At 44.6% G+C, this 67,758-nt stretch overlaps 1 protein-coding gene and 1 long non-coding RNA gene across 2 annotated transcripts; one reads left to right on the top strand and one right to left on the bottom strand.

Annotated features, from left to right (window-relative positions):
* The first annotated feature begins 14,678 nt into the window (after positions 1–14,678).
* On the top strand, positions 14,679–16,066 carry LOC142879628 (uncharacterized). Its single transcript, XR_012925331.1, has 2 exons — positions 14,679–14,954; positions 15,340–16,066. It is a non-coding gene; the product is annotated as an uncharacterized LOC142879628 (long non-coding RNA).
* Positions 16,067–29,059: 12,993 nt separating this feature from the next.
* LOC142879618 (NLR family CARD domain-containing protein 3-like) lies at positions 29,060–34,265 on the bottom strand. Its single transcript, XM_076013000.1, has 5 exons — positions 34,206–34,265; positions 33,557–34,150; positions 32,712–33,478; positions 31,337–31,498; positions 29,060–29,066 (listed from the first exon to the last, which is right to left on the bottom strand). The coding sequence occupies exons 1-5, from the start codon at positions 34,263–34,265 to the stop codon at positions 29,060–29,062; spliced, it is 1,590 nt and encodes a 529-aa protein (XP_075869115.1).
* Positions 34,266–67,758: the final 33,493 nt, after the last annotated feature.

The following is a 67,758-nucleotide window of genomic DNA, read 5'->3' as shown; positions in this document are numbered from 1 at the left end:
CCCGCTTTGCCGGCGTTGGGGGCGGGGGTACGGCTGTGGCCCCGGGGGCCGGGGGGGGGCTGTCCCCTGGTGCCGGGGGGTCCCGGGGCGGTGGGGGTGGCTGGGGGGTGTGGGGGGTGGAGGGGGCCGGTTGATGTGCCATACTGGGTCCGTAGGGGGGGGGCCTCTGGGTGCCCGGGCCCGCCCTGGGTACCGATCCTCCCGGTGGGTGAAGGGGCTGGGTCCTGTCATGGGGATGAGTCTGGTCTCGCTTGCCCTGGGGGGCCCCCGTCCGGGGGCCGGGCTCTGCTGCCTGTCCGCCCTGGGTGGTGTCCCTTCTCCTTGGGGTATCTGCCTCCCTGTCATCCTGCCCTGGCTCCTCGTGGGGCGGGTGCCCTCCGGCCGGGGGGCCTGCTGCTCCGGGCCTCTTCCTGGCCGGCTTTGCGGTGGGTATGTCGTGTCCGGGGCCCCCCCCCCCGGCTCGTCGCTGGCGTGGGGCGGTTGCGGCCTCGGAGACCGCACTAATTGGCAGCCTACTTCCAGTGACGTACTTAAACACACCCACCCCTACATTCAGGTACACACACCACCACATCCATACACACACCACCACATCCATACACACACACACACACACACACACACACACACACGTATACACAGATGCAAACATGCACATACACACAAGTATACACACATGCAAATATACACATACACCCGCACACACGCACACACACACAAATATTCACAAGCGCGGGTACACTGTTGTACACTATTGCATAGCTTATTGTCTTATTGATCCATGAGTAGATTATTATCATCGTTATTATTACTATCAACATTATTATTATTATTATTATTATTACTATTATTATTATTATTATTACTATTAACGTTGCTATTATTATCATCGCTATTATTATTAACATCACTGAATGAACTCGCATGTATGTTTGTATGGGTATATATGTACTATCTGACAATTAGCTATGCATATTTACGATCTGTTTTGTTCTCTCTTAACACAATTGTATATTGTTGCCAGTTGCCTCCTCTACTCCTCTCTCTCTATCCCCTCATCATCTCATCATCCCCCCTCCCCCTCCCCCCCCACACACTCATTTCCCCTCTACTCACCTCCCTATCTATCCCCCTCAGTCCGGTCATGGCCAGAATGTCACCAAGAACATTATAATAAAACCACTAAAGAGGTAGCTCCTGAAACCACCCACGTGGCTCACACTCTCAAGATCTACCTCTGAGAATAAAATCTGTCAGCCATCATAGACATTCAGAGACACTTCTGCTTGTCATTATGGCCGGACCGGACAAGGGAAAAAAAAAAAAAAAAAAAAAAAAAAAAGAGCCTGTCCGAAACCGGGCGGGTGCTGACGCGACGGGTCCGGTCGGCGGTGTGGCAGTCGCGGCTGCGGCAGCTCCGAGCGGAAGAGAAACTCCAGAGATGCGGGGGGCACCGCTGGCCCGAGCAGGGAAGAGGGAGCGAAGGAGCAGGAGGTGAGAGTGAACAAAGGTGGAGAGGTCAAGGAGATGGAAGAGGGTGAGTTGGGAGAGACAGGTGAGTCAGGGAGTCAGGGAGGGGAGACGGGTGAGGTGGGGGGTTAGAAGTAGGTGAGGTGGAGGAATTAGGGAAGGTAGCGGGGCTGGGTGCGGGTGTGGTGAGGGAGACGGGTGAGGTGAATGAATTAGGTGAGGTGGTGGAAGCAGATGAGGTGAGGGAGACAGGTGAGGTGAAGGAAACGGGTGAGGTGGAGGAATCAGGTGAAGGAAAAAGAAAAGAAAAAGATCCTTCAGAGGACACGATAGTGGGTGGAGGTGTGTTTGAAGCACTGGGTGGTGTGGATGAGAAAACTGGTGGTGGGTCTTCTTGTGTGACTGAACAAACTGATGGTCTGGGTGAAACACCGGAATGGAAAACTGCTGTGTCTCAGAGACGCAGCAAAAGGAAACAGACAGTGTCAAATGAGGGGGGAGGGAAAACTGGTAGACTGGGGGCTGGAGCTGCTGCAGAAGACAGCAGTGACAGTGAGGGCGCCATATCTGACTGCAGCGAATTGTCGCTCTCACAAATAGTTTTAACAACACCTCTAGCTAATAGAGAGAAACATTTTTATTCAGCAAAGATGATAAAAAGTTTTTTGCAAAAAACAAAAGGAGTTAAAAACCTGAACATTGACATGCACTTTCCTGACAAAGTCACCTTTTTTCTGTCTGCCAAACATGTTATGAAAAACAAATCTTCATCAGATTTAACTGAGCAAGAAATCTTCAGGTTAAAAAAGCACCTTATACGAGTCCGAAAAGAAATACATTTTTAAAATGATGACAGGGATTTTATTTTTATCTGTGTTTTTATTTTCTTATTTTTGTGCTTTTTAATCCCAAACATGGATGTTTTAAAAATTGGAACGCTCAATGTGAATGGAGCCAGAGAACCAAAAAAGAGGGCACTTGTGTTGGACACAGCAAGAAGAAAGCACTTGGACACTTTATTTCTTCAGGAGGTCCACAGTGACCCAAGTATTGAGGGGTGCTGGGAGAAGGAGTGGGAGGGCAGCGTGTCTTTAAACCACAACACCACAGCAAGTGGAGGAGTGGGCATCCTCCTCTCCAAGAGGTTCTCTCCATCCTCTGTGGAGGTGGAGCAGGTGGTGAAGGGGAGATGCCTGCTGGTCAAAGCCAAGGTCCACAGTTTTAATCTGTTTTTTATGAACATTTATGCACCAAACCATGGAGCAGAGAGGAAGAGGTTTTTAGAAATTGTTAATAATAAGTTAAACAGCTGCGGCTCAGAGGATTATTTAATTTTGGGTGGGGATTTTAATTGTACTGAAGATGAGTTTTTAGACCGCAACCACAGAGCCACATCCAGCTTCCCAGCACACTCTGAAGCAGCTGGTCTACTCCCATGACCTGGTGGATGTGTGGAGGAGGATGCATGCAGACTGTCGTCAGTACACCTGGTCCCACCTGAGAGAGAACGGAGTCTCTCTAGCGAGGTTAGACAGGTTTTTATTGTTTTAAGCATCATTTTAATGTTTTTAAAGATTGTAGGATTGTGCCATCTGTTTTTTCTGATCACTCTCTGGTTTTATGTGACGTCATACTAAAAAATATTTTACCAAAGAGCGCCTACTGGCATTTTAATTCTGCTTTGATTTTAGATAAAGGTTTTAAAGAAGTTTTAAAAATTTTCTGGTGTGGTTTTAAAAATCAAATATCTGATTTTAGTAGTCTTAGCCAGTGGTGGGACCATGGAAAAGTACAAATTAAACTACTATGTCAGCAGTACACTCTCAATGTCACACAGTATACATGTAGATCAATCAAAGACCTGGAGAGTGAAATAGTGGAATTAGAAGCGCTTGGCTATTCCACAGGAAATTGAGGGCGCATTGAAGTCCTCAACTCCAAAAAGATGGCCTTAGCCAGCCTGCTGGACTCAAGGGTACAGGGGGCGCTGGTCCGGTCCCGGATCCAGAACATCTCAGAGATGGATGCTCCCTCTGGCTACTTCTTCGGCCTGGAGAAGAAGAATGGACAGCACAAGGACATCCACTGCCTGCTGACGAACACCGGGCAGGAGCTGACCGAGCCCCAGGAGATCAGGAGCAGAGCCACGCAGTTCTTCTCCCAGCTTTACTCGTCGGAGTATGAGGAAGACGTTGAACTGGAGGAAGACTTTCTCAGAACTCTCCCGCAGGTGTCAGCTGACATCAATGCACAGCTGGACCTCCCTCTACAGCTGGAGGAATTAACGGCTGCCCTGAAGGGCATGCAGGGACGGAGAGCCCCGGGGATCGATGGACTCACCGTTGAGTTTTACAAAGAGTACTGGGACATTCTAGGAGCTGACCTGCTCCAGGTTCTGAACCAAAGCTTGGACAGCGGTTCCCTCCCTCTCTCCTGTCGAAGAGCAGTGGTGACTCTCCTTCCTAAAAAAGGACAACTGCAGGAGATTAAGAACTGGCGCCCGGTGTCCCTTCTCTGCGTGGATTATAAAATACCCGGCAGGTCAATGGTAGACAACGTCTACCTAATTCGGGATGTTTTGGAGGTCTCCAGCTCATTGGGTATTGACACTGGTCTCATTTCGCTAGACCAGGAAAAGGCTTTTGACCGGGTTGAACACAGCTTCCTCTGGAAAGTCATGGGGAGGTTTGGGTTCAGCCCTGGCTTCATTGCCATGGTCCGTGTGTTGTACAGTGACTTTGAGAGTCCTATAGAGGCAGAGTTTTGGTTTTAAACAACCGAGTGGCGTCCCTCCTGTGGCACCGACTGTCCTGTCTGGATCCTCCAGCTGGACTTATGGTCAGAATCCAAGAAAAAGTCATAGATTTTTTTGGGGATGAAAAACATTGGGTGCCACAGGGGGTGCTGTTTTTACCGAGAGAGGAGGGGGCACAGGGCCTCATCCACCTGGCCAGCAGGACTGCAGCTTTCAGGCTGCAGTTTCTCCAGCGCTTCCTGACTGGTCCAACAGACCTGGTGTGGAGGGGTGTGGCCAGCTGCATCTTCAGAGAGGTGAGTCAACTGGGACTGGATACTGCTCTGTTTTTAATAGATTCCAATTTTTTAAAGTTAAATGGGATTCCTCCTTTTTATCAAAGTGTTTTTAAAGTATGGGCTTTTTTAAAAAGCAGCAAAGAAAAAACCACCTCCGATTCTCTGCTCTGGCTTTTAAAAGAACCACTCATTCATGGTGCCAGATTGGACATTTCCAGTGGTGCGACGCCCGGGTTGACGGCTGCTCTGCTCAGAACAAACACCTTGGACTTGCAGCGCCTGGTCCAAGCGGCAGGACCGACCCTTGGTGACCACCAGACTGTGGGAAGTGTGCTGGGCCTGCAGTCCACCAGGATGACGGAGAGACTGCTCCAGCTGTGGAGGGAGAGACTATCCCCTGGAGAACAAAGTCTCCTCGTGCAGCTGGAGTCAGGCACAGAGCCAGACACCACAGAACCCTTCCCGGCTTTAAGAATCACCCCTCGCCTTGAGACCGAAGGCCCTCTACTGAAGACCACATCCCTTCACCTTGGTCACACTAAGAACAAGGACCTCTATAAAGTGTGCGTCCAAGTTTTTAACCAAAAGATTCTGGGGAAAAGAACAACGTGTGCGTGGAGTAAAAGACTGGACGGTACACCCCACTGGAGGGTCCTGTACAAGCCGCCACTGAAGATCTCCTGTTCTTTTCTTCAGTGGCGGATCCTGCATGGGGCCATTGCCTCCAATGCTTTTATCTCCATCATTAACCCTGCTGTGTCCAACCAGTGCCCCTTCTGCGACTCCAGCGAAACGGTTTTTCACATTTTTATTGATTGTTTTAGACTCACTGCATTTTTTATTGTTTTAACAAATGTTTTTAGTTCTTTTAATCAGAGTTTTACAATCACAAATTTTATTTATGGTAGGGGCTACAGCAAAAAAAACAAGGAAATGTGGCAACTTTTAAATTTTATTATTGGAGAAGCGAAAATGGCAATTTACATCTCAAGGAAAAATAAAATAGAATGTCTCGGTAGCGATGATGCAACAATGGTGTGGCGCCGCAACCTGCGTTCCCGAATCCACCTAGAGTTTTCTTTTTTTAAAATGGTGAAAGACCTTGACGCTTTCCAAAAAATCTGGTGCCACAAGAATACTTTGTGTGCTATTTTAAACAATAAGTTATTTTTTTCTGATGCACTAAAAGGTTGAATGTTTTCTTTTTTTGGCTTTTGATTTGTGTTTGTGTTTTTTTTTGTGTTTTTATTTTTATTTGTCTATTTATGTATTTATTTATTTAATATTTTATTTTTATTTTCGTTTTGTTTTGAATGGGTTGTCTCTTTTGGCTTGGTTTTGATTTTGTGTTGTTGTTCATTATTATATTTTTTTAGTTCATTTAATTCTTTGTTTAATCAGTTATTTATGTTAGGAAAAGGTGCATAAGTTTTTAGCCTGTATTTTGTAAATAAATGTGATTGTAAAAATCTTCTTCTTCTTCTTCTTCTTCTTCCAAATATCAAACACACTCCTGAGTCAGAAGACGTGACAATCTGACGGCTGCATGCAACACTGAAAATCATTTGTCCTTCTGAATAATGATTGTAATAAAATTAGATAAAAAATACAAAACCACCGCTACTATCTCAAAACAAATGGACCTGATTAAAAGATGAATGGCAGAAGTGAATCACCTACTACAGTACAGTGTAAATAATCTCCTGAGTTCTGTGTACCGGTAACCTCACACTGTCTGAATCCTTTTGATTTATTTCTCGTGTCCAGTCAGTCCAGGTTGCTTTCAAGCTGCCTGATCCCATCTCTCACTAGTTTAGCCAGGTAGCCTCATGCTAGTTTAGAACGGGGCTGCGGTATCCAGGTTTGGGTGCTGCATTGATGTCGCTTTCTTCTTCAGAATCTCCAAATATTACTCACATAACATTTATTGCACACCTTTGACTCGCTGGTTGAGGATCATTGCCGTGTTCATGAAATGCAAAGTCCTACAAGTCGCCCTGGACTCTGCTGTTTGTCATCGACAGCGGAAGCAGACGGAGTCTCCCGCGTGTCCCACCAGCGTCCCGAGCGCCACCGCCACCACCTTCGACAGGAGCACCTTCCGCTCCTACACCTCCTCCACCTCTTCCTCCTCCCCCTCCCCCGCCTCCCTCCATCAGCACTCCTCCTCGACCCTCCCCCACCAGTCCAGCTCCCACGTTCACCCCTCCCCGCACTACTCCACCTCCTCCCTGCCGCACATGCACACCTCCCTATCGCTGGGCCAGCCCTCCTCCCCCTCCATCTTCCGCTCGTCCAGGTGCCGCACCTCCTGCATCCCCCCGACCCCGGCGCCCACCGCCCCGCTGCCCGTCTGCCCCTCGCCACAGACGGGCATCCGCTACGTGTCGCCTTCCTGCTAGGATCCACACACGTACCTGCAGAGCCACTCAAACAGGTAGGAGGAGCCTCGTTGCATCAACACAGATCAAAAGAGCCTAATCTACTGGTACTGATACAGGATGTTTCTAGTGTTTCTGAGCGTTGTTTGTTTTTTAAAAGCAGCTGAAAGCAATTGCTTCCTAGTTATAGATGGCAAAAGTATGGATTCGTATGTAGAAAAATAGTCTGGTAAACGTAAAAGTACTGATTCAACTCCTTTACTTAAGTAAAGAAACAAAAGTAAAAGCTCTGAAATGTACTTAAATTAAAAAGTTCTCTTTTTTTTCATTGCCTTTAATAAAAAAATACATTTGCAATTAGTTTTTGCAAAAAGGACAAAGTTGTAGCAGAATCATCTGGACTGAACTGACCAGAGGTGTTGCATTAGCACCTGGATCATTTTTTGGTTCTCTTGATACTATAGTTTCTTTTTGTTTTTCAACGGCAGCACAACCAAACTGTAATCACTAATGCTTACAACCAAGGAGTCATTATTGAATGCTTACACTTTTAATAACAATAACCAATGTCATTTTCTCCATGCTTATTTTTGTCTGTACTGAAAACTGAACTTTTACCCCAAAAGATGAAGGAACTCTAAATAATCCCCCTCTGAAATATCATCTATCTTTATATTTAACTACACAACAGCATAGTTCAAATAGCTCCACTTCAAGAAATAGAACTGAAATAACGATAGGGTAATGACTTTGCAGAGAATTTGTATCTTTTAAATACAAAAGCAACAAGCATGTTTTTTTGTTATTTCCCATCTTTGTTCCCAGTTTCTTTATAACTCAATGTAAAGTGAATCCCAAGACTTCTTTTAATATGATAAAAACCACCGCGTATACACAAAAGTTTCTTCAGCAGCAGCTCAGCTCACAGTCAATTCCTGTTTTCCTCCATCTTCTACTGGGACTGGGCCAGCTTGCGGCAGCTGCTACCTGATTATAGCAAAATGTTAAAGAGGCTGATTGGTCAGGGTATGCTGAGACTGACTGAAAATGCTTTTTTATTGCAAGTTGGCAAGGTGGTCCACCCCTTCTGCAAGGTTTACATTTTCGGAGAACATGCAGTTCTTTTTTGAATTAGAAAGAATCAAAGAAAACACTATAAAAAAAACATTTTATTTAACGGCCAATGGCTCACATTTTGGTTTGCAACCATTTCAAATTAAGACACTCTAAATAAATGTTTATTTGTTTTTGTAGGGGCCCATATCTGGAGCAGAGGGGGCGAGAGGAGCTGAAACAGGAGTGGTTTACCAAGTACTTCTCCTTCTGAGTACAAAAAAATGATGAAATCTTTGCTCCGAACTCATCCCACTACTACTCAAAGGCCAGTGGACATTTCTTAAAAAAACATCTTCCAAGTGTCTTTTTTTCAATACGGAAGCATTCGACGTATTCAAGCCGAGACCTTTGTCGGAACGGATAAAACACACAACTTCTCACACCAAAATGAAGCTTGTTTTAATGCAAAAATGTACGATAAAGATATTGAATAGAATATTTTGTTTTTGTACATGCTTCCATTTGTGTGCAATGGCTTAACTGAACTTGTGGGGGTGGGGGTGGGGTCTCTCCTCTTGAACTGTCGCTGGATTCCATAATTGAAATAATAATAAAAAGTTTTATTCTTTTTCAACATCATAAGGAAAAACTGTAAATGGCAGTGATTTTATTTTAAAGTGTTGTTGTGTTACCGTTTTTCGTTTGTGCCTTTATTTTGAAAACCGCCTATTTCCTTTTTGCCGAAGAAAGTTTGCTCCTGCCTCGGAAAGCAACATGCTCCATCTCACTTCAGAGTCGGTAAAACATGTAAAATCTACTTCTAACGTAATGTGTTAATCTTGTGAAAGTTTGTGTCACTGTGGCTTGCCTTACGTTTTTCTTTGTTGGTTATCTTATGTAAGGAGCATCATCACGAAGTGTCGAAGCTAAAGGTTTAGCAGACTGAGTTCAAGTTTATCACCCTTGGAAAGCGGAAGGAGGTAGGCAAAGTTTATTGATGTATTTAATGTGAAATATTGAGTTTATGGTGGATAATTGTTGATTGATTCAAAATATGTAAATATGATTTGTATTGTTTGCTGAGGCATGACACCACGTCATTGTATTTTGTTTTGTTGTTTTGTTTATTTATTAGTTTTCACTGTGTCAAACGTGAAGGATTAGGAGGAGGAGAAGAATAAAAGAACACCCGTAAAAACCCTCTGCGTTTGCGAGTAATTCCAAGTGGGCTGCTACAGTGAAAACTCCCCCGACGACGATCAGCGAAAGCCCCAGCTGCAATGGATCCCTGCAGAGAAGTTGACGCCATCCGGTTCTAGATTCATCTGCTGACCTGCTACAAGCCAGACGACTTCGCTCTTCTCATGATGCTCAGGCAAGATTAAAACGACAATATACTAATGGTACTAACTAAGAAGGTAAAGAAGGTAAAGAAAGAGACATTGAGTGTGAAGGAGCCAAAGAGACTTTATCCACATAAGTTCACAATGCAACTAAAGTGTTTTGAACATATTCTGAGGTCAAATAAATTGAAAAAGTGAACTGATATTGACGATATTTCATGGTGTTTGTCAAACGTGTCAATGGAATAATAATTCATGTTTATGAAAGGGTCTATATATCTTCATGGTCTGTGAATGCATGACATATTGTTACTCTGTGGTGAAGATAGCTACACCTTATAAGTAAAGATTTAGGCATAGTAGACAGTTGAACTAAAACAGTTGCAAGGCAAGAAAAATGTCACTCCCAACGGAAAAAGTAGACAATCCTGTGGACACCCCACTCGAGTCTAGCTCACGTCAGAGAAAACGAAAAGAGAAAGGTCAAGAAATGCATCATGAAAATGCCAAAAAACGTGAAAAAACATTTCACAAGGCTTATAACTCTTGGAAAGTTACAGCAAGGGAGGCAAGGACAAAACTAAAAACCCTGTGCTTCTTAGAAGACCTAAATGACTTACAGAAAGATATTGAAACAAGGCATGAAACCGTAAAACAGCAATATGAACCAATTCTACGTAACAGCGACACTACACCTGAGATTGTGAACAAAATGGACGCCTGTGGTACACTAACAAAGGAAATCTGTGAACTTGTAAGCAACCGCATAGAAACCATTGATAAAGAATATAATAATCAACTTGAAAAGGAAAGAGTTAGAGAAATTTTAAACAAAAGGGAATATGGGTCTGTCTTTGGTCACACCGAAACTGAAACCACAAGCCCATCAGAGCAATTAAGCAATCACTCTGGCTCAAGCAGTACTCACAGCAGCATAATTAATGCAAAGGCAGAGCTCGCTGTTAAAATGGAGCAATCCAAGGCCATCGAAGAAATTCAAGCAGAGCAAGCACATGTCCACAATTTAGAAAGTGAATGGAAACTTAAAGAAGCAAAACTGTTGTCAGAAATGAAACAAAGAGAGGTGGAAATGCAACAACAGTTGGAACAAGAGAGAGCAAAGCTGCAGCAGTTACAAGCAGAAAAGGAGGTTGCTATAGCAGCAGCCCCTGTCAGAGCCTATGAAAGTTTTGAGGACCATAATGAAGGAATTGACACTCAAATTGGTTCTGCTTGCTACAGAAGACAGAAAAAAGAAGCTCCTTTAAATCCAGATATCGCATCATTCCAACCTAGCCAAGCAGCTTCTGCAAGAACACTGAACCAAGAGTCTGCCAATCTAGCACAAGCAATTGCTAGTTCATTGAGTATGAATCGCTTGCCAGTCCCTGAACCCACCACATTCAGTGGCGACCCTTTAAGATTCACAGATTGGAAGATGTCATTCATTACTCTTATTGACAAAAAGCCCCTACCAGTGAGTGAGAAGATGTTTTATCTCAAAAATTATCTTGCTGGAGAGGCGCGCAAAGCTGTCTTTTATCGAGATTCAGAGAACGCATACAACGGAGCGTGGAAAGTTCTACAGGACAGGTATGGAAATCCGTTCATCATATAAAAGGCTTTCCGTTATAAGCTCATGAAATGGCCAAAGATCAGCACAAATGACCCACTAGCACTACGAGAGTTTTCTGATTTCCTCCAAAGCTGCACTGAAGCAATTCCACACGTTCAAGGACTGGCTATCCTTAATGATTGTGAGAGTTGTCGTAGATGAACTCGACACATCAGGCAGCTATCCAGATTTTGCACGTTTCACAGAGTTCTTGAGTAGAGAAGCAAGAAAAGCCTGTAACCCTGTCGCTTCTCCACTGATGATAAATTTTAAAACTAAAGATGATAGAATCCCAAAGAGAGCTAAGGCCTTCAACACAAACACACAAACAAAGAGTTTCCCCCAAGAAAGACAAGAAGCATTCAGCAGTAAACCAAAATGGCCTTGCTTTGTCTATAAAAATTAAACTCATGGCATCACAAGGTGTCCCACTTTCACAGCTAAGGTCGTTTTACCCACTAGCCCTGTGCGGCTAGTGCCAGCCTTTCACGGTACGGGACAGCTCGGTTGAAATGTATTTCCATAAGCCTGACTAGTACCTGAGCGTGGGCGGAGTCACGGTTGCAAGGCGAACCAAAGGTTTTTTTGTGCCGCCCGTGTCCCGGAAACCATAGGATTCACTTTTTGTATTAACCGTGGTTTTGTTTTGTTTTGTGCGAGACATTTTCGTAGGTCTTAGAATGATTTTGTTTCATACTGTTGACTTGTATCAAAACACTTTCCTAGAAGAGAAAACGTAGACGCTGAAACGATCACCTGAGTCTCACAGTCATTTATTATTAGACAAGAATATCTGCACAACTTAAGTCCACACAAAGCACAAAACAGCAACAACTCTATTCGACCGGCGTTAACAAGCGAGCAGCGTTTAAAAATCGCTATAGGGAGTGAAACTTTGGAAACTTGCGAGCCAGAATCGCCACTTTCGCTGCCAGCAAACACAACACAAGCAGAGCACGGAGTTAGCGGTGGTGGCTAGCGGTTTATCGACACGATTCAATGGCTCTACTTTGCAAATAGCCTTCAAACTAAAGTTGCTTGATGTTACAAAACACATTTACAGTCCTCAAGCATGTTTTCAAATAGCGTTGTGGCCGACTATTCTCTCGTCGTCCACCAGGGGGCCGAGTCGAGCCCGTCTCACTCCCGTTGGACACCGCGGCAGTGTTCCATCGCATCCGAATTAGGCTGAACAAACCTCCAACATTTTCTCTGTTCGTTCCACTCCGACTGTTGTAGTCCTTGGTGCGTCGGTAGTCGCTCGGCATTTTTATTTTTTTGTTTCTCCGGACACTGTTTCGCTGTACAGCGACGGCCACTGGCTGCGAAACCAGGAAGGCTTTTCATTGCGTGTCGCTCCGTCCATCCAGCTCTCTATGAGCTTTTTCTTCGGCCACAGAGAACAGAAATGTCTGCATTTCTACGTTCGCCCATGGTAAAGTTTCATAATCTTTTCAGTTTTTAATACGTGAAACTGTAAAAATCCACACGCGGGGCATTTAAAAAATGGCGGTTTTGGTCTTTCATGAGAGACTGCCTTTGGCTTTCATCAAAACTTTTACCCAATCAGTGCCCTGCACGTTGCTACGTCACCCATACGGTGTCAGCTCTGCTCGCGTCGAACCCCAAGGAGGCAGGTACCAAAATCGTAACCCCTGGGACCGTGCTGGGGCTCGTGGAAATGCCTGAATACCGACCCGTACCGTACCGAGATGTTACCTAGAGCGCCTATGGGTAAACGCCCTCATACAGTAACTCTCACACACTCTCACTACTCTTGCCAAATACCTGCATTTCTTATTTTATCTACATATTCAACTCCATTGTTAGTGTATTAGTGAAGTGAATGAATGGTTATTTGCACAACAGAATAACTTGATAGAAAACAGAGGGAATGTTGATGATAAAAAGTTCATTTTCTTTATTGGATTTTACAATCCAGCCTCGGTGAGGGGGGCAGACACATTTAGTTTATTTAGGAGTAGACTTAAGACTTTCCTTTTTCTTAAAGCTTATAGTTAGACTCCATCCACTGTCAGTTAAGCTGCTGTAGGCTTACGCCGTGGAGGGAGATCTTTCGCTCCCATTACAGGGATCGTTGCTCTGTGCAGGCGGAGCCTTTATCACTCTCCTCACCCAATCAATCTTTTACTCTATCCAATCTTTTACTCTATCCACTCTGTCCAAGCTCTCATTATGCTTTGTACAGTATGCTCGATATGCATGATACTGCCGCAGTGTCTGTGTCCCCGGCAGGTGATGACCACTGCGCCAGGAGCTGGATTGTGCTGTCCTGGGGGTCTTGCTGTCATCGCTTCATCCCACCACCACGCTTAAGACCTGGACTAGTCCTATCGGCAGATTGTCCATCGAGCTAGGCTCTTGCCTTCCAAAGCATGGACACTTACACTGCACATGGACAGCAGCCTTGAATTATTTCCTATTCTTTGTGTTTATATCCGTTTTGCCTGGTTGGTGTATCTGTTTTTCACTCTGTCCTGTCTGCCACCCTGGCTCACTCTGCTCCTTTCTCTCTTTCTCTGTCTCTCCTCTATCTTTCTACTTCACCCCAACTACTCATAGGCAGATGATCGCCCTCTGGAGTCTGGTTCTGCCCTAGGTTTCTTCCCACAGGGGAGTTTTTCCCAGCCACTGTCACATCTTGCTTGCTCCGGGGGCCCGGTTGGTTCTCTCTGATTGTATAAGCGCTTTGAGACGCCTTTGGTTGTGATTTAGCGCTGTACAAATAAAAGTTTATTATTATTATTATTACAAAAGTGCTTTGCCAGAAAAGATCTTTGCACAGCAGAACAGTGAAAGTATTCTTGTTTAAAAAGTAATGTTCAGGATTTGATGCCACAAAGAGTGATTTGCTAAAGTTGTTTATTTGAACAACATAAATGATTTCATAAATGAAGAGAAAAGTGAACTGAATGTGAAATGAATGTTAATGATAAAAAAAGAATGTTGGTTTTGATGTCACAAAAATTGTCAAAGGTCAAACATTATTTGCACAGCAGAAATGCGTAAAGCTGGTGAGAGGAATGTTCATCTTTTATGTTGTTTCAGTCAATTTGAAAAAAAAAATTTTGCCACGATTTTGTCTGGGGGGGCATGAAAACTTTCCTTCCTCCAAGGTGTGGGGTGACAGAGAAAAGTTTGAGAACCACTGGTCTAAAGGCACAGTGTGTAAAATCCTGCCATCCAGTGGTCAGATTTCAGATTGCAGCGCTCATTCACTCACCCTCTCTCCCTCCCTCTCTGTTTCTGTAGTGTCAGATTCTGAAGTCGACATTTCACTTTGATTTTCAGAGTGATGACACCCTGGAAAAACTCTCCATCATTTATTCTCTATTCAGGTTGAGTTGCTGCAGTTTGTCAGAGCTCAGCTGTGATTGGCTGCTCTCAGCTCTGAAGTCCAACCCCTCCCACCTCAGACTCCTGGACCTGGGTGGGAACCAGCTGCAGGATTCATCAGTGAAGGTGCTGAGTGGTTTTCTGCAGAGTCCAGACTGGAAACTGGAGACTCTGAGGTCAGTACTGGTTTGGAACCAGTGCATGATGGTTTCAGCACCAAAAACAGTTCATCACACATGTTGAATAAACATTGAACTGAAGGTTGATTCATATCAAAATGACATCCAGAAATATGAAAACTTCATTCAGTGTCTAAATTAAAAAGAAAAGAAAAGGTCATCAGTGGTCATGTGACCAAACATCATTTCAACACACATTAGTTTTGGACCGAGGATTTAATTTCAAGATGACATTTTCTGTAGTGTCAAATTCTGAAGTCGACATTTCACTTTGATTTTCAGAGTGATGACACCCTGGAAAAACTCTCCATCATTATAAACTCTCCATCATTTATTCTCTATTCAGGTTGAGGAGCTGCAGTTTGCCAGAGCTCAGCTGTGATTGGCTGCTCTCAGCTCTGAAGTCCAACCCCTCCCACCTCAGAGAGCTGGACCTGGGTTGGAATCAGCTGAAGGAATCATCAGTGAAGCCACTGATGGATCTTGTCCACAGCAGAGACTATCAACTGGAGAGTGTGAGGTCAGTACTGGTTTGGAACCAGTGGATGATGGTTCCAGCACCAAAGCCAGTTGATCCCACAGCAGAGGTCCAGTGTTCCCAGTCACAGTGTGAGAGGAGGATGGTGACGTCCAGCTGCTCCTCATTCATCCAACATCTGCTGCCAAACTGCTTCTTCTCTCAGTTCACCACTCAGTTATTGATCAGTTCATCTTCATCAGGCCTCAGTATCAGTCCAACACTCCATGGTCACATGACCTTCTGATGTTCCACACTTGACATGTGACTGAGAGTCTGCTTCTTCTCACCAGTCACTCCATCATCTCCATCAATAGTCAACATCTCTGTGATGATGCGTTCAAGGACCGTGAGTCCTGACTCCTGATGTCTCTTCTTCTCTCGACAGCTGGAGGTGAGGGAGGATGAGGAGGAGAGTGAAGAGGAGCGCTCCATCTAGTGGTGGCTGACAGAACTACAACCAGTGGAGCTAAACAGCAAGCTGCACACACAGTGTGTGGGCGTGTCACGATCTTTGACCCCAGTGGAGCCTGGTGGCTGACGGACTGCTTCTCCCTACAAGCTGCTGTGGTTACTGGGAGAGACGTCCCAGAAGCCACTGGTGGAGCTGAATCCTCAGTGGAAGAAGCAGGACTTGGAGATGGAGGCCGGAGCAGATGGTTCTCAGCATGAAGCCTCCTTTTCACTTTGGATCAAAGGTTCTGGTTGTGTGCCACCACTTTTAATGTTGCTCCTGAGCTCATTGGTTGTTCCTGGTTGGTTGAAGAATTTTCTGAATAAAGTTTTTGACAAATGTATTCCTTGTGTTGTTTTTACTCCCTTCAGTCTCCAGCAGGCCTCCTCGGTCAAAAGAACCGAATAAATCCACTAAACGTCGACCGTCCAATCACAGTTCAGCATGAGACGGAGTGGTAGAAAGCGAAATCTCATCATGTCTGAAACAACTGGAAAAAACCCAACAGACTCTGAACACAGTGTGTTGTGTTTTTGCTGGGACAGAATCAGTCTCTGTGGCCAGTGGCATGTGAGACTGGATCAGTCACGTGAAGAAGGTTCATTAACACACAGTGCATCTGAAAATATAGATGAGGAAATAAATGGATTTCAACAGACAATGTCAACTTCCTGCTCCGTCACTTCCTGTCATCTTTCACCAGACCACAGAGACTCTTTCTACTCACTGATACAATACACACATAGAAAATATACACAACATAGAATGTTGATTTTTTTTTTTCCCCCTAATGTCCAAAAAAACCCAAAACTTGAATTTGCTGGGATTTCCAAGCAAAATCCAAAGAAGAAGCATTTATTAATCCCACATTGGGGAAATTTGCAGTTTGTCTTTTTTTTCTAGGACATTTTTTTCCTCAAAGTCCTTGAATGAGGCTGAAACTGAGGTCAATGATGGTCTGTCATGGTTGAGACAGAGTGGAAGGATGCAAACCAAGACTTCCAAAGGACCAGTGAACCATCAGAAGGTTTGAAGAGCGGCCAGGTAGCTCACTGCATCATAGGAAGAGCTTTGAATGTCAAGGTTGCTGGTTCAAGACCCGGCACAGGCACACTGGTGTTTTGAATTCAAGAGGAGCAATTTGTCATCACAATTGAACAAAGAATTTTAAATACTTTAATAAAAGTTATTAAAAAGTCCTGTGGTAGCTTAGCACAAGATGGCGATACTCTAAGCAAAATCTCAACATGTCTGAAAACCAGAAAAAAACACATATAACACATATAACCTCCTGTGTGACAGCGCGTCACACAGGAGGCGACAGCACAGCCGGACAGCCAGCCACACCGCTCCTGAGCTTGAGCTCTGACTGAGCGAACCACTGGACTGTTTTCTCTTAAAAGGTGATCGTTCTCCAAATTATTTAGTATCTTCTCAATACACCTATATCTATCTGTTTGCATAAGCACAGTCGAAGCCATGGCTTCTCCCTCTCACCTCTCCTCTGTCCCTCCTCTCTCTCCTCCCATCTTTTCTTGCTCACACTGCCAGATGCTTAGCTTTAGCTCGTCCTCAATTACTGAGCACAAATACCATCCAGAGTTTTTACCAGAGACTAATATAACAGAGCACCAACAGTTGCTCACATTCTGTTCCACTCCTGGACACCGGAGTATCTGCAGATACCTGGCAAAGTTTTATCCAGGATACGTTTTCACCTCAACGGGCCCAGAGATGGGCCCGCGCTGGTAAGTTTCGCTGTTTGCCGGACCTAAACCCACTCTGATCTAAGACAACAAAACGCAGCGGACTCCTCTTTGGCGCGTGTAAGTTTTCCACTGCGGCCCACAGCCATAAACACCAGTAAAAGAGCTACGAGTTTTGCACTACACTGTTGCTGCCGGAGTTTCTTTTCTGGTTTCCAGATTGTCCCGCCTGCCCCCCGCATGGCTCCACTTACCTCCCCACACGAGTGTGACAGCTGCATCCACAAATCGCAGAAGATCGCGGAGCTGGAGCAGCGTATCTCCAACCTCTACTGGATCAGGGATGAAGAGATGAGGCTGGATTCTGTTGTTAGCCTGGGTCCTACTGGTCCCGATTCAGTCGGACTCGCGGATCTGGATTCAACCATCCCGATGCTCGGTCCCGGTTCCATGGACACAGATCCCGGGCTCACTGGCTCAGCTCCGGCTGAGGGATCGGCCCTAGCTCCCCAGCTCCGCGCCGACGAACCGCCTGCCGCAACGACACCTGGGCTAGCGTCTTCAATTCCACCACTTAATTCCATCCGGGAGGATACGTGGCTGGTGCAGGGGGCTAAGCCTAAATGGCTGAGCGGCAGTGCGAGGGCAGCTTTCACTTTTAGCCCCAATCCGAGGCTCCGAGCTAACAGCTCCACTCCCAACCAACAGCCCTGGTCCACAGTGCTGGGAGGGCGGCGGACGCGACCCAGTCCGTTACCTGCTCCGCCTTGTGAGCTTCAGATGGACAACAAATATGACATCTTGAGTGTTGAGGACTTCCCTCCCCTCCAAAATGACCATCTCGCCTCCTCTCTGACTGGTCCACTGCCAGCGGCCCGGGCTGTTGGGTCGTCTGCGCTGGAACCTCCAGTCAGGTCCGCAACCTCCACCTCTCGGCGCAGGTTGGTGAAGGAGGCTGCTCTCAGGGCGCGACGACGTTCTGGTGGCGCTCTGGGTCTTGTAGAGTCGTGCGGGACCCCAGCTTCCGCCGATGATGTGACACTGTGGCACCAGCGCTCGGCCCCTCGTCCTCAGCCACTGTTTGCCCCAACCACCGCCATCATTGGTAGCTCCATAATTAGAAACGTCCGTTTCTTCAATGCCACCACTCATTGTTTTCCAGGAGCCACCGTCAATGACATTAAAAACAAACTCCCGGACTTGTTGCAGTCGTTCCCACACTCCATTAAACGTTTGGTCCTGCACGTTGGAGCCAATGATGTGCGTCGTCGGGAATCCGAGCTGCTAAAGTGTCACTTTAACGATCTGTTTGTGGCCCTGAAGAATTGCGGGATGTCAATCTTCATCAGCGGTCCTCTCCCGACACTTGGCCTCGGAGCAGAGCGGTTCAGTCGACTCCTGCAACTTCATTCCTGGCTCCGCGCCGCCTGCACCACCATTGGTTTTAACTTCATACACAATTTTAATTTATTCTGGAATCGCCCGTCGTTTTACCGTCATGATGGACTTCACCCAAACAAATTAGGTAGCCGCACGTTAACCTCAAACATCCACTACACCATACAATCAGCGTCTCTCACACCTGCGTGACTGTCTTCGCGTCACACCCCCTGCTCAGTGCCGACCACTTCCTCTACGGAGCACCCTGTGGACATTGCCTCCTGCAGCGCCTCCCACAGGGCACGCTTCCCTAGTGCTGATAGGACTGAGCTTGCTACTGCTGTTCCACCAACACCTGCTCCCATACCTGTAATAATGAATCATCGACCATATAAACGCAACAAACACATAACCCACAACCGCACAACCCACGCTACAGGCAGACTTTCCCCTGAGACATACAGACAATTTGGTTTTAACAGAAGCAATCTTTTATATTAACCTGGCCGTGCTGAACGTGCGCTCCCTTTTAAACAAATCTTTTATCATAAATGAATTGATTTTAGATAATAAGTTAGATGGTATGCTTTTAACAGAGACATATGGCTTGGCACAGAGGCTCCAGCTGTCCTCACCGAGGCTTGCCCACCAAATTTTAGCTTTTTATTTTCTATCAGGGGATGTAAGAGAGGAGGTGGAACTGCATCAATTTTTAAAAACAATTTAATGTCAAAGGAAGTTTCTTTTAACAGTTACTCATCATTTGAGTACCATGCTTTTGTTTTTAGCAGTCCACCAATTATTTGCATTAATGTATACAGACCCCCGCATTACTCAACTGCTTTTATCAGTGAGCTCTCCGACCTTTTATCAATCACACTGACAACTTATGATAGAATTTTAATAACTGGCGATTTTAACTTGCACATCGACAACAACTCTGACCCACTGTCAAGAGAGTTTTTACACCTTTTAAACTGCATGAATTTTAACCAGCACGTCACACGGCCTACTCACAACAAGGGACACACCCTGGACCTACTCATAACCTATGGCTTGTCCACTGGTGTGTCCTCTGTTGTTGATCTGGCCGTGTCCGACCATTATTGTGTGTATTTTAACATTGCCAGTTTTAACCAAAAGGAAGCCCCGGTGAGAACAGTGAGGAAACGCTGCCTTACCTCTGAGGTGGCTGCAAATTTTATTGAGGTTTTAAAATGCACTCCTGCTGAAATTTTACCTGCACCCTGTGATTTTATTGTTGAAAATTTTAATAGCAAACTTAAATCCACATTAGACTCTGTGGCTCCACTTTTAACAAAAACTGTTAAACCAAAGCAGCTTTTATCCCCGTGGAGACATAAACCAGAGATTTTAAAATCAAAAAGCCAATGCAGGAGTGCAGAGAGAAGGTGGAGAAAAAGCAAACTCACCGTTCATTATGAAGTTCTTCATGAACAACTAAAATGTCACAATAATACAATCAAACAGGCAAGAATCTCCCATTTTTCAAAACTTATCATAGAAAACAAAAATAATTCAAAGTATCTTTTCTCCACCTTCAACCTTTTAACTAATAATAATCTTAAAAAAAAACCCTGAGATGCCGTCTGACGCTCTCTGCGAGAACTTTGCAGGCCACTTCAGAGGTAAAATCGATGGCATCAGGTCCAGTCTTTTAGCGCATCAAAATGTATCTTTTAATACATCTGGACTGTCATTTTTATCCAAGGAAACACTGGAGAGTTTTGCCCTGGTTGATGCAAGGACACTTGGTCGAGTTTTCTCCCAGGTAAACCCAACAACCTGCCTTTTAGATCCAATTCCCATATCACTTTTAAAGACATTTTATGGATTCTTTGAGGAACAGATTTTATACATCGTAAATTGCTCTCTTCAGACGGGTGTCTTCCCTGCTGCCTTTAAAACGGCAGTGGTGAGGCCCCTTCTGAAGAAGAGCAATTTAGACCAAACTATTCTTGACAATTACAGACCTGTATCCAACTTGCCATTTTTAAGTAAGATTTTAGAAAAATTTGTTTTTAACCAATTAAATTATTTTTTAAGTACAAACAACATCTTAGAGAAATATCAGTCTGGATTTAGGATCAACCACAGCACCGAGACAGCCCTTGTAAAGATTTTAAATGATATGAGGTGTAATGCGGACTCAAATAAACTCACAGTCCTGGTGCTACTGGATCTAAGCGCTGCCTTCGATACAGTAGATCACCACATTTTATTAAACAGACTCAGAAACCTGGTGGGCCTCTCTGGTGCTGTTCTTAACTGGTTTTGTTCTTATCTCACAGATCGCTATTTCTTCGTAAGTTTGGATGCGTGTTTCTCCGGAAAACATAAAATTAAGTGTGGGGTTCCCCAAGGGTCAATTTTAGGTCCAGTACTTTTTAATCTTTACATGCTTCCCCTTGGAGATGTCATCAGGAGACACAGCGTCACCTTCCACTCTTATGCTGATGATACACAGCTTTACATTGCTGTGTCTCCTGATGACACAGGGCCTATTGATACCCTTTTAAAATGTATTTTAGATATTAAGTCATGGATGGCAGCGAACTTCCTACAGCTCAACCAGGACAAAACAGAGGTTTTAGTTATTGGTCCTGGAGGCAAGAGAGAGAAACTTTTTCTAAAACTTCATAATTTTAAACCAACACAATCTGTAAAGAACCTGGGCGTCATTTTTGACTCTGAGCTTAGTTTTATTGCGCAAATTAAAAACGTCACAAGGACGGGTTTTTATCATCTTAAGAACATAGCTAGAGTCCGCCCGTTTCTCTCCCAGGCAGACACAGAGGTGCTGATGCATGCTTTTATTTCTTGTCGGATAGACTACTGCAATGCCCTGCTCTCTGGTCTACCGAAAAAAACTATCTGTAACTTACAGGTACTTCAGAACTCAGCCGCTCGTGTGCTTACTAGGACCAGGGGGCGGGATCACATTACTCCAGTTTTAAAATCACTGCATTGGCTCCCTGTGCGATTCAGGATCGACTTTAAAGTGCTTTTATTAGTTTTCAAGTGTCTTAGCGGTCTTGGACCATCTTATTTATCAGATATGCTTTTGTCTTATCAGCCCTCGCGGATCTTGAGGTCCTCTGGAACCGGCCTATTAATTGTTCCAAGTGTTCGGACCAGAACCCATGGAGAGGCTGCGTTCAGCCACTACGGTCCGAAACTTTGGAACAGCCTGCCAGAGGGAATCAGGACTGCAGAGACTGTTGATGTTTTTAAGGGGAGGCTTAAGACTCACCTTTTTAGTTTGGCTTTTTAAGTGATTTATTTAATTTGTATTTTACTTGTCTTGCTTTTTAGCTTTAAAGCTTTTAGGATTATTGAATATTTTATCTTATTTTTATCTTTACTATCTTATTTCCTGTATATCTTTTTACTTTTTACAATCTTATAGTTTTTTAATTTAGTTTAGTTTATATTATTTATTTTATTTTTTATTTATTTTCATTATTGTTACTATTATTATTCTTTTAACTTCCTTTTCCTGTATTGTTTTTAGCTCCAGTGTTTCCTTGTAGGGGGTCTCCTCACTGGGAGGGGTCTCATCGTTCTAGGGACCCTCTCAGTATGGATGATCCCCGTGGGTGGCTGTTTCCTAGTACAGGTCTCTCAGTGCCTTGCCATTTCAATTTTTATTGTGCTGATTGACTGACATTTTTTATGTATTTACTTATTTATTTATAAACTGTTTTCTGGGATGTTTTGTGTGTGTTTGTATGTGCGTGTGTGTGTGTGTGTGTGTGTGTGTGTTTGGGGGGGGGTGGTAACCTGTATGTGACTTGGGCGGACACGGGTGGATGGTATTTGCTCTATTTTTCCTTTATCTTCACTAATATTTGATTTTAATTTCTGTTAAGCACCTTGAGTAGCAAGCCTTTGTATGAAAGGTGCTATATAAATAAAATTTGATCGATTGATTGATTGATTGATGTGTGTTAAATGTAGTACTATGTTAGCGCTTGAGGCGAGACTTAGCCAGCTTAAGGAACGACTTCGCTCCTTCGAGCATAGTAGTCCTGTAGCTAGTAGGGTTTGCTTAGCTGGAGCGGAGCGTTCATTCACTAGCGTAGCGTCGGAGTCTCTAGGTCCCACTAGTTCCCCTCCCTTCGCGGCTCCCGAGCAGCCGGGAAAGGTCGGTTGGGTGACTGTCAGGAGGAAGCGTAGCCTTAACAAGCCTGCCGGGCACCACCACCATTCTCAGCACCAGGCCCCCTCCGTCCATGTCTCGAATAAGTTTGCTCCACTCAGCAGCACGCCGACTGAGATTGACACTCTGGTGATTGGTTCGTCTATAGTGAGGCATGTTAACCTAAGACAGCCATCGGCCACAGTGAAGTGCATCCCCGGGGCCAGGGCGGGCGATATTGAAGGGCATTTAAAGTTAATGGCTAAGAATAAACAGAGATTTAGGCGGATTGTAATTCACTGTGGTTTCAATGATGCACGCCTGAAATCGTCCGAGGTCACTAAGTTAAACGTAGCTTCGGTGTGCGCATTTGCTCAGACCATGTCGGACGAAGTAGTTTTCTCTGGCCCCTTGCCAAATATTAGGAACGATGAGATGTTTAGCCGCATGTCATCTTTTCACCGTTGGCTGTCAGGGTGGTGTCCCAATAACTCGGTGGGCTTTGTAGATAACTGGAAGCCTTTCTGGGGCAAGCCTGGTCTTGTTAGGAGGGATGGCATTCATCCCACCTGGGAAGGTGCAGCTCTCTTATCTAGCAATAATATCTAGCTTATCTAGCTTCCACTCACTGACTCTCCAGGGTGGAGACCAGGCAACAGAGTTGTAGTCCTATACGCTACTCTGGGCTTCTCTCACTGCCGTCCCCTGCCGTTAGTAAGTCCCCGAAGCCCTGCCAGTCTTTTCCAATAGAAGTTGTGTCGGTCCCTCGCACCTCCAAACCTTATACTGTGCAAATCTCCAATAGATCATAGTAACCTAGTTTGAATAGATTGTAGAAATAAGGGGGCCCGGTCGGAGGTGGCTCCAGGGTCTCCCACAAACAAAATGGTGAAATGTGGCCTTCTTAACATTAGGTCTCTACATTCCAAGGCAGTTTTAGTTAATGATTTGATTAGTGAACATAGTGTTGATATTTTCGGCCTCACAGAGCTACGTCAAGATGAATATTTTAGTCTTAATGAAGCCACTCCTCCTAGTCATATTAATACTCATAAGGCTCGTGATAGTGGTTGAGGAGGTGGTGTTGCAGCTATTTATAATTCCAATTTGTTAGTCAATCTCAAGGCTCAATCTATTTATAGTTCATTTGAGAGTTTAGCGTTGTCTATTTCGTTGTCACCTGATAGGCAGGCAGATTCCGTTGAATTCATTGTTGTCTACCGTCCCCCCGGTCCATATTCTTCTTTCTTAGATGAATTTTCAGAGTTTTTGTCTACTTTAGCATTGACTAAAGACAAGATCATAGTGATTGTAGATTTTAATATTCATGTCGACATTGAGAGTGACAGTCTGAGTTCTCATTTCAAATCTATCCTCGACTCCTTAGGCTTCCTTCAAGTTGTGAATGTACCCACTCATAAGCACAGTCATACTTTGGATCTTGTGCTCACTTTTGGACTTGGTGTAGAGCAGCTGACAATCTTTCCCCGAAACGACGTTTTGTCTGACCACTTTCTGATCACTTTCGGCTTTATTGTAGCGGATCACATTCCCCAAGCAAGGTCTATAATGAGTAGAAACATTTCGGACTCTGTTGTTGCTGATTTTAAGGAGAGGCTTCCTGATCTGCTTGATGCCCTTGTACCTCTTGACATGCTTCCGGCCTCTCCCCCCACCCACTTGACTGATCTTGATCTAGACTCCTTGACAGATCGCTTTTCTTGTATTCTGAAATCAACATTGGATGATCTTGCCCCTTATAAGGTAAGTATGAAAAGGCAGGATCGATCAGCCCCTTGGTTTACTTCCTCTACTCGCAAATTAAAACAAAATTTGCGAAGGCTTGAGAGAACTTGCCGTTCGTCAAAAACAGCTTCATCCTTCAAGACTTGGCAGGATTGCTTTAGGTCCTATAAAAAGGCCCTGCGTATCAGTAGAACTTCCTACTTTTCTGCTCTTATTGACTCTAACAAGAACAACCCAAAGTTTTTATTTAGTACAGTTGCTAAGCTGACGAGGAGCCATCATTGTGTTGAGCCATGCGTCCCTACTGGCCTGTCAAGCAACGATTTCCTGAACTTCTTCCAGCAAAAAGTAGAAGGTATCAGAACTGAGATTGGGAATTCCTCGTCTTCTTTGTCTTCTTTGTCTTCCACAGGTCACATAGCAGATCTTTCTCAACATGGCAACCCCAGTGTGTATTTCGGGAGTTTTCCGCAAGTTGGACTCTCGGAACTTGATTCTCTTGTCTCCTCTGCTAAGTCGACCACTAGTCTTCTGGACCCAATTCCAACCAGGCTTCTCAAGGAGGTTTCCCCATTGCTTCATTGTGTCATTCTTAGAATTATTAATCATTCTCTATCAACAGGTTTTGTCCCTCATGCTTTCAAAGTGGCTGTAATCAATTATATTTGGATCGCGAGAGAGTAGGGACAGAGTCTATGATGGACAAAGTGGTCTATTTGGTACTACACCCAGTTCTACTGTGCGGAACCTTGGAGTCACTTTTGATCAGGACCTGACCTTTAATTCTCATATACAGAATGTAGGGAGGTCAGCTTTCTTCCACTTAAGAAACATTGCCAAAATTCGAAGTTTTTTGTCCTTCAAAGATGCGGAAAAAATAATCCATGCTTTTGTTACGTCTAGGCTAGATTACTGTAACTCGGTACTAGCAGGATGCCCAAATTCATCCCTTAGGACATTACAGTTAATCCAAAACTCTGCGGCATGATTGTTAACCGGAACTAGAAGGAGGCAGCATATTACTCCAATTTTAGCTTCCTTGCATTGGCTGCCTGTCAAATTTAGAATTGAATTTAAGATTCTAGTTTTAACTTACAAAGCTCTTCATTCTCAGGCTCCTTCTTATATTAGGGAACTCATTGAACTTTATCATCCTCCAAGAGCCCTTCGCTCTGAGGATTCAGGTCTTTTAGTTATCCCCAAAATTTCTAGAGTTAGATCAGGAGGTAGGTGTTTCAGTTTCCTGGCACCTTTATTTTGGAACCATCTTCCAGCCTCGGTGAGGGGGGCAGACACAGTTAGTTTATTTAGGAGTAGACTTAAGACTTTCCTTTTTCTTAAAGCTTATAGTTAGACTCCATCCACTGTCAGTTAAGCTGCTGTAGGCTTACGCCGTGGAGGGAGATCTTTCGCTCCCGTTACAGGGATCGTTGCTGTGTGCAGGCGGAGCCTTTATCACTCTCCTCACCCAATCAATCTTTTACTCTATCCACTCTGTCCAAGCTCTCATTATGCTTTGTACAGTATGCTCGATATGCATGATACTGCCGCAGTGTCTGTGTCCCCGGCAGGTGATGACCACTGCGCCAGGAGCTGGATTGTGCTGTCCTGGGGGTCTTGCTGTCATCGCTTCATCCCACCACCACGCTTAAGACCTGGACTAGTCCTATCGGCAGATTGTCCATCGAGCTAGGCTCTTGCCTTCCAAAGCATGGACACTTACACTCCACATGGACAGCAGCCTTGAATTATTTCCTATTCTTTGTGTTTATATCCGTTTTGCCTGGTTGGTGTATCTGTTTTTCACTCTGTCCTGTCTGCCACCCTGGCTCACTCTGCTCCTTTCTCTCTTTCTCTGTCTCTCCTCTATCTTTCTACTTCACCCCAACTACTCATAGGCAGATGATCGCCCTCTGGAGTCTGGTTCTGCCCTAGGTTTCTTCCCACAGGGGAGTTTTTCCCAGCCACTGTAGCATCTTGCTTGCTCCGGGGGCCCGGTTGGTTCTCTCTGATTGTATAAAGCGCTTTGAGACGCCTTTGGTTGTGATTTAGCGCTGTACAAATAAAAGTTTATTATTATTATTATTACAGAGCAAACAGTGAGGGTGTCTGCCGTCGCTCTCAGGGAGCTCCAGCCTTTTTATACGCCAGCTTGCGGCAGGTGTGCTCTGAGTGGCTGCTTGTTGTTGGCCAATCCTCTTCCCTGGACTGAACACGTGATCCCCCAGGGCCAATCGACGGAGCCTGCAGACCCATACCAGGGAGTGCACCACAAGACACAGCTGGGGGGGGGGACTAGTGGCTCACGGCCAGAACACTGTTTCCGAATGGAACAACTGAATGTCAGCCGGGTCAAAGGTCAAATTCGTAGGTCAAAGATGCGTATTTCCAGAATGGAAGGTGGTGGAAAGATGATTCCACCTCTGGCCTGTTCAGAAGAGAGGAATTATGTCAGCGGATCCAGGTTTAAAGTCTGTAGGACGTTTAGGAAAAAAATTATGATCTATTAAAAAAAAAACTTTTTTTTTTTAATAGGAAAAGGTTTTGTTTTTTTGTTTTTTGTTTTTTTTTTCCGAACTTCCAACTTGCAGAAAGTGGTTTGGACCTTTCAGACCATTTGGACGTGAATGGACACCACTTTTCTGGAACATCTTCTCCTGCTTCGGACTCAGTTCATTCAGTCTGATGTACTACTGTTGACTGCACTGCTGTTTACCTGTTTACCTGTTCACACTGCTGTTTACATTACATTACTCATACTGCACTATGAACATTTCTACCTTGACTGCTGCACCTATGTTTCTTTTATTTTTCTGTCACAGTGTAGACATATGTAGACTTGTATATATATTTTATATTTAGGTATATGTGCATATTTAAAGAATACTTGGATATCTATCTATCTATCTATCTATATACATACATATATATATATATATATATATATATATATATATATATATATATATATATATATATAAATATATTATGTATACTTGTATATATATTCTTAATGTACCCCTCCACCGAGTTGCACATTGTTTATTGTTTATTGTATACTTCAGTCGAACATTGTTTATTTGTTTACCCTTTACTTTTTATTTCCTGTTGTTTTGTTTTTTGTTTTTTAACCTAAGTAGTGAGATTGAGAGAAAACAGAGTCAAATTCCCTGTTTGGCAGCACAAACGGGGAGAATCAGAATCAGCTTTATTAGTGGTCAGGGCAGGGGTGGGCAAACTATGCCCCGGGGAATACGGATGGTTCTGGAGACCAGTATGGACATCAGGGTAGTCGATGTATTGGAATGCGGCTACTCGCCCCAACCCAAACAACCCCAATCTGCAATTCGGCCCCCCTCTGAAATGAGTGCTTAATAATTCTCCAGTGTATTGATCAGTCTTCTGTTGTTAGGTGAGAGTTTGGTGACTATTGTGAGAGAGAGCCTGAAGTGCTGTTTCTACTGTTGTAAGCCCTGAGAGAGCTCCGGTGAGCTACATGCTACAGGGGCAAAGCCTTGTGTTTAGCCTGTTTGTGTTTGCTCATTGTGAATATATTGCACATGAATATTTTCTGTATAAACCAGTCGGAGTTGCGGTGATAGCATTTAATGTTTCAACCCACAGTGGTACTGTGTATCATTGTAAAATGTGTACAAGCAACTTATAAAATAAAAAATATTGCTTAGCCTATGATGGTATTATTTTTGATGTATTACCCTAAATAGCTCATATAATTTTCATTGAAGCTAATTAAATATATAAGTGTATTAAAACAAGTGAATTCATACAGTTTAAAAAATAAATATCCAATTAAAAAGTGAATTAAAACACTGTTAGAATACAATTGGTGATGTTATGTGTATATGTATGTTGCATTTGAATATGAGCATGTAGAGAATGAATAGGAATAGTAGTGTCATGATGAATGTGAGTCATTAGTAATTGAATGTGTTGTGCACCATGTATTAGATTGGTTTCACTCTTTGGCTGGAATAAAGATTGAGCAGCGTGATTGTGAACCTTCCGTGGTTGAGTGGCGAGCCAAGCAAGCAACGTGACGTCCGAAGGAGAACGGGATCGACTCCGAGGAGCATCAACACCTCCTCATTCTACATTGACAGATAAGAACGTTCATCCCAAAGATCTAGCCGGGTAGTAAAATAGATAGATATAGCAGAACAGACAGACACACTGGAAGCCACAGACATTGAACTGACTGACAACAGACTGACTTTTCACACAGCACTCAAACAACATTCTTTATCTCCTGACATAGGAGAATTTGACACTTTCTTTTGAACTTTATTATTTTATTCTCTTATTAATATTTGAAGAGCTCTATTTTGTTTTTATCATAAATGTTTTTGCACCGGCAAAATGTCTTGGTTTCCTGTAATAAAAAGGTTCAATGTTAAACTCAGCAACAGTGTCCAACTGCCCCAACCTAGACAGTAGTGATGTTACGAGACGCGCCGAGGCTTCGAAGCGTGTCGAGTAATGATGGGGGCGTTTCCGCGAAGCGCGTATCGAGGCTTGCTTCATTTAGGGGAGGAGCCAAAATGATGACGTCCGAAGCCTCGCCGCCCGGCTGGTACCACATGATTGCTTTTGGGAAGTGGTTAAGGTTCTGCTGCGAGGTTTAACGCCTTATATAGACCCCTCAGGCTCTATTCAAAATGGGGGTTATTGCAGTCAGTTGAGATTTGGAGAGAGTTTGGATTACTAGATTTTGGATAGCGTTTATAGTTTGGAGAGTTTGAGAGTAGATAGCGTTTAGTTTGGAGATAGTTTGGAGAGTTTAGGGAGAGAGTGAGGAGAGGAGAGGTGATAGGATGGAGCCCCCTGTCCTGTACATCAATGTCCAAGTTACACAAGCATCTATGCCAGGAGTGCCCATTACGTCGATTGCCATCTACTGGTCAATCGCGAAGTTAGTTTGGGTCGATCGCATGGAGAGAGAGAGACGCACCGCTTTAAGGCGCGCGTCCGCGTCAATTACAGAATCCTTCAGACAGGATTAGAAAACACGGTGGATGTGGTTGATTTTGGTCATAATGTACGATGTGCTGGATTTTGTTTTTATATGTGCTGTGCTTTACAGTGAAACGTAAATGTGACGTATCGGCTTGGGCACTGTTCAGATCAAATAAAGGAGACATGAAGCAGATTTCATTTTAAATCTGAAACTATAATGAACAAAATCAATGTATACTTTAGATACCTGCATTTTGTAGGACAGGGACAGGAAAAAGAGTTTGGCTGTTGTTTTCTTGAAATACACGCCAAACTACCGGGGTTGTCGCGTGAGCTTGCAATCCTGGCGTAAACTGACGGAGACGCCTCGCTCGGAAAATGCGCTTCAAAATGCGCACGCACCGCAGACGCACCGGAGATCCTGGGAGATGCTGCTAGCAAAACGTCTGCGTTCCACACACACACACACACACACACACACACACACACACACACACACACACACACACACCAATTACCCCTAACCTATGCGTTGAAAAACACAGAAATATACAGCAAAACATCTCAACGTAAACACACTTTTACTGATAAAATAAAACATAGGCAGATATAACCTTAACAATTTTAAACCATGAGTTTTCTGTGCAATGATGAGCATAAATGCACATGGGAACATGTTTACCCATTTAATCCTCTTTCTTTCCTTCTTTCTTTCTTTCTCACTGGACTACAAATATATTTCTGAATGAATATGTTTTGCTATTTTATAGGAGGTGGATCTTTTTGACTTGGTCATTTTAAAAGTAACTTGCATGTTGAAAAAGTGTGAGCACCCCTGATCTATGCCCTTTTCCAAGTCCCACAAGCACTTTCACTATCATCTGCCTGATTACACACATGCCCTTTTCAGAAAAAAAAAAAAAATGCACAACCTGCCATATTATATTAGCATTTTCTGAACATTTGCACAAACAGAATACATTTAAAAAATGTATTCTACACATATTCTAATTTATGTACAGAAATGATTTGGTCATCATTTTTTTTGCAATTCATAGTCATTCCCAACAGACACAACAGACACAAAAATGCAATGCATCACACGTGGTTGAGACACAGCTTGCCTGTGATTGTACACTTGGCCAGTAGGTGGTGTCGTGTGCACATGACGCTTTGAGAAATGAAGCCTTTCTCCAAGCAGTTGGCTCAAGTGGTTCAATGCCTCATGAGGCTTCACCTCACCATCACTACTAGACAGTGTGCTTTCTTCATCCAGTGAAGGTTGGAGGCATTACACTCTGATTACTGATAATGAGAAGAAACAAGTCCTTATTTGGCAGGGAGCCAAATGATCCATCCCTTCTTCCGGTGTCACCTGTTCAAACAATTTCCTGCAAGACAAGCCTGAGGTCACAGGTTCCTGTCCCCGTGCCTCCGATGGATCATAAGTTCCCCACCATGGAACTGAATGTGTTGTAGAGTTTGATGGTGGTGGCAAAGCCAGTTGCTTCTGCTGTCCATCCTCTGGTCCCCCTCTGGTCACCAGTTGATGAGGGATGTGCTTCCTTTGTCCTTCCTTGAGCTCTTTGCATTGACTCCTGGAACAATGTCTTTCTTTATGAATTGAAGAATTTGGTTGAAACTTAATTTTATTTAAAGTGTTTGTATTTTGTTTATATGTCTAAAAGAAAAAACCCTGAAATAAACTATTCCTTTTTTCATTTTCAAGTTAAGAGTATTGTGTTATTTACAGAACTTAAAGATATACATTAAAATCAATAATCTAAAATGACATTTTTAAAGAATGAACTAATGAACCCAGAAGCCCACCCTTGGTAAAGGCGTAGTGCTACAATAATATTTATAATCTGACATTCACTCCTAAGAAGGTTCTTGTAGAACCCGACAGCAGATCTGTCATCTGCTGACACACACTGTCCACCAGTAGAAAGCAGGAACTGACCTGAGAACTTCCAGTCTGCAGTTTGGACTCTGCAGTCCAGCACAGAGCAGCTTCACTCCAGGATCCCTCAGGAAGTTCTCACTCAGGTCCAGCAGTGTGAGGTGGGAGGGGCTGGACTGCAGAGCTGAAGACACCACTGCACACTGAAGCTCTGAGAGTTCAGTGGATGAAGGAGAGCAGAGTGAGAAGTTGCTCCCTCCTTCATCATGATCATGATCATGATCATCATCATGATCATCATCATCACCACCATCATCATCATCATCATCATCATCGCCATCACCGTCATCACCACCACCATCATCATCATCATCATCACAACCACCATCACCACGATCATCATCATCACCACCATCACCATCATCACCATCACCATCACCATCATCACCATCACCATCATCATCACCACCATCACCATCATAACCACCATCACCATCATAACCACCATCACCACCATCTTCATCATCTTCATCATGAATGATTGAATAGTTGATTTTGGTTGACAGTGTAAATTCAATCAATCTTGTGCAATCAACTGACAACAATGAAAAAGAAGCTTCCAAAACAAATGTGCACATTATAAAGACTCACAACAACAAAAACATAACAACTGTGTGAAGGAAAAAGCAGCAGGCTGAAGCCCAAGCTGATTCTTGCCTGTCCTATACAGTCCATAAGATTAGCTGGAATAATTAGTCAGACAAAATCAAAAAGGAAAAAAAGAGAAGTGCAACTCAACAAAATATGCTTGACATTATTCTTCATCATTGACTCACAATTAAATCATTTATCCTCATCATCATCAAGTATTTTGCCCTTCAAGATTTTTTCAACTCAACAAAGAAGCACACATTTTCAAATGGTCACTGATCCCATTCCAAAATGGAACTCCCAAAAAAGAAAGACATCTATATTTAACAATGCTTCTCACCTTCCATCATTCAAAGACACTCAACCCTCTGAACACGGATTGATTTTCTCTCACTTTAAAACACTGTGGGGTAGATCCTCAAAGCGATTGCGCGGCTTTTGCGCCTGAAAATCCGTGTAAATAGCACAAAAAACGGTGATTCCGATCCACAGAGGGGACGCAAACGTGAAAATCGGCTTACGATGCACTGAGGCACAGATAGCGGCAGGGTTGCGCCAAACTGGAAGATGAATTGGAAGATCTTTGATTCTATCAATCATTGATTTGTGCTTTAGGGAACTTTATTGATTATTCTGACAACTCTTTTCTGTAGTTGAATTATTATTAGAACTATTTAACCAGGTTTGTCCCTTTGAGATCCAAGATCTCTTTTACAAGAATGACCACACACACACACACACACACACACACACACACACACACACACACGCACTCTATACGTACCTTCCTATCACAGCCTTCCTACAGTTCCTCACAGCTGGAATCAGTCTCAATCTTCCCTCCATGGTTGTGTTGTACTTGTTGATGTCCAACTCCTCCAGAACCTCCTCTGACATCTGCAGCATGTAGGCCAGAGCTGAACACTGGATGGCTGAGAGTCTCTTCTCTGATCTGTTCTCTGACTGTAGGAACTCTTGGACCTCCTGATGCACTGACTGATCCTGCACCTCCAGCAGACAGTGGAAGATGTTGATGCTTCTGTCAGGATAAACATCACCAGTGTTCATCTCCTTCAGGTTGTTGATGACCTTCTGTAAGGTTCCTGGATGGTTGTCAGTGAGACCCAGCAGGCCTCCTAAGAGTCTCTGGTTGGATTCCAGACTAAGTCCATGGAGAAAGCGAACAAACAAGTCCAGGTGACCGTTTGGACTCTGCAGGGATTTCTTCATCATCCTCTTCAGGAACTTATCCAGGGATTCTCCAGAGTGAACATCTCCTGTCCTCTTCCTCTTGGTGTGACAGTGGAAGCTGTAGACTGCAGCCAGAAACTCCTGGACGCTCAGATGAACGAAGCAGTAGACAGTTTTGTGGAAGATCACACTCTCTTTTCTGAAGATCTCTGTACAAACTCCTGAGTACACAGAGGCATCAGTCACATGGAGACCACACTTCTCCAGGTCTTCATTGTAGAACATGATGTTTCCACTCTCCAGATGTTCAAATGCCAGCTGGCCCAGCTTCAGAAGAAGCTCCCTGTCAGCCTCCGTCAGGTTAATGTTGTCTTTTGGTTTCTTCCTTGAGAAGAATGAGAATGAGAACATGTCAGTCAGCATCTTTGACCACTTCAGCTCCTGTGGACCTGTGGTCTGATGCTCTCCTCCATACTTGTGCTGCTTCCTCTTGGTCTGGACCAGCAGGAAGTGTGAGTACATGTCTGTCAGGGTCTTGGGCAGCTCTCCTCTCTGCTCTAAGCTCAACATGCTCTCCAGAACTGTGACAGTGATCCAGCAGAAGACCGGGATCTCACACATGATGTGGAGGCTCCTGGAGGCCTTGATGTGGGAGATGATCCTGCTGGACACATCTCCTCTATCTCTGAACCTCCTCCTGAAATACTCCTCCTTCTGGTCATTGGTGAAGCCTCGTACTTCTGTCAGCCTGTCCACACATGACGGAGGGATCTGATTGGCTGCTGCAGGTCTGGAAGTTATGCACAGCAGAGCCGAGGGAAGCAGATCTCCTCTGATCAGGTTTGTTAGCAGGACGCTGACTGACTTCTTCTGAGTGACGTCAGTCACCACCTGGTTCTTCTCAAAGTCCAGAACCAGTCTGCTTTCATCCAGGCCGTCCAAGATGAAGAGAAGCTTGCAGACATGCAGCTGCTCTGCTGTGAGCTTCTCTAACGTTGGATGGAAAACATGGAGCTCCAGAAGACTGTAGTGCTGCTCTTTGACCAAGTTGAGCTCATACTGAGCATAGTCTGATGATTTGACTGACTCTCTTCATTTGAGCCTGTGTGGCATTGCCAAACCAGCAGATGGCAGCAAAGGTGACCATGCTTTCAATAAAAGAACAGCACCAAGCCACAGTTGCAACCCTGAAGACTGAAGCAGGGAGGCAACGAGAGCATTTTGACAGTCTTGGTGTGAGCCAGGCGGGGATGGAACCCACAACCTCCCAGTCTCAGCTGCTTAGGGACTGGACTGGAAGCTGGAAGTTGTTGTTTGCTTTCCTGGAAGAGTGTTTTTCACAGAAGGCTGCTGGACTGACAGCAGGCCGGCACATCGTCCAGCAGCTGCTGTTTCCTGCTCAGCACTATTGCTGTTGTTCCACTTGCCAATAAAATATCTCCACTTCTGCTGAACCCACTGATGTCACGCAAACTCTGTGCTGAAGCTCAAGATCCACATCATCCAATTGATGTTTCTGGATGCTTTCTTCACAGGAACAACCAAAGTAAAACCTGCTCCCAGTGGGAAAATGCTCAAATTTCTAATTCTTTTTTGTCAGCCACAATTTTGGAGGTGTTTCACAGTCATGTGACCCAAAGGAAAGAGAAACACTGTTTGCTGTCTGCTTTGTTTGTTTTGGTGCTTGGCAGAGACCTCCAGTGAGATGAAAATTCAACTGCAGAAAATAAAAGTGTCATTCTTACAAGAGACAGGTGAACCAAACTATGGTCTGTGGCCCCTTCCAGGCCATTGCAGCCACAACCAGTGCAGTTGACAACAACTCCAAGAAGAAGATCACTGCACATTTGCCTGCAAGTTAACAATAATGACAGGGAGCAGCAGTGTAGTAGTACTGCAGTAGTACTGTAGTACTGCAGGTTGGTCTCCAGAACACTTGTCAAGGGTCTGGGTCTGGTCTGGGACTCTGAGGCATTTTTATTGCTTCTACACTTGGCAGCGGGACGGCTTGACTGGTGAGACGGGCATGATGGGAAATGACACTATTGACCAGATCAGGACTAAAATATTGATCCGTCCAATATGTGGATTCTCAAATTAATACTCCAGTCATCTGAGGCCTTCCATTGTTTCTCTGGGGTACAGCCAGATAGAAATGCTCAAACTCTGAATGACTGCTGCCTGCCTGCCACATCACACCAGTCTGTTGCACAAACTGTCCACTGCCTGGCCGCATCTGGAGCACAAACTAGAAATCAGCTTTGCACTTCCTGCTGCACAGTGTTCTTCTGTCTGATCAGCCCTTCTCCCCCTCAGGCTGTAGCTGTAGTGGTGACTTCAAGCTGACATCCAACATTAAAAGGAACAGAACTACAACCTGTTAACAAGGCACAATAATATTGAAGCACCCTGCGAAAGTATACATACGTATATTTTTATACATATATATGCATGAATATCAAATCAAGTGCAAAATATAAATCAAAGTATATACACAAAATTATACAAATTGGTTATTTGACCAATTTTAAAGTTTTGCTCATTTCCTTCCTGAAATCTACCTTGAAATCCCACCCCTGTTGGGATCAGGATAATCCAGTTCTTTTTGGATCAAAGTTATCCAGATCCTACTGAAATGTTTTGAACAACACAAACTGAAGGTTTGATCCAGATTAAAATTAGGATTGGATTACATCATCTAATCTGATTTCAGAATCCTTCTTTCCCTTTGGAACCCATTTTCAAGATTCCATCCAATCCCATAACCAAAATCCAATCAGATTACCAGTGAAGTTGTGGGTGGGGCCAAGGCTGATGGGACCGACCAATAGCAAGGTGTTGATTTTTCAACATTAGGTGTTGATGATCAAGCAGGTGTTGTAATCAACAGCTCTGCTGAGTCAGCGGTTCATCTGTATTTCCGGGACAAAGGCCCCTCCTTCCAAGACTCAAAGGTCCAGATTTTAGACACAGAAGACAGATGGTTTGAGAGAGGAGTGAAAGAAGCCACCTGTGTCCACCTAGAGCAACCCTCTGTGAACACAGAGGAGGACTCCTGCTGCTGCTGCTGCTGCTGCCTCCAGCCAACATGCAGCCTGATGGAGAAGCATTTGGACTTTCAGCTGCTCTTGTGATATTTTTTGATTTTTAGATTCTCTGATCAGTGTTTCTGCTCCCACTTCCCTGAAATCACATGACGCTGTGTTGAGTTGAAGTGCAGCCACGCCCCTCTCTCTCTGCCAGGGTGCATCAAGCGTGGCTGTGGCTCCCAGGAGCAGTTGGAGTGCAACAGGTGAAGATGGTCCGGTCCTCAAGGATGCTCACTCCATCAAAAGACAAGGGCAGCAAACATTGTGTCAGAAGCAGTGGCAGCAGAACAGTGGCAGAAACTGCACTCGGAGCAGAACACACTGCAGGACAAAGCAGTGATGGACAAATGAAGCTTGTGGGAAACATCCAAGCACTGGAGCCACTGCTTTGAAAATGGCTGAAAATGACTCCAAGCTGCAGGAACACTGCCCTCTGCTGGCCAAACACACACACACACACACACACACACACACACACACACACACACACACACACACACACACGTCAAAGCTTCTCTGCAGGGAAACTATATATATATGTATATATATATACATATATATATATAACATATAGAAGCCATTATTGCCTCTGACTTGAGTGCTGTGCGGCTCTGTTTGTCTTTATCCACTGTACGGAAGCGCTTGCCACCTCTATCCGCTTCTTTTTGAACTCACGGTTGTGGGGATGTGCTGCAGCCTGGACCAGCTGTCATAGGGCAAATGTTAGAAAAGTCAAATATGCAAAATACTCCTTCTGGATGGAATGTGCTCCATCAATAAAGCTGCCTTACCTTGCCTTGAAACTTACATTATGGTCACTAGAAATCAATAATAAACACATCAAATACATTGGAATTAACCACACTCACACCTACAGCAACCTTGAAAAACATCTCCAGGCTGTTCACCTGCGCGCAGTCATTCAAGTATTTGTATGCACTTTCTAACAATGGCAGGAGATGGCAGCAGACCTGAAGAAATCAAGCATCTTTATCTTTCATCTACAACCTTTCCATGTATAGTCATCACTTTTTGTATTGTTTTTCTTTGTTCCATGTTTAGCCCTGACAAATTTTCTTTCCTGGATGATCCTGAAATTAAAGCCCTCAGGGTGGCGCTGCAAATTTTAACTGTGAGTTTTTGTCCCCAGTTATTCCTCACAAAGCAACATTCACGGAGACAGTTTTTCTTCTATGTTTTCCAGTACTCCTGTAGACAACTGACAAACTGTACAAGGCCTCCACAGACGCCTGTGGAAACGCGCTTTCAAACCCATGCAGAGAAATTGGAGGAGAAAAAAGAAGACCAGATCTCCATTGACTTTCTCAATGGTAAGATGCCATTGTATATTTGTTATTATGGTGTATATTTGTCACCATGTAGGTGCACCTCATTAATTCATGTCTGTTCATGCAACCCTGACTGATTTTTCCTGTATTTTTTCTCTGTTGTTTATACATGGACAGTTTGAGCATGGGGCCGCCACAGGACAAGGCTCCTCAGAGCCCTGGCGATAGAGCAGCTCTGAAGCAGAGCAGGTTATCGCAGGGCCAAGACCCCATTGTTCTTCCTATCTTTATTTCTCAGTGTTATTCTTCCGCCGCTATTTTCCACCCAAATTTGAGCCCCTGAACATGCAGGGAAACTCAGCAAATTTTGCACACAGGTCAGAAGTGGCCAAAGTTTTCATCTATTAAAGAATGGGATCAATCTGAGCAATAGCGCCGCCTACATAGACCAAAAGACTAAATTGGCTATAGCACTCCCTCCATAGACCAAAAGACTAAATTGGCTATAGCGCCCTCTAGGAAGGTGGTAGGGCCACCACAGGACAAGGCACCTCAGTTGGACGGTGGGGGCCACAGAAGCAGAAATTCAGGTTGCAGCAGATTGTTTAGGATTAGATGTGAAGACTTTTATCCACAGTCGCTGGCTGAGGTAGTGGTGCATTTATTTGGAGAATGTTGGCGGGAACCAATTGGACAATGTTGTTTGTGTTGGTCAACCTGGACAGCACCGTTGTTCTGGCTGTTGTTTACTGAACCAGGCAACAGGTTACAGTCTGAGGTCGTGCACAAAAAGTGAGTTGAATGAAAATGTAGCGGTCAAAGATGTGTGTGATACCAAGTCACGATTGGACTTGGTTAAGTCAAGGTAGCAGAGGGTAAAGAAAAGACAACAGGAGAAACACCATAGCTGGCTATGGCACAAAAGAAACTGAAAGTATTGGAAAGCACACTTAGAAAATGTGCAGTTTAGGCAAAAAAACAAAATCAAGGTGAGTCACAAATGATCATCTGAACATCAACTATAGGGCCGGTAAAAAGCAGCCAGTATTAGGAAGTACAAGGACAACATTCCACACAGGGATAGAGTCAAAACTACCAGTCTTATATATACAGGTATATGTGTGTGTGTGTGTGTGTGTGTGTGTGTGTGTGTTGTGTTGTGTGACTGTAGTTGTGCTTGTTGTTCTCCTGATGAATCTGCTAAAAAAAAAACATCAGAAGCCTTTTAGAAACCAAATCTGAAAACTGATCAAATGAAGCCACAACCAATGAAACCAGGAGAAACAGACGGGTCAGGGTCAGGGTCAGAGGTCAGAGGTCAAGGTCATTGCTTTGTATATTAAAAAAAGGTTCCAACAATAAATGTTGTATACATGTGTATTTTTTTGGAAACATCTTTCACATTTGAATGTTCTTAAACGTGTATATTTAATAACATTTTAATAATCTTTTGTGTTTGATCTTAATTGTCTTTCTTTTAAACACATTTTATCATCTGCATGCTTTAACATCTCTTTAAAACACATTCTAATAAATATCTGAGTGTTTTTCAACATATTTTTCAATCCATTGAAAGCTCCTCCAGTTCTCCAGTCAACTAATGTCTTCATTCTGAGGCTGCTGGTGCAATTCCTCCAATCAAATCATCAACACATCAACTGTAGTCAGAGACTTTCATCATCACTATGGACACTGTTGCTTTTCCCACCGCTTCATCCTTCAACTTTGGCTTCACGTTCAATATGATGCCACAGTTTTCACCGTCGCATCCCCTGCAGTCCACTGGCGCCCCCCAGTGGAGGCTTTGAAAAGCGCAGGGCCAGAGGAATCAGTGGCACTGTTCAAACCAAGATTCACTGACTTTACCTTCCTGTTGTTGAGTTGAAACTCCGCCCACCCTCCCAGTTTCAGGGAGCCTGATTCTAACGGAACAACTGAATCAGGGGTCAGACGTTTGGAACCGCGTCAAAGATCAAATTCATAGGTCAAAGACGCATATTTCAGGAACGGAAGGTCATATAAAGATGATTCCACCTCTGGCCTGTTCGGAAGGGAGGAATTATGTCAGAGTATCCAGGTTTGAACTCAAACTACGTCCCGGGGTCCATATGCGGCCCATTATACTTTCCAACCACGCCCACCAAACTTGAAGGAATTTTATTAAACCTTTAGGCGCCATGGTCGCAAACTTGCGACAAGCGTCATTGTTGAATTAAACAGGCCATAGAGGCAAATATGGTGCTGAAAGTAGTTACCACTTTTCACCAGGAGATGGCAGATACCTGTGGCTTCAATCTGAGCAGCATTTGTGGGGGTGTTTATATTCAGATTTCGGAGTATAAATAGAGAGAAAGCCTCAGTCGAGGAGACGAGGAAGTGGTTGTAGTGGGAACGGAGAGAAAGACAGCAAATTTTACCAAGAATACATCGCCGAGAGGTTTGTTCGTTGACGAAGTACTTTGTCAGGTAATGTCTGACTCAGATAACAAAGAGGAATATTCGCACTCTGACGATGATGTTCAGTCGTCCCGTGAGAGCGAGTCTGCCGGTGCGTCTTTACGCAGTGGCAGCGAGTCGATGCGCCACGACAGTCACTAAGCAGCACATGCTTCGCCTCAGCGTGGCCGGGGTGTAGTGGGAGTAATCGACCAATGAGGATGAGGGGACGTGGTGGGGGAAGCAGGAGTGCTCAAAACACCGCTAATGGTGACGGAGGGTGCACTGAGTTAGTGATCAACGTGGTAGAAGCTGTGGGAGGAAACGCCCAGCCAGTGCCGGTGGAGGCAGCAGGGATGTTCGTGGTCACCCTTTAAATTCCAGTGATGATGGCTGAGTCTGTTTGAGATATGTGGAAAATTATCGAAAGTGGACAAAACATTTTGATGAGGTTGTGGGGTATTGTGGAGACAGGGATCTGACATACAGACCCCAGACATCTGACATAATACAAAAACAAACAAACAAAAAGTTCGCGTTTACTGAAGATTTTTCAAAGTTACAGTCTGGGTTTATCTCTTACCAATTTCAAGTCACAGCCATTTGAAATCTGGATATTAAAATCGAATATTTTCTTGAAAAAATGATGGCGCTTAAAGGGTTAACAGTCATTAGGTAATGAAATAGAAAATAATGAAAACAATTATTTTGTTGTGTTCATTATTTAATTGCCATTAAAGCAACATGTTTTCTACATATCCCCTGCTATGTTTTTCCTCCAATGAGAAAGCGGCCCCTCTGTCATATTGTAGAAGCCATTATGGCCCACCAGTCAAACGGTTTGCCCACTCCTGGATTAGAGGGTCACTTAGTGTTGGGGTTGGGCTTGGTTCATAGTAGCAAGAGAACAAAAGAGGCTTTGCTTGCGAATTGAACCAACAACCAGGAGTGGAACCCTGGTCTCCAGCACCACAGTCAGCAGGCTAACCCACTGAGCTAACCTGCTAACCTGCTAAGCAGGTTCCTTAGGGCTGTGGAGGGATGTCACTACATCAATAGAAAGCAGTGACTTGACATTGGTGCGTTTCAACACCGGACTCTGCAGGAGAAACAAACAGCCACAGTCACTTTGTACAAGTGCAATACAACAAGTGGAGCTGAAGCCTTTTAGATACAATTAAGAGGAAAGGAAATTCTCCTCACTCTTTTAAAATTGAATTCAAAAAGAAGGAAGGGGGAGCTAGCTGGCTAGTTAGCAGAGTTGTATCTCTGGTCCAGGCTGGGATTTGATCCTGTGACTTCCGTGTTAGGAGTCAGCGTTGCTCCCCACAAGACCGTCTTCAGCGCTGAGACAGTGTAGTATCTGAATCTATGTATATGACATCATGTGATCTTATGTATATGGCCTGATGTGAACTCAGCAGTGAACCCGCTGCTGCACTCCTTCCCTAAGGACGTCAGGGTCCATATATGGTCTTGTTGTTGCCAACGTCCACCAAATTGAAACCAGATTGCCATTGGGGGTGCAACTATGGAATGTATACATTCTCCTCCACTCCCAGCATCTTCCTCTCTGGTTGCTGGGGGGTATAAGAGGTGATGTGAACAAAGGATCATCGGAGTTGCTCACATCTGGCCCAGAGACATCCCCAGGCTTTCTAGGTGCCTGACTGACTTCTGACTTCTTTGCAAATAAACCAGTTTTTATACACAACTAAGTCTGTGTCAGTGAAGACTCCTTCAACATCTACATCACACGAAGCCACCAGAAGAATTCACCACAAAAGCAAAGAACTATAGAGGCCTCAGTGCTTCACCTGACACACACTGACACACACACACTGACACACACTGACAAGCAGTGACACAGACACACAACAAAGGACAACAAGTTGCCAAAACCAAAGACTCTTCAACTCATTTCCTCATCAGTGATGAATAATAGAAGATCATCAGCATCAAATCAATCACATACAGGTCACTGTATAATATGATGAGTTTATAGTCATGTGTTTACCAGAAGCAGTGGGATGTATAATAGGCTGTATGAACAGGGTGACCTATTGACCTCCACAGTCCTCAGGCTAACAAGGTGGTTAGCTCAGTAGGCTAAACCTCTGACTGTGGTTGTAGGAGATGTGGGTTCAAATCCCACGTGGTACCAGATGACCAGGTTTTATCTGTGTATATTTATAATAATAATAATAAACTTTTATTTGTACAGCGCTAAATCACAACCAAAGGCGTCTCAAAGCGCTTCATACAATCAGAGAGAACCAACCGGGCCACCGGAGCAAGCAAGATGCTACAGTGGCTGGGAAAAACTCCCCTGTGGGAAGAAACCTAGGGCAGAACCAGACTCCAGAGGGCCATCATCTGCTTATGAGTAGTTGGGGTGAAGTAGAAAGATAGAGGAGAGACAGAGAAAGAGAGAAAGGAGCAGAGTGAGCCAAGGTGGCAGACAGGACAGAGTGAAAAACAGATACACCAACCAGGCAAAATGGATATAAACACAAAGAATAGGAAATAATTCAAGGCTGCTGTCCATGTGGAGTGTAAGTGTCCATGCTTTGGAAGGCAAGAGCCTAGCTCGATGGACAATCTGCCGATAGGACTAGTCCAGGTCTTAAGCGTGGTGGCGGGATGAAGCGATGACAGCAAGACCCCCAGGACAGCACAATCCAGCTCCTGGCGCAGTGGTCATCACCTGCCGGGGACACAGAGACTGCGGCAGTATCATGCATATCGAGCATTCTGTACAAAGCATAATGAGAGCTTGGACAGAGTGGATAGAGTAAAAGAGTGATTGGGTGAGGAGAGTGATAGAGGCTCCGCCTGCACAGAGCAACGATCCCTGTAACGGGAGCGAAAGATCTCCCTCCACGGCGTAAGTCTACAGCAGCTTAACTGACAGTGGATGGAGTCTAACTATAAGCTTTAAGAAAAAGGAAAGTCTTAAGTCTACTCCTAAATAAACTAACTGTGTCTGCCCCCCTCACCGAGGCTGGAAGATGGTTCCAAAATAGAGGTGCCAGGAAACTGAAACACCTACCTCCTGATCTAACTCTAGAAATTTTGGGGATAACTAAAAGACCTGAATCCTCAGAGCGAAGGGCTCTTGGAGGATGATAAAGTTCAATGAGTTCCCTAATATAAGAAGGAGCCTGAGAATGAAGAGCTTTGTAAGTTAAAACTAGAATCTTAAATTCAACTCTAAATTTGACAGGCAGCCAATGCAAGGAAGCTAAAATTGGAGTAATATGCTGCCTCCTTCTAGTTCCGGTTAACAATCGTGCCGCAGAGTTTTGGATTAACTGTAATGTCCTAAGGGATGAATTTGGGCATCCTGCTAGTACCGAGTTACAGTAATCTAGCCCAGACTTAACAAGAGTATGGATTATTTTTCCGCATCTTTGAAGGACAAAAAACTTTGAATTTTGGCAATGTTTCTTAAGTGGAAGAAAGCTGACCTCCCTACATTCTGTATATGAGAATTAAAGGTCAGGTCCTGATCAAAAGTGACTCCAAGGTTCCGCCACAGTAGAACTGGGTGTAGTACCAAATAGACCACTTTGTCCATCAAAGACTCTGTCCCTACTCTCTCGCGATCCAAATATAATGACCTCAGTTTTGTCGGTATTAAGCAACAGGAAATTCTGTGTCATCCAAGTTCTGACATCACGAAGACAAGATTCCAATTTGGCCAACTGATGAGCCTCGTTTGCCTTAAAAGAAAAGTACAACTGTGTGTCATCTAAGAATGAAAACTGATGCTATGCTTTCTGATGATGTCACCAAGAGGTAACATGTAGATGTTGAAGAGGAGTGGCCCAAGTACAGATCCTTGCAGGACACCATGACTAACCCTCCTACGTTCTGACGAATGATTATGAACATGAACAAACTGAAAACGGTCAGACAAGTAAGATCCAAACCAGTCCAAGGCGCGATCCTTGATGCCGATAGTATCTTCTAATCTCCTAAGAAGAATGCTGTGGTCAACTGTATCAAATGCTGCACTGAGATCTAGGAGGACCAGAACAGAGAGAAGACCTTTGTCAGATGCACACAAGAGATCATTACTTACCTTAAGCAATGCAGTTTCAGTGCTGTGACTAACTCTGAAGCCAGACTGAAAAGCCTCAAGTAGATTGTTGTCATTCAAGAAGTCCACAAGCTGCCTAGCAACAACTTTTTCTAAGATCTTGGAGAGAAACGGAAGGTTCGAGATTGGCCTATAATTTGAAAGCACACTCGAGTCCAAATTGGGTTTTTTGATCAGAGGCTTGATTACAGCCACATTGAAAGCATGAGGGACAAAACCTGTTGATAGAGAATGATTAATAATTCTAAGAATGACACAATGAAGCAATGGGGAAACCTCCTTGAGAAGCCTGGTTGGAATTGGGTCCAGAAGACTAGTGGTCGACTTAGCAGAGGAGACAAGAGAATCAAGTTCCGAGAGTCCAACTTGCTGAAAACTCCCGAAATACACACTGGGGTTGCCATGTTGAGAAAGATCTGCCATGTGACCTGTGGAAGACAAAGAAGACAAAGAAGACAAGGAATTCCCAATCTCAGTTCTGATACCTTCTACTTTTTGCTGGAAGAAGTTCAGGAAATCGTTGCTTGACAGGCCAGTAGGGACGCATGGCTCAACACAATGATGGCTCCTCGTCAGCTTAGCAACTGTACTAAATAAAAACTTTGGGTTGTTCTTGTTAGAGTCAATAAGAGCAAAAAAGTAGGAAGTTCTACTGATACGCAGGGCCTTTTTATAGGACCTAAAGCAATCCTGCCAAGTCTTGAAGGATGAAGCTGTTTTTGACGAACGGCAAGTTCTCTCAAGCCTTCGCAAATTTTGTTTTAATTTGCGAGTAGAGGAAGTAAACCAAGGGGCTGATCGATCCTGCCTTTTCATACTTACCTTATAAGGGGCAAGATCATCCAATGTTGATTTCAGAATACAAGAAAAGCGATCTGTCAAGGAGTCTAGATCAAGATCAGTCAAGTGGGTGGGGGGAGAGGCCGGAAGCATGTCAAGAGGTACAAGGGCATCAAGCAGATCAGGAAGCCTCTCCTTAAATTCAGCAACAACAGAGTCCGAAATGTTTCTACTCATTATAGACCTTGCTTGGGGAATGTGATCCGCTATAATAAAGCCGAAAGTGATAATAATAATAATAATAATAATAAACTTTTATTTGTACAGCGCTAAATCACAACCAAAGGCGTCTCAAAGCGCTTTATACAATCAGAGAGAACCAACCGGGCCACCGGAGCAAGCAAGATGCGACAGTGGCTGGGAAAAACTCCCCTGTGGGAAGAAACCTAGGGCAGAACCAGACTCCAGAGGGCCATCATCTGCCTATGAGTAGTTGGGGTGAAGTAGAAAGATAGAGGAGAGACAGAGAAAGAGAGAAAGGAGCAGAGTGAACCAGGGTGGCAGACAGGACAGAGTGAAAAACAGATACACCAACCAGGCAAAACGGATATAAGCACAAAGAATAGGAAATAATTCAAGGCTGCTGTCCATGTGGAGTGTAAGTGTCCATGCTTTGGAAGGCAAGAGCCTAGCTCGATGGACAATCTGCCGATAGGACTAGTCCAGGTCTTAAGCGTGGTGGTGGGATGAAGCGATGACAGCAAGACCCCCAGGACAGCACAATCCAGCTCCTGGCGCAGTGGTCATCACCTGCCGGGGACACAGAGACTGCGGCAGTATCATGCATATCGAGCATACTGTACAAAGCATAATGAGAGCTTGGACAGAGTGGATAGAGTAAAAGATTGATTGGGTGAGGAGAGTGATAAAGGCTCCGCCTGCACAGAGCAACGATCCCTGTAACGGGAGCGAAAGATCTCCCTCGACGGCGTAAGTCTACAGCAGCTTAACTGACAGTGGATGGAGTCTAACTATAAGCTTTAAGAAAAAGGAAAGTCTTAAGTCTACTCCTAAATAAACTAACTGTGTCTGCCCCCCACCGCCCCGCCCCCGCTGGAAGATGGTTCCAAAATAGAGGTGCCAGGAAACTGAAACACCTACCTCCTGATCTAACTCTAGAAATTTTGGGGATAACTAAAAGACCTGAATCCTCAGAGCGAAGGGCTCTTGGAGGATTATAAAGTTCAATGAGTTCCCTAATATAAGAAGGAGCCTGAGAATGAAGAGCTTTGTAAGTTAAAACTAGAATCTTAATCTTAGAATCTGACCACTTGATCAGAAAGTGGTCAGACAAAACGTCGTTTCGGGGAAAGATTGTCAGCTGCTCTACACCAAGTCCAAAAGTGAGCACAAGATCCAAAGTATGACTATGCTTATGAGTGGGTACATTCACAACTTGAAGGAAGCCTAAGGAGTCGAGGATAGATTTGAAATGAGAACTCAGACTGTCACTCTCAATGTCAACATGAATATTAAAATCTACAATCATTATGATCTTGTCTTTAGTCAATGCTAAAGTAGACAAAAACTCTGAAAATTCATCTAAGAAAGAAGAATATGGACCGGGGGGACGGTAGACAACAATGAATTCAACGGAATCTGCCTGCCTATCAGGTGACAATGAAATAGACATCGCTAAACTCTCAAATGAACTATAAATAGATTGAGCCTTGAGATTGACTAACAAATTGGAATTATAAATAGCTGCAACGCCACCTCCTCGACCACTATCACGAGCCTTATGAGTATTAATATGACTAGGAGGAGTGGCTTCATTAAGACTAAAATATTCATCTTGACGTAGCCATCTCTCTGTGAGGCCGAAAATATCAACACTATGTTCACTAATCAAATCATTAACTAAAACTGCCTTGGAATGTAGAGACCTAATGTTAAGAAGGCCACATTTCACCATTTTGTTTGTGGGAGAGACCCTGGAGCCACCTCCAACCGGGCCCCCTTATTTCTACAATCTATTCAAACTAGGTTACTATGATCTATTGGAGATTTGCACAGTATAAGAGGTTTGGAGGTGCGAGGGACCGACACAACTTCTATTGGAAAAGACTGGCAGGGCTTCGGGGACTTACTAACGGCAGGGGACGGCAGTGAGAGAAGCCCAGAGTAGCGTATAGGACTACAACTCTGTTGCCTGGTCTCCACCCTGGAGCGTCAGTGAGTGGAAGCTAAAATTTTAACTATATTGCTAGATAAGAGAGCTGCACCTTCACGGGTGGGATGAATGCCATCCCTCCTAACAAGACCAGGCTTGCCCCAGAAAGGCTTCCAGTTATCTACAAAGCCCACCGAGTTATTGGGACACCACCCTGACAGCCAACGGTGAAAAGATGACATGCGGCTAAACATCTCATCGTTCCTAACATTTGGCAAGGGGCCTGAGAAAACTACTTCGTCCGACATGGTCTGAGCAAATGCGCACACCGAAGCTACGTTTAACTTAGTGACCTCGGACGATTTCAGGCGTGCATCATTGAAACCACAGTGAATTACAATCCGCCTAAATCTCTGTTTATTCTTAGCCATTAACTTTAAATGCCCTTCAATATCGCCCTCCCTGGCCCCGGGGATGCACTTCACTGTGGCCGATGGCTGTCCTAGGTTAACATGCCTCACTATAGACGAACCGATCACCAGAGTGTCAATCTCAGTCGGCGTGCTGCTGAGTGGAGCAAACTTATTCGAGACATGGACGGAGGGGGCCTGGTGCTGAGAATGGTGGTGGTGCCCGGCAGGCTTGTTAAGGCTACGCTTCCTCCTGACAGTCACCCAACCGACCTTTCCCGGCTGCTCGGGAGCCGCGAAGGGAGGGGAACTAGTGGGACCTAGAGACTCCGACGCTACGCTAGCGAATGAACGCTCCGCTCCAGCTAAGCAAACCCTACTAGCTACAGGACTACTATGCATGTAAATACATAAAAAATGTCAGTCAATCAAATTTCAATCAAAGCACAATAAAAATTGAAATGGCAAGGCACTGAGAGACCTGTAGTAGGAAACAGCCACCCACGGGGATCATCCATACTGAGAGGGTCCCTAGAACGATGAGACCCCTCCCAGTGAGGAGACCCCCTACAAGGAAACACTGGAGCTAAAAACAATACAGGAAAAGGAAGTTAAAAGAATAATAATAGTAACAATAATGAAAATAAATAAAAAATAAAATAAATAATATAAACTAAACTAAATTAAAAAACTATAAGATTGTAAAAAGTAAAAAGATATACAGGAAATAAGATAGTAAAGATAAAAATAAGATAAAATATTCAATAATCCTAAAAGCTTTAAAGCTAAAAAGCAAGACAAGTAAAATACAAATTAAATAAATCACTTAAAAAGCCAAACTAAAAAGGTGAGTCTTAAGCCTCCCCTTAAAAACATCAACAGTCTCTGCAGTCCTGATTCCCTCTGGCAGGCTGTTCCAAAGTTTCGGACCGTAGTGGCTGAACGCAGCCTCTCCATGGGTTCTGGTCCGAACACTTGGAACAATTAATAGGCCGGTTCCAGAGGACCTCAAGATCCGCGAGGGCTGATAAGACAAAAGCATATCTGATAAATAAGATGGTCCAAGACCGTTAAGACACTTGAAAACTAATAAAAGCACTTTAAAGTCGATCCTGAATCGCACAGGGAGCCAATGCAGTGATTTTAAAACTGGAGTAATGTGATCCCGCCCCCTGGTCCTAGTAAGCACACGAGCGGCTGAGTTCTGAAGTACCTGTAAGTTACAGATAGTTTTTTTTCGGTAGACCAGAGAGCAGGGCATTGCAGTAGTCTATCCGACAAGAAATAAAAGCATGCATCAGCACCTCTGTGTCTGCCTGGGAGAGAAACGGGCGGACTCTAGCTATGTTCTTAAGATGATAAAAACCCGTCCTTGTGACGTTTTTAATATGCGCAATAAAACTAAGCTCAGAGTCAAAAATGACGCCCAGGTTCTTTACAGATTGTGTTGGTTTAAAGTTATGACGTTTAGGTAAAAGTTTCTCTCTCTTGCCTTCAGGACCAATAACTAAAACCTCTGTTTTGTCCTGGTTGAGCTGTAGGAAGTTCGCTGCCATCCATGACTTAATATCTAAAATACATTTTAAAAGGGTATCAATAGGCCCTGTGTCATCAGGAGACACAGCAATGTAAAGCTGTGTATCATCAGCATAAGAGTGGAAGGTGACGCTGTGTCTCCTGATGACATCTCCAAGGGGAAGCATGTAAAGATTAAAAAGTACTGGACCTAAAATTGACCCTTGGGGAACCCCACACTTAATTTTATGTTTTCCGGAGGAACACGCATCCAAACTTACAAAGAAATAGCGATCTGTGAGATAAGAACAAAACCAGTTAAGAACAGCACCAGAGAGGTCCACCAGGTTTCTGAGTCTGTTTAATAAAATGTGGTGATCTACTGGTATCAAAGGCAGCGCTTAGATCCAGTAGCACCAGGACTGTGAGTTTATTTGAGTCCGCATTACACCTCATATCATTTAAAATCTTTACAAGGGCTGTCTCGGTGCTGTGGTTGATCCTAAATCCAGACTGATATTTCTCTAAGATGTTGTTTGTACTTAAAAAATAATTTAATTGGTTAAAAACAAATTTTTCTAAAATCTTACTTAAAAATGGCAAGTTGGATACAGGTCTGTAATTGTCAAGAGTAGTTTGGTCTAAATTGCTCTTCTTCAGAAGGGGCCTCACCACTGCCGTTTTAAAGGCAGCAGGGAAGACACCCGTCTGAAGAGAGCAATTTACGATGTATAAAATCTGTTCCTCAAAGAATCCATAAAATGTCTTTAAAAGTGATGTGGGAATTGGATCTAAAAGGCAGGTTGTTGGGTTTACCTGGGAGAAAACTCGACCAAGTGTCCTTGCATCAACCAGGGTAAAACTCTCCAGTGTTTCCTTGGATAAAAATGACAGTCCAGATGTATTAAAAGATACATTTTGATGCGCTAAAAGACTGGACCTGATGCCATCGATTTTACCTCTGAAGTGGCCTGCAAAGTTCTCGCAGAGAGCGTCAGACGGCATCTCTGGGGATTTTTTAAGATTATTATTAGTTAAAAGGTTGAAGGTGGAGAAAAGATACTTTGAATTATTTTTGTTTTCTATGATAAGTTTTTAAAAATGGGAGATTCTTGCCTGTTTGATTGTATTATTGTGACATTTTAGTTGTTCACGAAGAACTTCATAATGAATAGTGAGTTTGCTTTTTCTCCACCTTCTCTCTGCACTCCTGCATTGTCTTTTTGATTTTAAAATCTCTGGTTTATGTCTCCACGGGGATAAAAGCTGCTTTGGTTTAACAGTTTTTGTTAAAAGTGGAGCCACAGAGTCTAATGTGGATTTAAGTTTGCTATTAAAATTTTCAACAATAAAATCACAGGGTGCAGGTAAAATTTCAGCAGGAGTGCATTTTAAAACCTCAATAAAATTTGCAGCCACCTCAGAGGTAAGGCAGCGTTTTCTCACTGTTCTCACCGGGGCTTCCTGTTGGTTAAAACTGGCAATGTTAAAATACACACAATAATGGTCGGACACGGCCAGATCAACAACAGAGGACACACCAGTGGACAAGCCATAGGTTATGACTAGGTCCAGGGTGTGTCCCCTGTTGTGAGTAGGCCGTGTGACGTGCTGGTTAAAATTCATGCAGTTTAAAAGGTGTAAAAACTCTCTTGACAGTGGGTCAGAGTTGTTGTCGATGTGCAAGTTAAAATCGCCAGTTATTAAAATTCTATCATAAGTTGTCAGTGTGACTGATAAAAGGTCGGAGAGCTCACTGATAAAAGCAGTTGAGTAATGCGGGGGTCTGTATACATTAATGCAAATAATTGGTGGACTGCTAAAAACAAAAGCATGGTACTCAAATGATGAGTAACTGTTAAAAGAAACTTCCTTTGACATTAAATTGTTTTTAAATATTGATGCAGTTCCACCTCCTCTCTTACATCCCCTGATAGAAAATAAAAAGCTAAAATTTGGTGGGCAAGCCTCGGTGAGGACAGCTGGAGCCTCTGTGCCAAGCCATGTCTCTATTAAAAGCATACCATCTAACTTATTATCTAAAATCAATTCATTTATGATAAAAGATTTGTTTAAAAGGGAGCGCACGTTCAGCACGGCCAGGTTAATATAAAAGATTGCTTCTGTTAAAACCAAATTGTCTGTATGTCTCGGGGGAAAGTCTGCCTGTAGCGTGGGTTGTGCAGTTGTGGGTTATGTGTTTGTTGCGTTTATATGGTCGATGATTCATTATTACAGGTATGGGAGCAGGTGTTGGTGGAACAGCAGTAGCAAGCTCAGTCCTATCAGCACTAGGGAAGTGTGCCCTGTGGGAGGCGCTGCAGGAGGCAATGTCCACAGGGTGCTCCGTAGAGGAAGTGGTCGGCACTGAGCAGGGGGTGTGACGCTAAGACAGTCACGCAGGTGTGAGAGACGCTGATTGTATGGTGTAGTGGATGTTTGAGGTTAACGTGCGGCTACCTAATTTGTTTGGGTGAAGTCCATCATGACGATAAAACGACGGGCGATTCCAGAATAAATTAAAATTGTCAATGAAGTTAAAACCAATGGTGGTGCAGGCGGCGCGGAGCCAGGAATGAAGTTGCAGGAGTCGACTGAACCGCTCTGCTCCGAGGCCAAGTGTCGGGAGAGGACCGCTGATGAAGATTGACATCCCGCAATTCTTCAGGGCCACAAACAGATCGTTAAAGTGACACTTTAGCAGCTCGGATTCCCGACGACGCACATCATTGGCTCCAACGTGCAGGACCAAACGTTTAATGGAGTGTGGGAACGACTGCAACAAGTCCGGGAGTTTGTTTTTAATGTCATTGACGGTGGCTCCTGGAAAACAATGAGTGGTGGCATTGAAGAAACGGACGTTTCTAATTATGGAGCTACCAATGATGGCGGTGGTTGGGGCAAACAGTGGCTGAGGACGAGGGGCCGAGCGCTGGTGCCACAGTGTCACATCATCGGCGGAGGCTGGGGTCCCGCACGACTCTACAAGACCCAGAGCGCCACCAGAACGTCGTCGCGCCCTGAGAGCAGCCTCCTTCACCAACCTGCGCCGAGAGGTGGAGGTTGCGGACCTGACTGGAGGTTCCAGCGCAGACGACCCAACAGCCCGGGCCGCTGGCAGTGGACCAGTCAGAGAGGAGGCGAGATGGTCATTTTGGAGGGGAGGGAAGTCCTCAACACTCAAGATGTCATATTTGTTGTCCATCTGAAGCTCACAAGGCGGAGCAGGTAACGGACTGGGTCGCGTCCGCCGCCCTCCCAGCACTGTGGACCAGGGCTGTTGGTTGGGAGTGGAGTTGTTAGCTCGGAGCCTCGGATTGGGGCTAAAAGTGAAAGCTGCCCTCGCACTGCCGCTCAGCCATTTAGGCTTAGCCCCCTGCACCAGCCACGTATCCTCCCGGATGGAATTAAGTGGTGGAATTGAAGACGCTAACCCAGGTGTCGTTGCGGCAGGCGGTTCGTCGGCGCGGAGCTGGGGGCCGATCCCTCAGCCGGAGCTGAGCCAGTGAGCCCGGGATCTGTGTCCATGGAACCGGGACCGAGCATCGGGATGGTTGAATCCAGATCCGCGAGTCCGACTGAATCGGGACCAGTAGGACCCAGGCTAACAACAGAATCCAGCCTCATCTCTTCATCCCTGATCCAGTAGAGGTTGGAGATACGCTGCTCCAGCTCCGCGATCTTCTGCGATTTGTGGATGCAGCTGTCACACTCGTGTGGGGAGGTAAGTGGAGCCATGCGGGGGGCAGGCGGGACAATCTGGAAACCAGAAAAGAAACTCCGGCAGCAACAGTGTAGTGCAAAACGGCGGAGCTCGTAGCTCTTTTACTGGTGTTTATGGCTGTGGGCCGCAGTGGAAAACTTACACGCGAGGACTCCAAAGAGGAGTCCGCTGCGTTTTGTTGTCTTGGATCAGAGTGGGTTTAGGTCCGGCAAACAGCGAAACTTACCAGCGCGGGCCCATTTCTGGGCCCGTTGAGGTGAAAACGTATCCTGGATAAAACTTTGCCAGGTATCTGCAGATACTCCGGTGTCCAGGAGTGGAACAGAATGTGAGCAACTGTTGGTGCTCTGTTATATTAGTCTCTGGTAAAAACTCTGGATGGTATTTGTGCTCAGGGTGGAGGTACAAACCGCGGCGTAGCAATATAGGTCAGAGCCGAGTGTGCTGAGTGTGCCTCACGGCGGCCATCTTGTCAACCTAGTCCTGATCCAATGAATGCCCATTGCCAACCTCTGGGAATGCGAGCCGAAATGCCAAGAACTGCGGAGGACAGAGTTCTCAGCGTGGACACTGGGGTTGCCGGAGCGGCGGAGTGGAGACAAAGTCAAGTGCGTCCCGTCTCAGTTCATTACGGGACAGCTTTTTTAGTTGCCAAATACGGGACAATCGCGTATTTGAGCACGGAAACGACGCAAAGTCACAAACACAAATACAAGTTTAAAACGGTACAAAAAAAGGATCGTGGTGCGAACGCAAAAAAAACAAAACAAAAAAACAACACGCTGCAGGACATAAAAACATTCACTTCATCAGAGGAGCGATGCAAAGCAAGAAAACGCTGCATAACGCATTCCCTACACCGGAAGTAGAGTTGCTCCACGAGGAGCGCTCCCCTACAGCGAAGAACAGTCCCGACACTTCCAGTGAGAGTCGCCGCCTCCTACAGTTTCAACACCGGGACATCTCGCGGGGGTGGAGGACCTCCACCTGAATGTGGGAGTGGGTGTGTTTCCACAAAATATGTGTCTTCATGGTATTTAGCTTTTTAATGAAAGGACTCTTAAAACACTGAAAAATAAATGCAATATAGCTATTTTATGACTTACTGTAAATGTACAGGTAGGAGACATTTCCTGCTTGGCATTGCTGCCTGTCGCACTTCTTTCGGTGCCCACGGGTCGGCTGCAGGGTCATCAACCATGAACTACCATTCATTGACGTTTCGCCCCTTGTGGCGGGACAGTGACAGGGACGTTTGCCTCGTTGATTCTGTGGTTGTTGATGGGGTGAGGTGTTCTTTCCCCAACTCCTGTCCTTGTTTCGTTCTTTCTTTTATACAGTCAGGCAATCTTTGTAGATACGCTACTTTTATTGTATGGCCGCAAGTTATAACAGTGCTCATCAGGTAAAACACCCGGAAGCCAACGTCATCAACTCGCACCAGATGTCTCTGCATATTGCATGGAACTTGGCTGCCATCTAGTGGTTAACTTTCGTAACATCTCCTTTAACATATGGAAAGAAAGCAGTTGAAAATGGACAATAGTGACCGGATGAGAGTTACGTGGCCAGCAACAACAATAGCTGGCTACAGGTTAAACAGAAATGACTAGTTCACTCTCCTAAACATTAGAAAAAAATGAACAGTCCACATGAACAAAGTGGCACAGAAATAAACAAGAGATGACATTCCTTCTTCAGAAAGTTTAAACAACAAAGTCTTTGCGGTACCTCTCAGGAGGTTTTATGTTGGATCTGGTTCTGGTCTGCTTGAGGCCTAAATGTCCAGATTGGAGGACACTTGGCACATCAGTCAACACTGGAGCCCGTTCTAGTTCTGAAGCCCCTTCCCTCCTGTCACCAACTATGTGCTCGAGTCTGCTGTCTGTTTGACTGTTGTCCCAGTCATCTTCCACCAGGGAATATATATATATATATATATATATGTATATATATATATATATATATATATATATATATACATATATATATATATGCATACATTTTTTCCTTTTTCTTTTTTCTATATATTTTATGTACAGATGGGGTGTATGGGCTTAAGGTGCTTGGGTCTTTCTCTTTTCGGAAACTATTTCCCCAGCTTTCGAAAACACCCTCTCGCAGGGCACAGAGGATGCTGGTGTTGCCAGGCAGGTACTCATTTGCTAGCTTGTATAGGTTTGGGTATACAGCTTTGTGTGTCATCCAGTACACCAGAGGGTCCTGTGATAACACTGCACCTCCACTATGGCATCAGCAGTAGCATTGCTGGATGCCCTCGCTTCTTCAGCGTCCCGCTCCAACAGCTTCCACAGGTCAATGGCTGAAAATGAAACATTAGATAAAGTTTAGTCCGTACATGAAAAAATACAAATAAAGTCTATGGATCCAAATTCTATAATTTTTGTACCTTGGGAAGATGCAGCTGGTTCTGGCTGTGCACTCGAAGTGGATGGCGGCTCCTCTTCATGCGGTACATTCCGCAACAATGCCGCACACTCAGATTTTAACCGGCGCACAGCTGACTCAGCATTTTCAGGGCTTTTATTTGTTATTGTATGAATAAGTTGAGTAATACGCTTGTAACAAATGACCTTGTTCGGCGGCACGATTTAAAAGTGCTCCCAGACTTGAGATCTCTTCCTGGTTGGTTCCGTTGCAGAGCAATAAGAAAGCAAACCGAAAGCAATACGAAAGCTGATCAAATCAATCCAAAAGGTATCGACCAGATAGGCAACGCATTGCGCCGTTTCATCCATTTTAAACTCAACTGAGACCTGCCAGTCTTTCAAAGCCTCGCCCACTGAACCAAACCAGCCAGCTGATTCAGTCTGAATGAAGCAGTGAAGTGGTTCAAACGTCATCAGTCACGTGATTTGAAGCAAGCTCCGGAGCAGTGCTTCAGAAAAAAACCCTACCGAGTTGTGGGGCGTGGTTCGAAGCCCCGTGTCAGAGAGAACATCACTAGTTGTGTCTGAAAGTTCATCTAGTTCCCAGTCGTCAGAGTAGTAGAAAGGTCGCAGTTCTGGAGCTACTGCTTGTGTAGCTGTGGGCCACCCTTTCAATATGTAAGTCTGCAGTGCACAACATAGTGGATCTTTGATGGTGGCAGTTCTAATGGACTCCAGTGTAGCTGTTGAAATATTCGTGTCTGCGAGGTGGTCGACTCGTTGTAGGTCTTCGGTGGTGAGGCCCATGGCATAGATGGTGGCAGGTGTTTGCATGTGGGCATGCTGTGTGTTTGGCTGTTAAGTCCTCGACAGAAAATCTGCCACATGAAGATCCTTCCCTTGCTTGTACACCACCTTTGCGCATATCTCTGTTCAGTAGGCGAATGCAACAGGTTGCCCATTCTGGAGAAGAGCTGCACCTAGGCCTGTCTCGCTGGCGTCACACTGTAGTGTGACTTCTTCCTGCAGGTTGTAGTACTTGAGTACTGGGTGGCATGTGATTAATTGCTTCACAGTGTCAACGGCAGATTCATGTTGTGATAGCCATGTCCACTCCACGTCCTTATCTGTCAGGCGTTGGAGAGGCTCGCACACATCTGAGAGATGAGGAAGAAATTTGGCAAGATAATTTACAAACCCCAGGAATCTCTGTAGCGATTTAACATCAGTGGGTGTTTGCATGTGTTGAAACGCTGCCACCTTCTCTGGGTCAGGGCGAAGGCCCTCTGTGGTGAGAAGATGTCCCATGTATTGGACACTGGATAGTTTTAGTTTCAGCTTCTTTTTATTGAGCTTTAGATTGACCTCCCTGGCCCTCTGCAGCAAGGCAGTCAGGTTTCTGTCATGGTCAGTTAGTGCCTCTTCTGAAGTGTCTCCACAGCCGTAGAGAAGAATGTCATCTGCAATGACACTTACACCGGTCAGGCCTTGCAACACTTCATGTTGCCTGCGTTGATATTCTTCTGCAGCTGGTTTTATGCCGAAAGGCATCCTTAGCCACCCGAATCTGCCAAGCGGGGTCCAAAAGGTGGTCAGATAACTGCTCTCTTCTTCAAGTTTGACTTGCCAGTAGCCATCTTTGGCATCAAGCACGGAGAATACTTTTGCTTTTGCAATGTCTGGGAGTATCTCCTCTATTGTTGGCATCTGGTAGTGTGACCGCCGTAGAGCTTTATTGAGTGCGCTGGGATCAATGCAGGTGTGCCGCTTTCCTGGCTTTTCTATGACAACCATGTTGCTGATCCATTGTGTTGGCTCTGTGACTCTTTTGATGATGCCATTCTTCTCCATGCATCATATGGCTTCAGTGACTTTGTGTTTGAGCGGAATGGGAATTCGTCGTGGCACCTGATGCACAGGCCTAATGTCGGGGTCCACCTCGAGGTGTAGTTCACCAGGAAGACAGCCAAGGCCTTCAAACACGTTGTTGTATTTTGAGATGATGTCCTCTGTGGTGGTTGTGAAATGCATATCTGTCCCTGTTGTGCTGCGTGAGACCGCTGTAGATGACATATCTGTGTGGTGTATGAAATAGCAAGTTGAGTCTTTTGCATGTTTTTGCAGAAAGCAGAGGCATTTGTGACGTGTGTATAACTTGAAACTTCAGGTCGTGTGTTTGTCCATCATGGTCAGCTTTGAGGTGACACAACCCAGCTAGTTTCACTTGTGACCCATCATACAGTTTAATGGTGGCTTTGCTGGCTGGTATGTCTGGATTACCATCTTGTGTGATGAGCTGTAGATCTCTGAAGCTTATGGCGTTGGTTGTGGCTCCTGTTTCCAATTGACATGTGATTGTATGGCTAGGGTCATATGATACTGGTTCAGTCATGTACGGTGTTACTTTGAGGTTGACAAGCCATTTCTGGTTTCCCTGTTCCATAGCGTTTATGTTTGATAGGAACCACACCTCTTCCATTTCTTCTTCCTCCTCTACTCTGTCTTCTCCAAGAAAGTTCACCCGTGTCTTGCGCTGGGCTTGTTTGCACACTCTTGCAGTGGCAAGTGGTTTTTCTTTCCACAGGCTTTGCAGATGACGCCAAATGCAGGGCATTTCATTCTGTCATGCACTGCTCCACAGTAACGACAGAGGTTATTATTTGGGCGTTTATCTTTGTTTGCATGTCCCATATGCTCTTTGTAATTATGCTGAGGTGCAAATGAGGGGCACATCTCTGAGCGTTTGTCATGTGCAAAGTGTACATTGGCCAGCAGCGTGGATAAGACATCTCGCCTTCTGTATATATCTATGGTTTGTGCTCATCAGGTAAAACACCCGGAAGCCAACGTCATCAACTCGCACTGGATGTCTCTGCATATTGCATGGAACTTGGCTGCCATCTAGTGGTTAACTCTCGTAACACTGTCCATTATGAAACATTTCATAATGTCATCTACTCAAATCTTACAATAAAACTGTCAAACAGGCAAGAATAACCCATTTCTCCAACCTCATCACAAACAATAGCAAAAACCCTTGATTTCTTTTCTCTACCTTCAATCTTTTAACCAATACAAATTTTAATCAGGACATACAGACACCAACAGATGCCCTCTGTGAGGATTTTGCAGACCACTTTGTAAGTAAAATTGATGTCATTAGGTCCAGTATTTTAATTAATCAAAATCAATTTTTCTACACATCTGGACAACCACTTTTATCTGAGGAAACACTGGAGAGTTTTGCTCGAGTTGATGCAAGGACACTTGGTCGAGTTTTCTCCCAAGTAAAGCCCACAGCCTGCCTTTTAGACCCAATTCCCACGTCACTCTTAAAGTCACTTTATGGGTTCTTTGAGGAGCAGATTTTATATATTGTCAATTGCTCTCTTCAGACGGGTGTTTTCCCTGCTGCCTCTAGAACGGTGGTGGTGAGGCCCCTTTTGAAGAGGAGCAACTTGGATCCAAACATTTTTAATAACTACCGACCTGTATCCAACTTACCGTTTTTAAGTAAGATTTTAGAAAAACTGTTTTTTAACCAAGTAAATTACTTTTTAAATACAAACAATATTTTAGAGAATTATCAATCTGGTTTTAGAAAGAACCACAGTCCTGAGACAGCCCTTTTAAAGATCGTCAATGATTTCAGGTGTAACGCGCTGCAGGCCATGGTGCCCCCTTGTGTGGACGGCTCCCCATAGTGGCCTTTCCTCATCAGATTCTTCAGTGCCAAGCCGTGTTATCTAATGTCTGTGTGAATATGGGGGTGGGCGTTTGTCTGTGTGCGTTGGTGGGCAGGGGTGGGTCCGTATGGGGTGGGGGGAGGGGCAGTGGAGCTTTTTATTTTTTCTCATTGTTATTATTATGATTGTTGTTCTTCTTCTTATTATTATTACCTTTCTTTGTTTTGTTTTGTTTTATTTTGTTAAGCACTGTGGGTTGCACATGTTGTGTATGAGCAGTGCTATATAAATAAAGTTTATTGTTATTATTATTATTATAGAAACATGAAGACACATCAAAGAGCAACATGAGGTTGTTGTTGTGACACTGGACAGTAGAGAGTCTGAATCCCTGTCCCAGGCGCAAATCCTCATGGAGGCTTCTGAGGAGGTCAAAGATGGCCAATCCGTCAATCCCAGCTCCATAACCGGGGTCTATGGAAGGAAGCCGCGAGCATTGCGCACTGATCCAGGAGAGCTTTCACCTGGCTTGATGGATCCGTGTCTTCTCATCCTGGATGGCTTTTAGTGCGACCCATGAAGCCTGGACACACGTGTTGTGGATTGGTTGAACGCTGAAGGCTTAGTGACTCATCTTGGATGACGCAATCCTACTTTGGTGCAAGGGGGCCCAGACACCAACATCATCAAGAGCCAGTAATGGACTCCACAGTGCAGCACTCGTTCGCTCGCCCTCCCTCTCCCATTTTATTCTGTAGTGTCAGATTCTGAAGTCGATTTCATTTTGATTTTCAGAGTGATGACACCCTGGAAAAACTCTCCATCATTATAAACTCTCCATCATTTATGGTCTATTCAGGTTGGAGTATTGCAGGTTGTCAAAGCTCAGCTGTGATTGGCTGCTCTCAGCTCTGAAGTCCAACCCCTCCCACCTCAGAGAGCTGCACCTGAGTTGGAACCAGCTGCAGGATTCATCAGTGAAGGAACTGAGTGGTTTTCTGCAGAGTCCAGACTGTAAACTGTAAACTCTGAGGTCAGTACTGGTTTGGAACCAGTGGATGATGGTTTCAGCATCAAACACAGTTCATCACACATGTTGAATAAACATTGAACTGAAGGTTGATTCATCTCAAAATGACATCCAGAATATGAAAACTTCATTCTGTTCATGTTTGAAGTAAAAAAAAAAAAAAAAAAGAAAAAGAAAAAGGAAAAGGAAAAACAGGTCATCAGTGGTCATGTGACCAAACATCATTTCAACACACATTAGTTTTGGACTGAGGATTTAATTTCAAGGTGACATTTTCTGTAGTGTCAGATTCTGAAGTCGACGTTTCACTTTGATTTTCAGAGTGATGACACCCTGGAAAAACGCTCCATCATTATAAACTCTCCATCATTTATTCTCTATTCAGGTTGATTGACTGCAGTTTGTCAGAGCTCAGCTGTGATTGGCTGCTCTCAGCTCTGAAGTCCAACCCCTCCCACCTCAGAGAGCTGGACCTGAATATGAACCCCCTGAAGGAGTCATCAGTGAAGCCACTGATGGATCTTGTCTATAGCAGTGACCATCAACTGGAGAGTGTGAGGTCAGCACTGGTTTAGAACCATTGGATGATGGTTCCAGCACCAAAGCCAGTTGATCCCACAGCAGAGGTCCAGTGTTCCCAGTCAGTGTGAGAGGAGGATGGTGACGTCCAGCTGCTCCTCATTCATCCAACATCTGCTGCCAAACTGCTTCTTCTCTCAGTTCACCACTCAATTATTGATCAGTTCATCTTCATCAGGCCTCAGTATCAGTCCAACACTCCATGGTCACATGACCTTCTGATGTTCCACACTTGACATGTGACTGAGAGTCTGCTTCTTCTCACCAGTCACTCCATCATCTTCATCAACAGTCAACGTCTCTGTGATGATGCGTTCAAGGACTGTGAGTCTTGACTCCTGCTGTCTCTTCTTATCTTTGCAGGTGGTGGTGAGGATGAGGAGAGTGAAGAGGAGCGCTCCATCTACTGGTGGCTGACAGAACTACAACCAGTGGAGCCAAACAGCAAGCTGCACGCACCAACACTGTGTGGGTGTGTCACGACCTTTGACCCCAGTGCAGCCTGGTGGCTGGCGGACTGCTTCTCCCTACAAGCTGCTGTGGTTACTGGGAGAGACGTCCCAGAAGCCACTGGTGGAGTTGAATCCTCAGTGGAAGAAGCAGGACTTGGAGCAGCTGCTCAGTGAAGGCAGCAGCAACACAACCACTGCTTCTGCTCTCATCATCCACGGCTGGAACATCTCAGCATGAAGGTTCCACACATCAACAACACACTGCTCTGCTCTCACTTCAGACTTCTATAACATCTTCATTTTGGAGGTGAAAAATACTTTTCAAGAGACTTTATTTCTGCTTCATGATCTTAAATAAGGAAATCATGTGGAAAAGATAAAGTGATTCACAACACCTGTGATGGGAACTCAAATCATAATTGAATTATAAGTAAGACAAAAGAAGATTCCCTCAAAATAATTCATGGTTTTGATGCTTGCCAGATGTTTGTGTGGAGATTTCAGAAGGACGTCAATGAATCAGAAGGAAACCAGATCATTTATTTTATGTGATTATGTTATATCATCCTAACTTTGTTACGAGCTCAAACATTATATTTCAATGATTCAATATTCTGACAATAAAAGCCATCACAAGCTCTGACCTGTGTGACCTTGAACCTCAACTGACGTTGGAGGAGTTACGCAGTGCAGGTCTCGCGTGATGCTGTGAGATTCTCGGACCGTCGGCGCAATCCAAAATGGCGACACCCTGTCAGTAGTAAACAAACTTTACCTGACTATTTTGCCGAATTACATATATTTATAAAATAGATTAAAAACTATAAGAGATAAGAAGCCTGGAGGACGAGGAGAGCTTAGCCGATCTGGAAAAATATCTGGACGACATCTTCGACCGAAGAGTTATGGGGAAGACGGGCAAGACGCCAACGCCAACGTCAACGCCGTCTTCCAAGCGAAGCCGTCCCGAAGACTCCCCCGGAACAATTTCACCACCCGGCAATTCCTCGATTGACATATTATTGTCGATCGAACAAAGGCTCTCCAGCGTTGATGCCAGGTTAAACTTAATGGAAACACTCCACAAGGAATTCCAGGCGATGCGCGAGTCGCTGGAATTCAGCCAGCAACAGGTTGTCTCACTAGCCGCAGAAAACAAGGAGCTGCGAGGGTCGGTTAAATCTCTCACTGAGGGAATGAGCCAACTCTCTAAAGACAATAAATACTTAAAAGAAACAGTCCTAGACCTCCAGGCGCGCAGCATGAGAGACAACCTGGTGTTCTCAGGGATCCCCGAAAAGGCGGAAGAAGACCCGGAGAAGACGGTAGCGGACTTCTTAACGAAGCATCTGAAGCTTCCTACGGAGACCGTCAAGAACATCACCTTCCACCGGGTACATCGTCTTGGAGGGAAGAAACCTGACAGCCGCCGGCCGAGACCCATCGTGGTAAAATTTGAACATTTCAAGCAAAAAATGCTGGTAAAGAGCCGAGGACGGGAACTTCGCGGAACCGATTTTGGAGTGAACGATCAATTTCCAAAGGAGATTCTGGATCGACGAAGAGTCCTCTTCCCGATCCGGAAAAGGTTCCTCGCTGAAGGCTCTAAAGCGGTTGTCGCGGTAGACAAACTGTTTGTCAACGGTCAGCTCTACCGCGATAGCAAGTCAACTCCGTGGTTGTACTAACCGTTCTCTCCACAGGCTTCAAGACAACAGGTAATATCGTATTAACGCAGCTTATGCCAATATTGTTGTCAATGATAATCACGTAAGCGCCATTTCAGTCAAAGTATGACTTTTCAGCTTCAAACTGACTCTCCCCCCTCAATATCCCTCCCCTCAAACTGCACTAATGTCTCTTCCTCACTTCTTTTCTCTCTGGTAACAATGTTCATCGTGACAGATTGCAACGATGTTTGTTTACATTGGCAGTTGTACGCGCGCACGCACGCACGCACACACACACGTAACACACACACTAACACATACACCACTCTAGGTCTATATAGTAAACATGACCTCCCTTAAGTTCGTCACTTGGAATGTGCGGGGTATAGGTACCAGGGACAAAAAATTTAAAATTCTCAACCATTTGAATTTTCTTGAAGCCGACATTGCCCTACTACAGGAAACTCACTTAACAAACACTACAGCACATAATCTAAAATCGACCCTTTTTCCAAACATCTACTCGGCGAGTTACAACTCGAAGCAGAGAGGTGTGGCTATCTTGATCAATAAGAGACTTAATTTCATTATAAATAGTACAATATCTGACCCTAATGGAAGATATATAATAATCAACACTAACATTGACAATAAAGATTACTGTATTGCTAGTATTTATGGCCCAAATGTGGATGATCCCTCTTTCTACCATGCCTTTTTCTTATCACTCTCTGCACATGTAAACACAACACTCATAGTAGGGGGTGACTTCAACCTAGTGTTAAACTCTGATATTGATAGATCCAACACCTCAGCTAGCCAACGACACTCATTAGCTGCAGACACATTAAAACAGTATATGAGTGATTTTGGTTTATCAGACCCTTGGCGTTCAAACCACCCAACTCACAGAGAGTACACCTTTTTCTCTTCTGTTCACCACTCATACTCACGCTTGGACTACTTTATCACCAGCAACTCACTCTTGGCAGATATCCGGGAAGCCCGGATCCACTCCATCACTATTAGTGATCATGCACCTGCCTCTATCTCCGTCTCTACAAAGGCACCTAGAGCACCGATCTGGAATTGGAGGCTGAACACGTCATTACTCATAGACTCAGATTTTATAAAATACTTTAATAAGGAGTGGACAATATTCCTACAAATTAACGACTTGCATGAAACTCCTGTACATGTTCTATGGGAAACAGCTAAAGCAGTAATGCGGGGCAAAATAATATCTTATTCATGCCACAAAAAAAAAAAAGAATTAGCTCTGGAGTCTGAATTAGTTAATAATATTAAAACATTAGAATCTTCATATGCCATCCAACAGGAAGAAGACGTATGGAAAGAGCTATGCAAACTAAAAACAGAATTAGCCAAACTGACAGATAAAAAAACCAAGTTCCAAATGCAAAGATTACGCCTTGAAAACTTTGAATGCAATAATAACTCTAGCAAATTCTTAGCGAGCCAGCTAAAGTCAAACAGAGAAAAAGCAACAATCTCCTCCATCAAAAACCTGGATGGCAAACTAACCCATAACCCAGAAGAAATTAACCAATGCTTCAGAGATTTCTACAAAAAATTATATTCCTCCGATAATAATCCTTCAGAAGCCTCAATAGATAACTTCCTGAATAGTATTGTGCTCCCTAAATTAAATCAGGAACAGGCTACTACAATGGACGCAGATCTCACTCAGGAGGAATTTGAAGAAGCCTTGGCACAAATGCCAGTAAATAAAGCCCCAGGACCTGATGGCTTCCCAGTAGAATTTTATAAGGCACTTTGGCCTACTATTGGTCCGACCTATAATAGAATGGCTAGAGAGATCCTAAATACTGGACTTCTCCCATCAAACATGAATTCTGCTAACATTAGCCTCATACTCAAACCGGACAAAGACCCATCGCTTCCGACTAGCTACCGACCAATATCATTAATCAATACCGATCTTAAAATTATTTGTAAAGCAATAGCTAGACGACTAGAAAAAATTACTCCATATATAATCCATCCTGACCAAACAGGGTTTATTAAAGGTAGAGATTCAACCTCCAACGTACGTAGATTTATCAATCTGATAGATTATACTAACGCCAACAATCTACAAACAACAATTGTTTCGCTAGATGCAGAAAAAGCATTTGACAGGGTCAATTGGAGTTTCTTATTCTCAACACTACAAAAATTTGGTTTCGGGAATTCATTTATATCCTGGATACGAACATTATACAGCTCTCCGTGCGCCTCAGTCAGAACGAACAGCCAGACCTCTCAAAGGTTTAATCTGCAACGAGGAACCAGACAGGGCTGCCCTCTCTCCCCTTCACTATTTGCAATGTTCATAGAACCTCTGGCAGCTGCAATTCGGCAAAATGATAATATCAAAGGAGTCCAAACTTCAACATCTGACCATAAAATAAGCTTATATGCCGATGACGTATTGTTATTTCTTCAAAATACACAATCCTCACTTACTGAAGTTATCAGCCTTATTGACAATTTCTCTTGTATTTCAGACTATTCAATAAATTGGGCAAAATCCACGGTGCTACCGCTTAATTGTAAATTTAAACGAACCACTCTAGCACCATTGCAAGCCGGTAACATACGATACTTAGGTATCAATTTCTCTCCCAACCTATCAGACTTAATACAACTCAATTTCATCCCGCTATTAAAGAAAATAGAAAATGATCTAATTCGATGGAGAAACTTACCCATATCTCTTTTAGAGAAAGTTGCAACAGTAAAAATGATGGTTTTACCTAAACTAAACTACCTTTTCTCAATGATTCCCTATCAACCTCCTGCTCAGTGGTTTAAAACCCTGAACTCAAACGTCACAATATTTCTATGGAAAAACAAACCACCCCGTATCAGTCTGAAGACGCTTCAAAAAGCGAAAGATGCTGGGGGACTAGAATTGCCAAACTTTTATTACTACTATATTGCCAACAGAATAAAGTATATTCATAAGTGGTTCAACCCTAGCCCACATGATGTATCCTGGCATGTCATAGAACAAGCCTATTGTGGTGATATTCAGTTAGCAGACTTGCCATTTATCAGCACACCAAAACACCACAGCTGCATGAAAAGCGTTAATATAAGTCACTCTCTGACGGCTTGGATGGAATTTCTGAAAATCACAGGTTCTTCCCTTCTCCCGTGCGGTCGTATGCCCATCTGGAACAATCCTGATTTACTACAAAATAAAAAAGCACTTAACTTCACACATTGGGCAGATAAAGGTATAACTCACGTAAAACACATAAGAGAGAATAATAATTTTAGACCATTTCAAGAGCTTGTGACACAGTTTGGAATTAACAGTAGTTGTTACTTAGAATACATGCAAATTAAGTCCATAATTAAGAATAAACTCAAACTTGAACACACAAGTTTGAGAGACATGGAGGTCTCTCCGGCTGTACAGTCGGTCCTTAATTTCTCACCTCCTAAACTACTTTCCAAGATATATAAAATCCTTACAAACACAGATCGCACTATTTCTATCCCCATTGCTAAGTGGGAAAGAGACCTGTCTCTCCAGCCCCACTCTAATTTCTGGAGAACAATCTGCCTGAACACCTTTTCACTGATAAAACAACCTAATCTACAATTAATACATTTTAAAATACTCCACAGGATCCACTACACTGGACAGCGGATGTTTCAGATGGGCATGACCACCACTCAAACCTGCTCACACTGCACAGTTAATGTTCCAGATAATTACTTACACGCTGTATGGCATTGCCCACCAGTAAATAAATTCTGGCACATAGTATGCAATGATCTATCAGCACAGGTCGGTTACACCATCACAGCCACTCCTTCTTTTTGTCTCTTAGGAGACCTTAGTGATATCACCTCAGATAAGGCAGAATCTCGCATGCTGATCACCTCCTTATCTATCGCTAAGAAAACAATCCTCATAAACTGGAAAACAAAGCAACACCTGCACATTGCACAATATAGGAACTTACTGTTAGACCACACCTCCTTGGTAGGAATGTCTGCTTCATCCTATAACTAAGCAATAAACAATCAATAGCTGAGGCTGCTGGTTGATGTGGGCGGCCGTGGTCGTGCTGCCGCGGGCTGGGTGCGGTCTGGGGGGGGGGTGCTGGGCGTGGGGTGCTCGGCTGCCTTGCGGGTTGGTGGGGGGTCGGGGGTTGGGCGCCCCGGCGGGGGATGTCTTCCACGCGGGGGGCTGGGCCTGGTGGTTGGGGGGGGGTGCCACGGGGTGGGGGGCGGCGGCTGGGGTGGGTGGGCGGCGGTCCCTGGCTCTGGGCCGGGGGCCCTCCTGTTGGTGGGGGGACTGATCCGTCCCTGTGTCTGGGAACTGGCGCTGGATCGTACACGGTGGGGTCACATGCCTGGGGTGGGGCTGCGCGGCCGGCGGCTACCGCTCCTGTGTGCCCGGGTGGCGCCTTCTGCCCCACCTTCGCCCTCCGTCTCCCTGGTCGCTGCCGCTGCCCCGGGGCCCTCGGGCGGTGGGGGGTGGCCCCCCTTTGGCTCCTGGATCCCTGTGGTGTCCCCGGCCCCGATGTCGCTGAGGGGGCGTCCTAACCGGGAGTCCCCCCTGGTCACATAATGGGTGTATTTATTTTTTTATTTTATTTTATTTTATTTTATTTTATTTTATTTTTATTTTTATTTTTATTTATTTATTTATTTATTTATATATTTATTTTTCCTTCTGTTTTGGGGATTTGTGTCTTGGGTGGTCGCTGCCCGGCCTTCTGGCCGGGCACCGCGGGGGACTCGATATGGGCAGCGACCGGGTCCCTGGTGGGCCTCCCCCCGGTGCGGTCTCCTCGCCCTTGCATGGGGCACCGACTGCACCCTCGTTGGCAAGGACCTGGCTCCCACGCAGCCAACGACCCACTGACATTATCACTAGGGCTTTGGATGAGGGTCGGCCACCGCTCCATCCGAGACCCTCTCCAATTTTAATAACATTATAGACACTTAGGGCCTGGGGGGGGGGTTCGTGCACTGCGGCCGCCGCCCTGCTCAGCAGCAGTGTGGTTGACCCAGGGCCTTACCACCCCTCCATTTTAAACGCACTATAGTCCAACACACCAGCAAGTGCACATATACACACACTGACACTCCTACACACAGTGGGGTCGGCCTGCTAGTGGGGGCCGGACCCGACATCTTTCCCACCCTGGATGGGCCCTGTGCAGTCCGGTGCCCCCGAGGTGCGAGACCGGCTGGGCTTATGGGGACCTTGCCACTTGTGGCGGGGTCCCCCTTCCCCCAATCCCGGGACTGGGCCGCTGCCC

This window comes from Nelusetta ayraudi, unplaced genomic scaffold (genome assembly GCF_046127955.1).
Source record: "Nelusetta ayraudi isolate G7.1 ecotype Tasmania unplaced genomic scaffold, CSIRO-AGI_Nayr_v1 ptg000137l, whole genome shotgun sequence".
Lineage (NCBI taxonomy): Eukaryota > Metazoa > Chordata > Actinopteri > Tetraodontiformes > Monacanthidae > Nelusetta > Nelusetta ayraudi.
Note: the sequence above shows the minus strand (reverse complement) of the source record. Positions and strands in the feature narration are given on the sequence as shown.

Excerpts from the sequence above, each read along its gene's own strand:
- LOC142879618 (XM_076013000.1), bottom strand. The coding sequence starts at position 34,265 with ATGGTCACCTTTGCTGCCATCTGCTGGTTTGGCAATGCCACACAGGCT. Across the intron at positions 34,151-34,205 it reads CACAGGCTCAAATGAAGAGA|CACTACAGTCTTCTGGAGCT; the intron begins GTCAGTCAAATC and ends GTCAAAGAGCAG. Across the intron at positions 33,479-33,556 it reads AGACCACAGGTCCACAGGAG|CTGACGGAGGCTGACAGGGA; the intron begins CTGAAGTGGTCA and ends GACAACATTAAC.